The following is a 66,330-nucleotide window of genomic DNA, read 5'->3' as shown; positions in this document are numbered from 1 at the left end:
AACAAAAAAAAAAAAAAAAAAAAAAAAAAACAAGGAGAATTGGATGCTACAAAGAGTATTTTTACAATAAATTGTATAGATGCCAAGAAATAACTGGAGACTCATCATTTATAAAGGTATCCATTTCATTTTAGCACAATTCTAATTATTTTTTTTTCTTTTATGTGATCTGAAATCTGTCTTCTCCCTCTGGAAGAATGGAGGAAATCTAAGACATTACTTAAATGATGTCTTCCAACTCCAGGCTATGGTATTTCTTTGAGTCTTCCATTCATTAGATTAAATATTCCAACAGGTTAAATTTCTAACTGGATATATTTCTTTGTTACCTTACATTAGGTCATAGCTCTCTTGGTAAATGCAAGCTTCCTAGCTCAGGGTAGAACCAGTACATCTTTTGTTCTAAGCACACTAGAATTCAGGTAGGCTAAAGTTGACTTACTGTTTTTTGGTAGCCACATTCTTTGGCTGAAGGAGACTAGACTAACTATAAAGTGATGTAAGCCAGTGAACCAACAAAGCAAAGATGGTGAGTTATTTTGGTGTTCATGAAGAGTGGCAGGGAGGAATCCTACTCTCTCCTTCAGAAGATGGCTGATTTAATACATTTAATTGTGGGGAAGGGGACACATCTGTTCAAGATGTCCCTAAAGAATAAAAAAACAGATTAAAACTAGTGTGAGGCAAGGCTACATATGTATATAGAGAGTATACAGTAATTTAATGGCTTAAAATTCCAGATAGAACATATTTTTCTAAAGTCTAGGCTATGAAGCATTCAAGGTATCATAAAAACTCTGCTACTGCTCAGCCAAGTGTTTTAATGACTTTCTGCACCAGAAGTATACATACAATGTTGTGCTAATGTGCGTATGACCTAATTATCACATACGAATATGTTGAATTTCATTTGGGGTAACTAAAGTAAAAGACATGCTTAATAAGCTAAATTATTATGTTTCATCTTAAAAGAAAGTGACCAAGCACCAGGAATGATAGACTCCGGAAACATTTGTTCTAGGATCTGTTCTATGTTGTCATAAAGTTATGAAACTTTTCAAAAGATCGCTCTTGCCCTTTAAATATGTACTTCAAATTTATCTAATATCTTCTTTTTTTTGTATCAGGGATCGAACTTTTGTAAGGTAGATGGTGGAAACACTGAGCCAAATCCCTGGCCCCTCTAATATCTTTTTAAAAGTAGACATGTGTGCTGTTGACTCACATGAAGAGGAAGTTTGTCTCACCTTTTCCAGAAGACATTTTTGAAAAGGTGAATCTAAAAGCTTGTTTTGTAAATTAAAATTAAATTATTTTTCCATTTACCTATACTAAATGCTTTTGAAATGCTTGGTAGCATTCATGCTCCACTGAATTACTAATGTGTGTAACAAGCTTTTTATAAGACTTTGCACTTCTATTTTATAATTAACTACAGTCTATACCAGCAATTTAAAATCAGCAGAGCAATGATATTTAAAGAAACTCCCTTTTAAAGTAATTACATTTAGGCATAATTATTTGTTTTTGAATTTCAGATAATTATGTATTACATTTTCTTAAAAGAGGGTACATTTGTATTTTACATATTGGAAGTTAAATCAGTAGTCTATGACTATGAGGATTTAAATCAGAAGAATCGTTATATTTGAGTGTGACATATAATAGCACTAAGATTTATTTTGCTGTTTAGGTCTTTAATTTTGAATGGCTCTTCCAAGTTATCATCTGTAGTATTTACTAATAACCGCAGTTATAAATTTAGAAGTTTTTGAGCATTTAATGAGTATCTTCTATATATTAAAACATTTCTTGGTATTATACTAATGTTGCAGATGTATTTCTACAATTTGAAAGACTCATAAAAGAATTAGGTTTATAAATTATAAACTGTGTATATGTATCTATATATATATACTTTTAAAACAAAGGCATGAAAACTGATAATTTAGCTCAGTAGTAGAGTACTTGCCTAGAATGTGAAAGGCTATGGGTCGGTAGCAACTACAACAACAGCAACAAAACAGCATGAAGGAGATCTTTCATCTCTTAAATTTAAAAAGTGATTTTTGCATATTTAAATGCTGCTCTAAGTTTCATGTTTTTCCACTTTCACGATGTTTACATTGGTTTATTATGAAATACATGTAAAGCAACTACCAAAAGAGGTTGTCGGCTTCATTACTTTTTCCTGTACTTTCTGTTGTTCTACATGAGTGTAGCAAGTGTGTTAATTTATAATTATAAAAAAAGAAACCCAAAAAACTGAGGAATGTGGACCAGAAGGACTCTTTCACAAATGAACTGCCAGCTGCAGCCATCACTCAGGCAGGAAACATCACTCTGGGAGGAATTCAGCAAGTGGGCCAAAGGGAGACTCAAGTTTTCAAACAGGAAGCACCATGGAATCTGCTTTTGGCTGTCAGAGGTTACTAGTGTAAAGTTCCAAAGTTCCTGGGGAAAGATGATACCTGTCTTTGTAGTCAGAAGGTCATGGGTGGGTGGGTGTGGGTGGTGGTATGAAATTGAGAGACTTGATTTGTGTATTACACTTAGTTTCACTGATAGCTGGACCACAATGAACCAGCTAATCTTAATCGGAACCATGACATATAGTGTCTGATGTGATCTAGAACAAACTGACCAACCTTGCTGGGTGATAGATAGTTCATGAACCTATAACTCAAATCTTGGGCCCATTAGGGTATGCCTACAAATGAAAAATAACATTTCCATTAAATTGTGAAAATTACAGTGGAGAAGATATCAAATTGATTTCTAGAAATTAGTAATGAACATGTTCCCAGGGGACATCTGAGGGACTGCCAGGTGCTTTCTTAGGTACTCTTAGGCACATCCCATGTTCTCTGACTTAGCATATTCCTGTCTTGCCTTCTTTGTATGCCACTGGTCTCTCCTCTTCCATGAGGAGCATGGATGCAGGACATTTGTCTTCCTCTGCTGCACCACTGAAAACAAGAGAAGAGGCCTTGCTATTAGTTCCCTTTAGCACAGCACAGATTTTTTTGGCTTGTACCATTTATTAATGCTTTACTGCAGATTCCTACCAAGATAAGAGAAATAGAACACAGATCAGATAAAAGCTGGAGTTGGCGCTGCATGCTTATCATTTCAGCTACTCAGGAGGCTGAGGCAGGAGGTTGCAGGTTCAAGGCCAACCTGGGAAATTTACCAACATGGTCTCAAAACATTTTTTTTAAAACTTAAAGAAATAGTCAAGGAATAGAAATAGTCCTTCCTCACTCATTTCCTCCCCTCTCTCTGCTCTATGAGTAGTTACTGAATACCTACTGTGTGCTAGGTAAGGAAAAACAGGCTTGATCCCTGCTCATAGATCCTATAGTCTAATATAAGAGATAGACATTAAGCAAACAATCACATAAATAAAAATCATTATAAGTTGATAAATACTTTGAAGAGAAAATAGAGTGTGATGGATAAAGAGAAGCTTACTTAGTTCTGGAAGTTAGGACTACAGTTCCGGAAAGATGACAGCAGAGCCAAAAGCTGAAGGATTCGTGGGCATTCAGAGGCTCAGGGGGATGGACAGATAAAGACAGACAATACTGAAGGATAAAGTATTAAAAAGAGTAAGCAACATCTGCACAAAATGTGTACACAAATGTTCAAAGCAGCGTTATTTCGAATAGCCAAAAAGTTGAAACAACCCAAATGTCTATCAACAGATAAAAATGGTCCGTAAAATATGCTGTATGCATAGAATGGAATCTTTCCAAGTGGCAATAAAATGAGGTACTGAAACATGCTATGACATGGGCCTTGGAAAACATCACGCTGCATTTGTGAGAATGAAGTGAGACACATAAGATCGTATGTTGACTCTATTTATGTAAGATATCAAATATCCGGAATAGGCAAATTTATAGAGACATAAAGTGATGTTTTAGGACTGGAGATGAGGTGGGGAATTGACTGCTAATGGGTAATGACTTTTTAAAAGCAGGGACAGAACTGTTCTAAAATTAATTTTGATGATAGATGCACAACCCTGTAAATATTTTTAAAAAACACTGAATTGTATGAAAGTGAATTATATTGCAATAAAACTGTTAGAAAAGAAAGTAATCTTAAAAGAAATCCAAGAACTAGAGACATTGTAGAACTGGATCTCAATCTTAAATTTCTTCTCACTTCATATTTATTGTACTCCAGATAGCTATAGCTAGCACAAGAGACCACAATACTTAATTTTAGGGTGAGCTGGGAGGATTTATGGTTCTATTAATATATGTTAGAATGGTAAAGTTAAGCCCACTGTTCATCTGAATTAGCAATAACAAGCAGCTGTTTTGGTAAATCGTAATGAGAGCTGTAAACATTTTTAAAGTACTAATTAGCATTTAAAAAGGTCTTGTTATCTTTTTCCTTTGTCACATTTTTCCTTTTAAATGTAATCCTACAACATTTCTTGAAATCTTTTCTTTAAAATTAAGGTGCTAGCTTAAAATTTACTTTCTAGTTCTTATATTCTGATTAGGAACATGTAAATCATCATATGTTAAATACTACATAGGTTCAAAATAGCTTCAGAGAAAGGGAATATGAGGTTGAGCAGGTGGCAATGCTTCTGTTTTCACACTCTGGGAAGGCCAGCGTTTCCTAGGAAAGTATTCCTGGTATCTGTACTAATCAGTTTCATAGTTCCTTAGTTGTTGTATGTGTCCAGTTTCATTTGGCTTGTGCTGTTGATGCTGTTAGGTTTTCATAAAGGTTGATTTTATTTCCCTTTCCAGCTTCCGTCCTAGTGGAGTGTGCATACCAAAGTGTAATTCAGGCTCAACTACTCTGCATGTAGGCTAAATTGCCTTGTTTCATGTATGAGGAAGTTAAGACTCAGGGATGATAAGTAACCTTGATTTGGTCTTGTCACTAGTCAATGACAGGGATTCAAGTTGGAAGTCAAGTCTCCTGATCTGAGTTTTAGTGAAATTCTCTTCATTTCCCAGTCTCTGAGCTTTTCAAATCTTACACTAAAGGAGTTAAGTATCTAAAGAAAAATCATTTTATATTCCCTTTTTCTTAGAAGTGGCTTATAGAAGAGATATTCATCTGAGTAGTGTAAATGGAGGAAGGTAATCAGATGTGAGCCCTTTTTTTGGGGATATTGGTTTTCTCAAGTACCAAAGTTCCCATTTATTTCTTCTATTGAGTAGCAGAAATCCACGCTTATTTTAAAAATTAATTAATTAATAAATTTTTTGGTACAGGGGATCAAACTGGGGATCTTGCACTTGGCAGTGGAACTACAGAACTAAATCCCCAGCCCAAGGTATCCACATTTTTATACAAAAGGAATCAGAAGCCCTAGCGCTCTGACTTAATGAATTGTGGTCATTGGAAATTAAATCTTTCACAATCCTTTCTCACCTGTAATACAAGTTTCCTAATCTCTCTGTTTTGGCCTCTTTAAAATTCATTCTCTGTAGGGAAGATCTTTGAAAACAAAATTGCTTATTGTAATTTATTTTCATACTGCTTAACAGTGACAATTTCCTTTTCTTCCTCCTATTTCTCTAGGATCTAAACCACCGTATTTGTCTTCATCACTGTTCAATTGACAACATGGGTAGTGCCTAAAATATGTAGGAACATAACAAAAATTTGTTGAATGAACACATCCAATGCACCATGTCCCCCCAAACTTAATTCATAATGAAGGTACACTTTAAAATGTATTTCTCTTCAGTCAGACATTTCCAACTTGAGGAACAGATATTCTCTGGGAGGCAGTATAATTTAAATGACCTGGTCTTTCCAATTTAATTGGAAATAATCAACTAGCTGTCTCAACTCTCACTTCTGACGTCTGAATGCGCATCAGGGCCTAGAGAACGCTTGAGCTGACTCTTCGAGCTGGGATTGGGCCGGTAGCCTGTTGCGCTGCGAGTGGTCCTTCCTGAAGATGCTAAGGAGAAGGGGAGGAGCCATCCGAGAGTATGGGCCTTACGCGGACCGCCAGATCCACTAGAACTGCCGCTTTGGGAAGGGGCCCGGGCTTCAGAGGGAAGCAAAGGTAGCCTCGTGGAGAAAGAGCCTCACTGTCCGCAGACGGTAAGCCCAAGTGGTAGAAGGAAAGGAGGAAGGGTCTGAATCCCCGACTGCGGTGGAAGCCAAAGCCCGGGTATTTTGCGGAGGGAAGTGTTAACTGTTTCCAAGGTAACGGGCCAGGAAGCGATCAAGACATCCGCGGCTGGTTCGCATGTCAGCCTCGAGTTTTAGGCTCCTACTGCTAAGCAGGTTCTGACCAATGGAGAGATGCCCTGGGTGTCATGTGACCTACGGACACATGACGTTAGCTGTCTCGGAGCACGTGGGAAGGATTTTTCCGGTCCCTCTTTCCCTTCTAAAAGCCCACCTACTTTTGCGCGGGCTGGACCGCAGAGTTGTTCTCGCGAGAGATGCGCCTGCTCTCGCGAGTGGAGGCGGCGGCCGCCAGGGGAGCGGAGCAAGCGGCCGGCCCATCGGTGGTTGGCGAGGGGATGTGGGGCTGGCATGGATGCAGCGGCCGGGCTCGGCAGCATCGGCCACCCTGCCTGCCTGCGTTCCCTGCTCCGGCTTCGGCGCGGCCAGACTGCTGCACCTTCGCCTGGCGGTGGGCGGAGGGTAGGAAGAGCTGGGCAGGGGAGGAAGCCCAAGGCCCTGGGCCCAGAGGAGAGCGGCACTGTGGGGTCTCGAGTTCTGCGGTGGAGCTCCCGCCCCTCGGAATGACAGGCAGTTTGCACCCCCGCAGTGGTCGTCAGAGCTGGGCCCTCGGTGTATGGTGCGGCCAGACTGCTGCACCTTCGCCTGGCGGTGGGCGGAGGGTAGGAAGAGCTGGGCAGGGGAGGAAGCCCAAGGCCCTGGGCCCAGAGGAGAGCGGCACTGTGGGGTCTCGAGTTCTGCGGTGGAGCTCCCGCCCCTCGGAATGACAGGCAGTTTGCACCCCCGCAGTGGTCGTCAGAGCTGGGCCCTCGGTGTATGGTGGGTGTGCTTATTTGTGGCCGTAGTGCGCGCCGAGAAGCGTATGCAGGAAGAGGAGGACGTTGCACTTTGTCCCCAAACTGCATCGTTCACTGTCAGAATCTCTGAGCCCTGGAACCAGGCGCTCCTCAAATCTTGTGACAGAAATCGAAGGCGTCAAGTGGCCTCTTGGAGTACTGATGTTTGCTTTTGCTGTCACGTTCTTTCGTAGGCTGTTAATGGCCTAAACGCAGGCCACTTAGTATTACAAATGGTTGGAAATACTTCTGTTATCTCAGGCATGTAAACTGCTGTATGAAAAAAAGTGTAATCTGTAATGGAAGTATTAAAAAAAAAGAAAAAGTAGGCAAAATGACAGTGACAGTGAAATCAAAACTACCACAGTGGTATAATTTTCCAATAATTGTTTTCCTGCTTTCCCTCTACAACCTTATTAATTGGAGATATTTTAATGTAAAATGTTAAGCATTTCATAGCTTTAGTGCATACTGGCATAAATACAGTTCTATTCTTTGTAATTATTCATTCGCTTTCTAAATGCTTAAGTTTTCCCAAGCTTCTTCCCACCTTTTACGAAATGTTATGTTAATTGATACTGATTTTATTATATGTAAAAAATACACAGAAAATATAGGGTATTCAGAAAAAATTGAGGGCTTGTCTATGCACAGATGATTTGTTGTAGTGTCTTCTTTTTTATTTTGGTAGCCCAGTGGGTGACTTGATTGGTGTCCCTTAAAATAGTGAAATGTAATCTTTTTAAGCACGTTAATATTTTTCAAGTAGTATCTAGGTTATTCATACCGTTTTCTGTTCCTTCAGGCAAAACTGACCCAAGGACTGTCAGTGACTCTCCCAATTAGTTGTTGCTGTAACAGTGATTTATGAGATATAAAAGATTATAAGGAGTCAGGAAAGAAGTAGGTTCCCAAGCTGATAGAGTGATAGTGTGCATATCCACAAAACTTTTGATGAGACTAATAAAGACTTTTTCAGTATACTCCTGGGCCAGTGATATTTCTCAGTTATTGAAGATACAGAGTAGCTCAAGACCCAGAATCACAGAAATTGTCTAGCTTGTCCAGCCATTGAACTTCTAGGGTAAGTCTAGATAAACTGAGGAAGTCTTTCACCTATAGGAACTGAAAAAGGAAGGAATGAAATTTATTATTATTATTATTATTATTATTATTTGGGGGGGGTTTAATTTCAGGAACTTACTGAATGGAAAATGAACTCAGACCAGGTCATTTTAAAGGAAATTTCCATTTATCAATAGGGACGGGAGTGATATCCATACATGACGAAAGAGCTGTGATGTGAGAGCTAGCGAATGTGTTTGTGAATGGGCAGAGATGAAGACTAGAGGAGAAAAGTTCCCTCCCAGTCCATTGTTCAGTCTGATTTTCAGAGATAGAAAAACAAAATCTGTGGCTGGTTCTTAATCTTAATAATCTTTTGGCAAGGGTTTCAACCTCCTAGGCCCTAGGCATTTGTTTGTCTTGCCTTTGAAAAGTAATGGAAATAATTTTGAGTGGGATAATTAATAATTACTTTGGTAAACTGATTTCCTTCTTTTTTGTCATAATGCCTGCATGTTAGTAATAAAATCAACCAGACGCCTGTAGGGAATAAGGGGTTAGATTAGGAAGAGATCCAAGTTTAGCTTGTGTTTGAGTTAAGGATATTTGAACTGATATATGAGGAAGGAAAGAAAAATGCTTTATCTTTTTTTTTTTAATACAAGTCGATTTTTATTTGTAAAAAGTAATATCCAACTAAAGCTAATTTGATTTTTAAAATCAATGTTCATTTAGTGATAATGTGCATTTTATAATAAAATTGTGAAATATTAACATTTGCTAGTTTAAACAAAGTATCATTCATGTAAAAATCATATAACATAAAATTTAATTAGAAAATTCATAGTTTGCTTTATCAGTTTAAAAACAGGCAGTTCAGATCCAAATGTCTTTATTTTTATGCTCATTCTTATATAGAAATGTTCATTAAAAATACTTCCTGAAATAAAGGCATTTGAAAATGTGTAGAGAATGGACATAATAAAAGGAGAAAAATTAACGCTGTTGTTTAGTCTGGAAATGTTTCATGGGGGGAAAAATGGTGTAGTGTCTTATCCTAGAACAGAATGGGTACTTGAGTGAAAGCAAAGCATAGAGTTTGAGTTTTGGAGTCTGACCTATCAGTTAAATATCCTTGAGACTCATTTACTTCATCTTTGAAATGAGAGTTAAAATACCTACCTTAAAAAGCTAGTTTGAGGCACCGAGTAGCTACTAACTCATTGTTTTTTCTTTGACCTCCCTTAATGATTTGAGAATTATTTGGCTGCCAGAAACAACAAAAAAAAATTGAATTAGCTTACTTAAGAAAAGGCATTTGTCATAAGGCTGGAGCACTGCCTCTAAAGTCCATTGTGTGATTCTTGCTCATACAACGGGGACGATGTGATCTTAGTTCTCTGCTAACTGCATGTCTATTCCACTTCTTTCACATTTCCCTTCTTATGGAAGGTCTTGGTTTCTGCTTCCCTGTCACTTTCGTTTGCCAGAGCACCAGTACCTGCCTCACTTTGACTTTGCAGCATGGTTCCTAACAAGTACCTCCAAATCTCAGTTCTAAATTTATATAGAGAAAACCTGATTGGTAAGCTTTTTATTTGAAGTAGAGTGTGTTGGAGGTGGGGGGAGATAGGAAATTGTTGGGAAGAAGACTTATGTCTCACAGTTTATAGGCTTGCACTTTTCAGACTGCCATAAGTTCTTTAAGAAAACGAGTGTGGGGCTGGGGATTTAGCTCAGCGGTTCGGTGGCCTGCCTTGCAAGTGCAAGGACCCGAGTTCAATCCCCGGTACTAAAAAAAAAAAAAAAAAAAAAAAATGCTCTCTGCTTGTTAATGATCTAAGTGGATCCAGTGATCTCTTTTCAGGACACATTCCCTTAGATGTGTGAGTTAGGGCAAATTTTTCGAATGCTTCATGCCTTAGCTTCCCTGTATATAAAATGAGTGTAATAATAACATCTCTGGTGAGAATTATGGATTCACATATGTAAAGCAGTTAACAATGATTACCTTAGCACATGGCAGGCACAGTGTAAGGAGTTTGCGTTACTATTTATTGAGTACACCTCGAATGTCAGGTCCTGGAGTGTTCAGATTCTTTCTCTGCCAATTCCACCCCAAGATAGAAGGTAGACGTTTAGGGCTGACCACTCATTTAAGACTATTTCTTGATTTCAGTGACAATAAAGTCTAAATTTAATTACCGGTGCCTGACTTGGCTCTAGCATGGTTTAAGAATGAGTTCCACGCAGGAATTCAGTGAAAGAATAAGTTTTTTTTCTTTAAAAAAATAGATGTTTGAGAAAACAAATGTGGCAAAATAAGTATTCTTGTATTAATTTTTCAAAAAGTCATTAAGTAAGTGACCCCATTTTCTATTTAATGATATTAGTCTTGCCATCAAATACCTCTCTGAATTTCACTTTCTTGATGAAATTTCCCTTCACTTTATGTCTTTTTAAAAAATTCAATGAATAATGGTTTGTTGTGGGTAAGGCTTTTGAGAATTACAGAGATGAATAAGCCACGGCCTTAGAATGTATGCTTTTTTTTTTTTTTTTTTTTTTTTTGGTACAGGGGATTGAATTTGGGTCCTTGCGCTTGCAAGGCAGGCCACCGAACCGCTGAGCTAAATCCCCAGCCCTGAATGTATGCTCTTGAGAGCAGGGTTGTGTTTGAATCACTAATTTTTAGACAGTTATTGAATGTCTGTGTTTAAAGTTGTTAGTATTTACAGTCTAATGCAGGACATAGACTTGTGTACATTTAACTGTTATATAAGTCTCTATAGTCTCAAATGGTAAAACAAGGCAGTGACAGTTTTGTTTCCCAAAGCACATTTGGCAATATTTGGAGAGTTTTTGTTCCCACAACTAGATGGGCATTTCTGGCATCTAGTGGATCAAGGTGAAGGATGCTAAAAAATATTCTGCCCATTATGTATTGACACCTGCCTACATCAAGGGTTGACAGTTTGGTAAATTATGTTGAGTTTGAAAAACCTTGTAGAGGTAACAACAAAATGTTTATTGTGTATGCGCGAATGAGGTTGTTTTAAGAAAAAGTAAGAGGGCAGAAACTGTACAAGAAGCAAGTATCTTAATTGGTAGTGTAATATTAAAATCTTTTAAATATGATTTACTATTGTTTTGAGATGCAAAACAGCAATAACTGAGTTGTGGAATTTCAGCATTTTTTGAAGTTAACAGCAAGTCTGTTATTCAAATGAGGAGCTAATATTTGAGTTCCTGCCTTGTCAGGTACTGTTTTTACATGTTACTACATTGCACTTCTTTCAGTAGGCCTCTGAAGGTGAGCTCTAGCTTCCTTCTCTTCAAAAAAAAGAATAATAACATCACCTTTGTTCCACTCTTCTTCATTAGGCATTATTTTCATTTTTGTAGTGGTTGCTTGAACTTATCATCTTTCAAGTGATAGATAACCATTGTGTATGTATTGTACAAATCTTTTGATAGTGTTGTTTCAGTTCCTGTGTACCACATCCTTTGTGCCATTTTGTCATAAGTTTACTTCTGTGTCCGTTGTAAACTTTGTTATATATTGTTGTTATTTTTAAAGTTTTTTTTTAAGAAACTAAGAAATGAGAAAGTAACTTTTATATCACCATTGTATTTACCATTTCAGGTAACCTTTATGCTTTGAGAAAAACTAAATTTCCATCTGTTTTTAAATTTCCAATTGTTTTTCTTTGAGGAATTTATTTTCACAATTATTCTAATGTTGATCACTTGGTAAAGAATACTCACAGCTCCAGGGGCCAGGGATTTAGCTCGTTGGTTCTGGCGGCTGCAAATGCAAGGACCCAAGTTTGATCCCTGGTACCAAAAACAAAACAAAACAAAAACAAAAACAAAAAACAGCTGTTATTCTGAATAAAATTTTCTTTAATTGTTTAAAGTTATATTTGTTATGTTTGGATATCTGGGTTGACAGTTTTCCCCCCAGCTTTTTTATGTTTTAAGGGCATGGCTCTATTGCCTTGTTTTCTGGCTTACTTACGTAGGCAGTCTGTTGACCTTTGTTTTGTGTATGTCATTTATACTGTTTTTTTCCTTCGGATTGCTTTTAGGATTTTCTCTTTATCACTCCTTTTTAGCAGTTTGGGTATAATATGCTTGAGGGGAGGGTTTCTTTATGATTATTATTTTTTAGTATTATAGAGGTTTTTTGGATCTGTGACATTATTTTTCATATCAAATTTAGTAAATTTTGTGCCATTTTGCCTTAATTTTTTTTTGTTTTGTTTTCTCCTTCCTCCTTTCTTTAGTCTCCAGTTACCCTCCTCCCTGTTTTTTTTTTTTTTTGTACCTGGAATCGAACTAGTCACCTTGCGCTTGTGAGGCAAGCTATGGAACCACTGAGCTGAATGCCTGGCCTGCTCCTCCCCCTTTTAAAACAATGCTTAAGTCACTGATAGTCTGAGTTTAAGATTTTTTTTTCTACCGGAACAAAAAATCTTTCTGTTTTATTTGGATAGTTTCTAGTATGCTGTCTATAAATTAATTTAATTTTATTCTCCTGTGTTTAATCTGCCATTAACTCCATCCATTATGCCTTTTTTTTTCTTTTTATTGATTTTATTGGTACAATCTAGGTCTACAATACAGTTACATTCATTACTGGGATCCTGTACCTTCACATGACAGGTCTTGGTTCTCATTTTTTCCCCTTGTCCCTGCGCTCCCTTCACATTATGCCTTTCATTTTAGAAATACTTTGCTTTCATCTCTATAAGTTCAGTTTTGGTTTCTTTTAAATTTTGTTTCGCTCCTTGTTGAAATCATGTTTTCTTCTCCTTTCTTGAATATGGAACACATTTATGCTATAATTTTACAGTCCTTTTCTGTTTATGTCTTCTCTTATCGTTTCTGGTTCTTATTTATTGACCTTTTCTGACTATAGATCATGTTTTTCTCCTTTGCATACATGATAATTTTGTATTATATTCAGCCATTGAGTCTCACTCTGTTGCCTGCTTGACTTGTAATCCTTAAGAGGGTTGAATTTAGTTGGAGTATACTATTAGATTATTTGGAGTGTTTGGATTGTTTTGAAGGTTTTAGGCTTTGTTAGTGTGGCATAGTTTGCTCTTTAAGATGACTTTTTTTCAACAAATGTTTGCATGCCTACTATTTTAAAGTACAAATATGTAAAAAACATATTTGCCTGCAAGGAACTCACAAGAGGAAAGCAGGCAAACAGTTGTGCCAAAGGATTAAAGGACACACCAGTTGGGGAGTATAAAAGAAGTGGTTATTAATTGGGCAAGAAAGGTAAGGAGGGATGATGCATCAAGGCTTCCTCAGAGAGGTCCTAGAACTTATGTTTAAAGGATAAGCAGCAGTTTAGCTGATAGAAGTGAGAGAGGGTGGATGTGAAGGAAGTTTAGAACATGTCAGTTTAGGACTCAGTAATTTACTAGGCGTGATTGTAGTGATTAAAGATAAGGGCAATTTCCAGCTTGGCTTTCTTGCTGGAATTGGTTTATTGGCCCTTACTGAGATAGCGAATACAGGGGAGATTGTTTAGGGAGAAAATTTCATTCATATTTGAACATACCAATTTTGAAATACCTGGAATTGTCTTAATCCCTTTTTGGTTGTGTAACAAAATACAGTACCTGCTGCTAGGTCAGTTGTGGCGAAGTTATGGCACGAGTGTTATTGTGTCTTCTTAAGAAAAAAGATGTTGTATGAGTTGGGTTTTTTTTTCTAAACTAAAATGTCAGTATTCGGGTTTAATGTAGTGTTGGCATTTTGTGATAAATAATTGGGTTTGGGATGCAGTTTGGGCTCTCGGTCTGTAAAATGTTTGCCATCACTGGGCTAGGTATTTTATACAGAAAAGAGATTTATCTCACAGCTTTAGAGGCCAAAAGTCCAAGATTGGGCAGGCCTGTTTGCTGAGCCTTGGGTGAGGACCTTCTTGATAGATCACAGCATGGTGGATGACCTCATGGCAGGATTGTATGCTTGAGAGGAAGTAATCACAGAGTGGGACAGGAAGCAGGAGTACAGGGAGGGACCTGAGCAAGTTTGAGAACTAGTCCTGCTGGAGGAGAGTCAATACAAACCAGTTATTTGTAGAAGACAAGATGGTTATTTCATATTCCTTGTCATGGTTAAGTCTCCTGATATAAAAAAAGGTCAGATTATAGACTATGTTAACTTTAACATTTCCCAGGCAGAGGAGAGTTAGAAAGACTTGGGCAATATTTTTTATTGTAAAAGAATGTATACACATCCTAAAAAATATAAGATATAAAGGCACAGACAAAAAAAATAAAACTCATAATTGCATCTGCCCAGGTAAAACCACTGCGTGTACCCATTACCATATGTCCTTTTTGTATTGCATATATAAATACACACTTGTAGTTCACAGGGTTTATACAAAATGGAATAATGCAAGCATGCCGAAATTGGGTTTATTTAATAATCTCTCATCTTCCCGTAATATAGGTTGATAACATTTATAACATCTTTTAAAAATCCTTTGTCTTGGCGACCTTGTTGATAATTCAGTGAACCTCCTTCAAGATATTTCCTAGGTATGTAAAACGTGTGTCAGAGTTGTGTGTGTATATATCTATATTTTAATTGTAGGTAAGAGCACACTGTTTACACAATTCTACATCTTGCTTTTTCATGCTAGTTTGTATTATTTAACTCATTCTTCCCAACAGCTAGGTAATAATTAAAGAATACATTTGAATTTTTGAATTAACAATTTTTTGTGTCTTTGAGCTCTAGCAGCTCACTTTTTAGGTGTTTGCTCTGTCCTCTTGTACTTTATTGTCTGTCATCTGCTTTTGTTTTCTCCCAAATCTAGATTCACTTTCATTTGTTTTATTGTAATACCCTGCTTAGAATTCTTTTTTATTTACCCAGAATAGGGCACAAAATAAACATACATTGAGTGAAGAGTTTACTATAATACAAAGGTATTTGGGGGGTACAGTGTATTTTTGCTTCTCTTGTGCAATATAAAAGTGTATACTTTCTAATTCTATAAGATGATGAGGAAACCCTGCATCCAGTATTTTTCATTATCCCATCTGTCTGTATCATTTCCATAGATTATTTTTGTCTTTGCTTTACCAGAAATATGCCATATCATCTCATACTGGATTCACTTTTATGTTGCACAGATACTTTCTTGTGTATTGATATTCTTTGTGAGACACTATTTCACCTTAAACACAAAATAGTGGAGTATGGTTTAGTAATTGTTTTCTATGCAGCATGGTGTAAATGTGGAACTAATCTTTCATCTTTGTTAACTTTAAACAATGATACGACTTCTGAGGTACTATTAGATAATGTAAGTGTGTGTGGGAGGGCATGATTTGTCTGGATTTTTTTTTTCTTTCTTTTTGCATGTAGTCTTTTTTTTTTTTTGGTACCAGGAATTGAACTCAGGGTCTTGCACTTGCCTGGCAGGCTCTGTACTGCTGAGCTACATTCCCAGTCCTTGCATATATTCTTTTGTGTTTGTTCATACATATTGTTTTATCGTTGCCATATTGGGTTCTGTATCTTAACCTTGAATACTGGAGTTCCATGTCACAGCCAGGCTATTTCTCCACACTCAGCCACAGCGGATCACACTTTAGGGTGGGCAACTCATCTAGGTAACTAGTTTGAAGCAGTGAGGTAGTGTTTACCTTTGATTAAAATGACTTTATTCAGCAGCTGCAAAGATAATTGCTGCTTCCCATGTCTTTCCCTCAACGCCCGCTGCAGGCAAGGTTAGGAGTTAACTCTGTAGAGGGCTTTTGTGTGGCACTCCTCTTGTCCTTCAACGTTGTTTTTTCTGTTTGTCATGTCCTCATTGCAGAATTGAGCTAACGGTTATTTAATCATTCTCTTGTTTTTGGCATCTAGGTGTTTATTTCTATTATGAATTATGATGCATACCTTTTCAAACCATGATATACGATAATTAGAATATTTAGATTTTAATATCAGGTCTGACATTTATTGTGTGGGTTTAGGAAAATTGCTTAACTTTCCTTGCCTCAGTTTTTCTAATTGTAAAATTGGAGAATACAATAAGATATTAAATGTCTTAGCAAGTGCTTATTCCTTGTATAGTCTCTTTTAGAACCTTAGATGCTTCGGGATTATTATTTACTTTGACAGACGCCCAAAGGTACAGTTGGTGGGATGAAGGGTGGGAAGATACTCCGAGTTTTGATGTGAATTACAAAATTGCTTTGTAGAAAGCAGTGTAACTTTACTCAAGAGCTGACTTTGACAGTGTCAGCTTTTCTGGAACCTTTATGTTGGCCTGCATATTTTATGTTTATAGGAAGTTTTGGACGACTCTATTGGCCTCTGAAGGTTTGTGGCAGTTTCAGAATGCTGTGAGAAAGAAAGGAGAGTTAGTTGAACTGAGACAAAAAAAAAGGATTATTCCCTTTTTTGTCTTCATAAACCTTTTATACTTAAGCCTTGTTTTGGTAATTTTGTTCCACTTGGTCATTTTGGTCCATGTGTAAATATTTAAATTTTTCTTTTGCTCATGTTTTGTACTTTCCAGTTTTAGTATATGTGCTGCCGAAGCAAGCACATGTTTTATACTTTCCAAAGTGCCTCCCGTACATTATTTTCCATTTGCTTCTCACAATAAACTTGTCCAGTAATTAGGGTATTTCATATATTAAGGAAACAGATTCAGAAGCATTGTGATTATCTAGAGGAAACTAAGCAGATCAAGGATGTGAATGATCTGTGGAATGGTTCTTGGATCATGTTGGTCCTTTTGTGGTACTGCTTCATTTTCATTAACCAAACTTTTATTGTTACACAAGACCACTAGGACTTGACCTTAGTTCAGAACAGAATAACTTATAATTTTTTTGTAAATATTAAAATCTAGAAATCTCTAAAGCAGGAGGGTGCATGTATGAAGTGTACTCACTTTACTTTTATCCTTCTAATGCAAGAATATAAAATTAGAAGTGAAACTTAGTTTTTGAAATTCTGAATATAAATTGTTTGAATATAAATCTCTTCATAGTGTAAATTCATATTGACGAAATGTCTTAAACCTGAAACAGGCAATCCTTGATAAGACCAGCTTGATTTAGTGAAGATAATTGAAACCATTTCTTAAATCTTTATTGGTTTAGATTTTTTTTGTTATTTAGAATTCATTCTTTCATGAGTATTTAATAAAACTTTGTCTTTGGAAGTCTCTGAACCCAAGAGGACTAATTACCATCTTGTTTTCTTGCCTTCTAGTATATAGCATGAGTAGGTCTTAAGTGATCAGTGTCCTCTGGTCAAATGTAGATATTGTGTGGTTAATGTCCTGGGTTAAGTTCTCAAAGGTTTTAATTAAAGTGTTATTAAAAAGATAAAACTTAGTTTTAGAATTTTTCCTGAGGGAAGTGTGTGTGTAAATACTGTTAATCATTTAACTTTATGTGATCTCTAGTCATTGGTGTGCTCTTATACTTTCTAAGGGATTCATGTTTATTTGTCTAATTTTATATGTAAAGATTTCATTTTACCACTTGTGTATTATCACAACCTTCTGCTCAGCAAATTTCTGTAGCATTTATTGTTACTGTAGAGATAAGAATGACTTTGGAGGCAGGAAAGCTGGGATTCTGTTTCAGTACTGTCTATTTAAGATTTAAAAAGGCTTTGCAAATAATTCTTATTTAATTCTTACTAAAATAATTCTTATTGAAAAGGATAGTGAAGCTGTACAGAAGAGTAAATTATATTATAATTTTGAACCTCAAAATAAGATTATTGTAATATTTTTATATCTCATTAAAGTACCAGTATTTACCTATTTTTCAAAAATATGTTGGAATACTAAGTAATTTTTAGGGGTCATTTTTTTTTTCAGTTTTCATTTTTCTTTACATGTCTGAGCTTAAAGACACCTAACAAAGTACTTACCCGAATACTAATAAATAAGCTTTTCTTTTTAATATGTTTTCTTTAGGTGTTTTGTGTATCTGTTTTGCAGTGATTGCATATGAAACTAATATGGCGACTTTCCAGCCGTTCAGAAATAGTCATGTGAAGCCTAGAAGATCTGTCAGAAAAGTAAGTTCACTGTATTAGGTTTGTTTTTATGAACATTTTAATATAACTTGATCATTTTGTTAAAATTCATAGTGCTGTGACATTTAGTTTTAAATGAATCTTTTTTATGTGCCTTGAGCTTTACCCTAAAGGTTTGTAAGAAATACTGTCATTTATTCATTTAGAGAATACAAATTTGAGTCTGAGCCCTGTGGTAGATGTTGGGCAATTAATAAGAAAATGAAATATAGTGATTAATCCTTCTTTCTAGTCTGAGGAAGAACCCCTTATTTCCTCTCTTAATAAAAAGTTGGAGCTGGGTATGGTGGTTCATGCCTTTAATCCCAGCACTCTGGGAGGCTAAGGCAGGAGGATCCCAAATTGGAGTGCAGCTTGGACAACTTAGTGATTTGATAAGACCCTGTCTCAAAATAAAAAATAAAAAAGAGCTGGATACATAGCTCATTGTGATGGCCCTGCCCTGTGTTCCATTTCCCAGTACCACAAACAAAATAAAACAGAAGCCTAAGACAATTTGGTTGACCTTCTCTTCTCTTCTCTTCTCTTCTCTTCTCTTCTCTTCTCTTCTCTTTCTTTCTTTCGTTTCTTGACATTTTGTTTTTGCTAACACTTTGGGGCATTACTTGACAAAGAAAAGAATAGAGACTGGAGGATGGTTAGAAGTCTTTATCTGTCCTTTTTCTGGCCTTCATCATCTTGACCAGTCCTTAACTTTAAGGAAAGCAGTCTTTGACTTTCATTAACAGTGTTTTTCTTGCTTTCCTTCCCTTATGATAGCTGTTTTCTCTATTATGATAATACTTATAAGGGAGAAAATAATTCACGTAAACTGAAAAGGGCCATTGTCCTTTAGTTACCAATTTTCAGATTAATGAGTGGGAATTATAGTTACCTCTAATGATATCACGTGAGTTTATTTTCCTTTATTTGTATTGCTTTGGACTCATGGATTTTGACTTTTTTTTTTTGTACTAGCAATTGAACGTAGGGCTTCATGCATATTAGGTAAGCTTTTTACCACTGAATTTCATCCTTAACTTTTTTCTTAAATTTCATTTTGAGACAGAGTCTTGCTAAGTTGGCAAGGCTACACTCTTAACTTGCAGACCTCCTGCCTTAACCTCCCAAATAGCTGGTATTATAGATGTGTGCCAGCTGTTTTTTAGCAGTTCCATTTTTTTCAATCATTTATTTATAGTGGTTCATTCATTCATCCATCCATTTGGTCATTTATTTATTTGAAATTGGTCAAATTGTCCCCAAGTTGTTGTCAATGTGTAATTGCCTGACTGCTTTCTTGCTTTCAGGTTTTACCTCTTTGACCTACTTCTCCTTCCTCAGACCTGAAATTGGCTGGTTTTTCAAAGAAGCTTGAAAAGTATTTAGAAACCAATATTTGGGTACTAGGAATGCCCTCTGCTGTACATGAGTTTATATTGATAGCTCAAGTTCAGATTTCACATTTTACATATTTTCTGTTTTAATTGTGTGTCCATAAATTAGAATGAAAACCTCCATTCATTAATTAAAATAAATTATTTAGGTATGAATATTTTCAGATCCATAGAATAGTTTGGGTAAAACCCCAGTACTATAATAAATGTCATATTCTTTTCTTAGGTTCACCTTTTTTTAATCAGTTTAACAATGACCCACAACCTTTGGACCAACTTGGTTCACTCTTTGTTAACATTTTGCCATACCCAGTTTTGTACCTCTTTTCCTATATATACACCCACACTTCCTTTTGGCAGACATTATTTAATATGTTAGCTCTTCTAAGAAAAAAAAAATCTGTTACATCATCTAATATGCCATCCATACATAGATTTTCCTGATTGTCTCAAATGCACTTGAAACCTTTTCTTTGCCTCACATCTAGGATCCAGGAAAGGTTCTTATACTGCATTTAGTATTTTGTCTTTTTGATTCCCTTAATTCTAGACCTTAATGGTTTAGATTCTTTTCTCACGTCAGCAAATCTTTATAAGAGCCTAGAACACTTGTCCTGTAGAACATCTCCATCTTCTGTGTTCATCTGGTTTTCCCTGTAATTAGGTTGAGCAGGAACACCTCAAAGATGATGCTACATTTATTTCATGCTATCAGATCAGGAGGTGCAAGCTGTTGATGACAAGCTTTACCAGGTGGCCAAGATTGTAACCATCTAATTACAAAGGTACTGTTATTAGATGGTTACAATTGGATAATAAACCTATAGGATGATAGTTTGTGATAGTATGAGTATCTTGTTCCTCAGTAGCTTTTAACCTAGTATATTTAAGATACATTGACAATTCTTTTCTAAATCAGTAATTACAATTGGAATTACAAATGAGATTTTCTAATTTAGTCATTCTGTCCATACTTGTCAGCTAGTGTTCATGGGTAAAGAAGAGTGCCCATGATTAAATTGAACAGTTATACTCCATTTTTATTTTTATTCTTTTTGATGTCCCAGTATCTCAAAAGTGGCCAGGAGGAATTCCTTCAAGCTGGCTCTTTATTCTTTTGAAATGACCCCATTAGTCTTTGAGCACTTCCTTGCATTCTTGCAAAGGTGTATGTTCTAGGTTCCCTCTGTACTTTCTCTGCCCCCAGGTCTGGAATCAACCATTTTTCTGAGGCATTTTAGTTTATTTTATTGGAGATTTTATTAGAAACCGAACTCTGGGTATTAGGTATGCTCATTGCTACTGAAAGTCATTGCTTCTAAGACTTTTAAATGTGTTAAATATATTTAGAGTATTTTATTATGGGTTCATATTGATAGATCAAATTCAAATTTACTTATTTATTTTTTGAGATAAGATCTTACTATGTAGTCCAGGCTGGCTTTGAACTCACTATGTAGCCATCTACCCTCATCGATGAGTAAATTTTGTTATTTTACTTCCATTCTGTTGCCTCTTTGTGTGTCACTTACAAATTCCTTCCACAACAGCCCAGGCTGCCGCAAATTCACAGCAATCCTGCCTCAACCTCCCAAGTGCTGGGAGTACAGGTGTGAGCCACCACATCTGGCTGAAATTCAAATTTAACGTTACATTTTTTTTCTTGAATTTTTTGATTTCATATTTATATTCTTTTAAAGTAAAGATTTACACTTAACTTTATTAAAGTTAGAAGCTCTTTGTTGACTTAGTACTTGAGGTTCTGAAATCTAGGGAAATCAGCGAAATATACTTTGTCTTCAATAATTTGGTTTAATGGATAGGAAAACATATATATGAGAGTAGTAAATATAAGATGTTATGATTTAGATTAAATGCTCTTAATGTGCAAGCAATATGGCAGTAACTTTGAGAGTATTTTATTATGACTAATGGATGGGAACAATCTTGAGGTCTTGGGATGGGTAGGCTTTCTACAAGGAAAGACTGTGGAATAAGGACATTTCTGTTTTTGTTTTTTTTTTTTAACTGGGGATTGAACTCTGGTCCTTGAGTTTGCAAGGCAGACAGTGGAACCACTGAGCTAAACCCCTGGCCCAGGACATTTCTGATAGAGGAGCACATTATCAAATCAAAGGGGGAATAAGGTAGAAGGAAGTTAATGTTCTCTTTATGTGCAGCGTAATACTCATTTTGTTTATGTAAATTCTTCCTCCCTCTAGTTGTTTATTCTTGACAGTCCTGGTCCCCAAATCCAGAGGTCTGTAAACCTCCTGAAAAATCTTATTTTGAGTTACTGTCTCTCTTTTTTCTCTAACTTTGTAAAGTGAATAATCACTGTTGTTAGCCTCACCAACTGTATCTCCCACATTGTCCCACTCATTGTGTTAAATTCTTCTCTTTGTTCTGTAGGTCTTGGAAATCCAATATGCAACCTGTTAGTTTTAGCTTAAAGTAAGAGTAAGCAAACCTATGGCTTATCGAGGATTCTGTGTGATTTTCCAGTGAGCTACTTAGCCTCTGTCTGGTATATTCATTTGTTCTGGGCACAGAGAACTCTTACTTAAGTCTTTTCACCTGAATGGACCTTTTCTTCTTGGCTGAATTGAGTTCTCTAAACAATGTCATAAGGCATCAAATGAATATTAATTGGAGAATGGGTGATTTTTAATCCAAATCTAAAATATCTACAGGATCTCTTACCTTGTCTTAGAGTTAAATAAATTAAGAATGTTTTTTTCCCCCCAGAGCTTCAGCGAAGATGTGTTCCAGTCTGTAAAGTCTTTATTACAGAGTGAGAAGGAACTATGCAGTATATCAGGCGAGGACTGTTTAAAGCAGGATGAACATGCCAATTTAACTGAGGTTTGACATATTACTTTCTAAATCCTTTCTAAATTCAGTGTGAATACATGTTTTAAATACTGGCTAACATAATTGTCCTAATGTGTTCTTCTGAGTACAGTAAAGTGAGTAAACGTTATTTATTGCTTATTGAACATACAACATTTTTTAGTGTTCCACTCTGAAACAAAAGAGTGCTTATTTTTTGTATTCATTTTTTATTAATTTCTTGAGTGTTTCAATACTTCGATTCAAAATGAAAAGGTAATCATAAATTTATCTTTGAAATTAAGGTATTTCCTGTTACTTGAAGGTAAGATATACAACTTACTCAGCTATTTCTCTGCTAAATCTAGTGTTTCCAGTCTTTGTCTGAATTTATTACTATGAAAAACAGTAACATTTAAAAAAATAATAAGTAGTCATATATAAAGATATATAATCGTATATCAATATATCAATAGTCTGTCATCATGTTCATATAATAACCAAATAAGACATGTGGTATTGGGTCTTTGCAGCTTAAATCTAAAACATATATTAAATTTTTTGTTTGTTTGTTTTTGGCAGTACTGGGGATTGAACTCAGGACCTTGCACTTGCCACACAGGCATGGTGCCACTGAGCTACATGCCTGGTCCTGTTAAATTTTTTTGAAATGAGGGTTCTAATAAAAACCTTGATTATTCATATTTTGAGGAATGATTTTCTTTCATTTTGCTAGAGAAATTCTCCACTTGGCTGCATTTCATAGGAAGATGAAAATACTTTTGGGGCCTGTATTTTTTGCTACTTGCACCTCTTCTTTTTGCATCATCTCAGTTTCTGTGGCTCTTGACTTACCTTTTTTGATGCTCCTGTTTTTTATAGTAAAAGTTGAGCCACTCTTAATCTAATTATTTCTTGGCAAGTGTTACAAGTCTCCTTTGTTGTTCTTCTCAACAGTGTCGCAGTGCATATCTCTCCAGCTGCTTATATGTCTATCCAAGCTCACATTCACTGATGAGGCCTTTCTTGGTCAGTAGGCAATAGAATACTTTCTTGGTGTCTCCTGTACTGCATGTCAGCTTATTTACTCTTTTGCATTAAGAAAAGGAAACTTGAAAGACTTCTATAGGAATTTCTGTTTCATTTTAGAGTATTCTTTTTTTTAAAAATTAAATAATTGAATTTATTGGTATATTTTAGGGATACAGTGCAGTTACATTCATTGTTGGGATCTTGTACCTCTACACGACAGGTCTTGGTTCTCATTTTTTCCCCTTGTCCCTGCCCTTCCCTCCCCCCCCCCCCCATTTACAAACACTTTATTTCCATCTTTTCATTTTCTCACATTTTTTTCTTTTCCTTTATTACCCTTCCCCTACTCATCCCACTTTCCCTACACCTTTAGCCCCTTGCTTCCCATTTCACAATGTCAGTTGTCTCATTAGGATTTTATGTACTATTACACTTTATTCACACCAGAGAAACTATTCAGTATTTACACATGTGTGACTTATTTATTCCCTTAAGAGTATATCCTCAATATGTATCCATTTTCCTATGAATGAATCTAATTTCTCATTCTTTATGGCTGAGTAATACTGCATTTTATAGAGAAACCACATCTTCTTTATCCAGTCTCCAACTGATGGGCAAATGGGCTGTTTCCAAGTTTTAGCTATTACAAACTGTGCTGCTACCATTTTAGAGTATTCTTATCTCAAAATATCTGTTTGAAGAAAGTAGAGAAATTTGTCATTTGAGATAATACTCATTATCTTATTGAGTGCTTATATGTGTCAGAGTGAGTTGTATTGCCTAAAGTTTTATAGATAAGGAAATAGGCTCCTAGAGGTTAACCTTTATCTAGATGCCCGGAAGTTAACACTTTTCTGAGATAATAACCATAATTAATCAGAATAAAGATCCAAGGGTAATTTAAAACTCTGGCTTCTCAATCAGAAAGAGATCAAAAGTGTATTCAGTGTTGATTTATATTTTAACTCTATTTCTACCCCTCATTCTTAACAACTCATTAATTATATTGTTATCATCGAACTACTGTGTGTTTTTTTAGCCATAGTACTTGCTTAATTGTTTATTATTCTGTCTTCAAGTGGAAAAAAAAATCTATGGAGATAAAGACATAAAATATAATTTTAAAAAATAACATAATTTTCAGATTGTAAAAGTAGTACATATTCTTTAAAAAAAAAAAAAAAAAAAAAGAAATACCAAAAGTATAAAAATGAAAATGTCATTGATCTTGTGAATTAGGAAATAAAAGCACAGATGAAAAAATAAGATCACATGTACAGTGGTACCTTGGTATTTGTTGTTGATTGGTTCCAGGAAGTATGGCGAGGGCCAAAAACGATGAGTATCATACAAATTGTTTTGCTGGAAAGAGAAGCAAGTCACATGGCAGTTGACACCAAATTCTAACTTGTGTGTCTAGTATCAAACAAATGATGAGTAGCAGGACAAAATTATGTTGCATACCAGAGCAGTTGCATTTCAAGGTGTGACTGTAATTCCATCAGTTAAGAGTTGCCTTGTGTGGTGGTGCACGCCTGTAATCCCAGCACTTCAGAAACTGAGGCAGGAGGATCACTGTGAGTTCAAGACCAGCCTGGGCTACATGAGTTCCAGGTCAGTCTCAACTACATAGTGAGATCCTGTCTCAAAAAACAAAAAATAAAACAAAACTACAAAAGTTAATGATTGTTAATAGTTTTGAGTATTGCCTTCCAGTATTATTTTTATGCAGATGTTTTTAAAAATAAGGTTGAAATTGGGTGCATACTGTATGTTTTTTTGTAACTTGTCCTTTTTACTTAATAATGGAACATTTCCTCATGTTGTTAGATATTCCTTAGAAATTTAATTTCTATAAACTTCTCTGAGTAAACTCTATGAGGATGTTAAAGGAAATAAATGGTAGTATCATAGGTAGTGACAAAGGAGCCTTGGGGTCTACCAAGAAAGAAGGTGGCATTTGAGTTGACTTGAAAAATGAATAAGAGCATGTAAACATCCATAGAAGAAAGATCCAGATCAAGGGGCTTAACTTTGAGATCCTTAGGCCAAAATGTTCAGGATATTTTCTAGAACTGGAAAGGGCCTGTGTGTTTGAATGAAAGTTGAGAGGGCTGAAGGTGTCCACTAACCCCAGGTAGAAATTTCCCCTAGGAAGCATGGAGGTGTTTGCATAGGGTAGTCACATGACAGTGGGATCAGTTGGAAGAAGATTGTAACAGTGCAAATGAGAAGCAGAGACAGGAGATGTGGAGAGAAGTGGATGTATTTGGAATATATTTTAGAGTTAGAATTGATTAAGCTTGGTAGAGAGGAAAATGTGAATGTGGCTCACAACTAGAGCCAATGCTTTGTAAAAAAAACCTTTTCATCTTTGAAAATACCTTGTCCAAGGCAGTCATCATTTTAATGTCTTACTATGCTTTTTTTTTTCTATTTTTCAGTTCTGTTAACAATCTTGAGACAGTGCTTAAAAAATCAAATTAATGGAGTTTTATTCCTTTATTATTCAGGTCACATTTCTGGGCTTTAATGAAGAAACAGATGCTGCTCATATACAGGTATTAGACTATTGGATTGGAAAGGGTTGCAAGAGATTATTTGAAACAGATTTTTAAAAATTAATTTTATTGGTATATTTTTAATATACATAATGATCCCATTCATTCTGGGGAATTTGTACGTGTACATAATATATCTTGATTCTTCTTTTTTCCCCCCATTTCCTTCTTTCTTCAACCCAGGTTTGCAAACCATGAAAAATTTATCTTAATGGTCCATACTTACACTAAAATTTTCTGTTATCTGTTCAAAGGTGACAATTTAAAGTCAACTTTTGAGTGTGGTTTGGACATTTTCACTTTTAGCATTTTTACTGAAAGTCCTTATTTTAGAAAGAATTATTAGGTTGTACCACCACTTATCTGAGAAGGATGCAAACCACCACCGGCTTTTTCTGTATTCCATGCTTCAAATATAATGTGATGTTTGTTTTGTTATTTTGATGGTTTTCATAATTTGACTTCAACTGTAAAAGTTATTAGATTTTAGTTGGGGTCGGCTTAAATATCAAAGATAAATTTTTTTTCTTTTTGGTACTGGGAATTGAACTCAGGTCCTTGTGTTTGCGAGGCAGGCACCGGAACCACTGAGCTAAATCCCTGGCCCTCAAAAATAAAATCTGTAAAAAAGTCAAAATTAACCAGTGTAAAATTTTTAGCCTTTTTTCTGTAGGCGTTTATACAGGGATTAGAATCAATAAAGGAAGGCTTCACAGCTACATCAAGTGTGGTTGAAAGTTCTGTAGATACTACTTGTCCTCCTGCTGCTGCTTTAAAATTTGCTACATATTTATTTTTTTGGTAAAACACCTCCCCAAAAGAAAGAGACAAAACATTATTGTATTCTTTTTGTAAACTGCATATCAGGTGACTATGAAAGAAAACACCATTATGTCCTGAGTGTCTTAGCTGGAAGAGCTCAGACAGAAGGAATCAAGAGAACATACTCCTGAGAATGTATGATTAGAAAGAGAAATGTTCCAAAGTATTTCTCTAGTACTTTTTTTAACCCTTTCTTAGAAAACCATGTTTATTTTGCAAAGCAAAGTACTCTCAAAGGGTCAAAGACTTCAGTAATTCTTTACCTGGTTAAAATATTTATGTAAAAGGAGCAAACACGAAAAAGCGAAAGCTAGCTTCCTTTCCTTTAACCTTCATAAAATTTTCAGTTGAAGATTGTAACATTACATTCAAAAGGAAAGACAGAAAAATGGGCCTATATTTTGCAAAGTTAAAATTTAAGCTCTGAGGAAGTACATTCAATAAGCCAAGAATGAAGGCTGTCAGCAAAATTCCAGAGTTAAAGCTGAGGACCATCAGTTGACATTTACTAAAAACAATTTAATGCATCAGTGTCATGGGTATTTGAGGTAGCATGTTAAAATGTATTATATATCTTGCTAGGAATACATTTGTAAGGCTACAGGAAAAGCAGTATTAATTAATTTTTAGTACTTAAATTTTTTGAATTAAAAAGATAAATTGCATATGTGTACTATTATAAGTCAGTTTATTAATCAGCAGACTTTATAATGATTTTTGAAAACTACATTTAGGAAACCTCAACAAAAGTATGACTTTACAGTGTTATTTATGTTATTTTAAAATAGGATTTAGCAGCAGTGTCTTTGGAACTTCCAGATCTTCTGAATTCACTCCACTTCTGCAGTTTAAATGAAAATGAAATTATTTGTATGAAGGATATAAATAAATCATCAGATGTCAACAGCAGTCCTCTAAATCAGGTAATAAATTTTTCAGGCTACATTTTACTACATTTAATCAAGAGTATTGAACTGAAGTGCTTGGATTTTTTTTTCTTTTAATCTTAAGTAAATAGGACTAAAGCAGTTTTAACTCATGCACTGTTGACATACCTGATGCATAGAATTTAGTCATAGTTTATATATTAATTTTTTTCCTCTGTGATTTTTTTCTCTATGAAGTTTTATAAGTAATATATAAGTACATAGTAATTTTTAATGAAAATTTATTATTTCTAGATTTATTTAATTTCTACTTTTCTATAAGTCATAGAGATTTTTCTACTTTATGGTGAAGTCCAAATTTACCTAAATATTGGGTTATATGTTGAAGAGCATGCACTTCAGCTCATTTTCTGGTTAAAAAATTTCTAGGTATGCTGAACCATACGATGATATGTTTTAAATTTATAAATAGAATTATCAACATTGCAGATAAGTGGTTAATTTCATAGTATTTAGCTTCTAGCTTATTACTAAGAGTGATTTTTGATAAGACATCAAAGAATTACTTGCTTTTTATTTTAATCATGGTGCTGGGGATTAACCCAAGGCCTTGTACATGATGGGCAAGTACTGTGTTTTAGGAGATAAAACATTTACAAATGAAACCTGTAGATTTAAAATTTGTATTACTTATTCAGTGTAAAACACTGCTGTGTTCTTTACAAAGTCTGTTGATTAAAAATAGAACTACTTGGCCTCATTTCTTTGTATTTTTCATTCATATTTATTTTTCCTTATTTACTAGGATGTAAGGGTGGTATATTTGGTTTCTAATTTTTAAAATAAATCATTTGTCAGTGTTGGTGTTTTTAAAGATAGTAGCTGGGGAAAAATTTGATGACTTGTATTCTTAAAACTGTGAACATTATTGTAAATTTTAGTGCAAGATAAATTTAAGTCAAAAGGAGACAGTTCACTTATTGTAGTAGGAGGGAACCTAGCATCATCCTGGAAGCCACAGGAAAATGGCATAAAAAGTAAAGTAGAACGTGGTTTCTGTTCTTAAGCCTTTATAACACAGTTTATGATATAGGTTAATGATTAATTAAGGCAAATCACAGCACTATATACAAGAAAATATACAAGAAAGATGCCCAGGGAAACGCATAGGTAGTAGGTTCCATAACATTGAAGGAGATAGATTAGGTAGAATTTGAAGAGATAGTAAGAGAAATATGGGAGAAAAAGGGACTGGAAATTGAGAAATATAAAGGAGGAGGAATAAAACATTGCAAAACTATAGAGCCTTTCAAGATGTATGCAGTTTTTTGTTTTTTTGTTTTCTCAGAGATTGTTTTATTTCAAGGCCTCTTTCAGACAATGTGTTTCATATTTAAAATTAAAGTTGTTTTTATCATCTCTTCTTTCCCAAGAGTCATCATTCTGGAATGCTTTGTGTCATGAGAGTGTCACCTACATTACCAAGACTCAGAATTGATTTTATCTTTAGTCTCCTAAGTAAATATGCTACTGGTATAAGATATACCCTGGACACGTACTTACATCAAAACTGCCAGCTTGAGACCACTCATGAAGATGATGATGATGACACTAACCAGTCTGTGTCTTCCATAGAGGATGACTTTGTCACTGCTTTTGAGCAGTTGGAGGAAGAAGAGGCTTCAAGGCCATATAGTGATGGTTTGTTTTTGTTTTTACTAGACTTTTCCTCTAGAGATCTCATATTTCTGGAAAGTTGAAAGTTTACTTTTAAAAGTTGTAGGACACACTTATTCCATTGACATTTATTTGAAATTTTATCCAGTTTAAACATTTTAACCTTTGTTATGGTTGCAGAGGAGTTTCCCTGAGATTTTTAGCTTCATCATTACTTTGTTTTTAGTTTTGCTACTTCTGTTATTTAGGTAGTACTGTTCAAGTTCTGTTTACCTATCACTTGGTGTTCAGAAACTGTCTGGGTACAAATTTCAGAAAAATTAGCTGCCAGAGTCACCATAGTAGTGTTTTTAACATGCATGACAAAAGGCTAAGGATTCCATACACTAGATGTCCCTAGACATTGCGTAAAGTGATATTATTATTGTTTTAGTAAAAGGTGTATTTGTTTTTAAGTGTTACTTGGGATGAATCTCTTAACATAGTATAGAAGTACAAATATATATAGTATATATTACAAATAAAGATTTGATGTTTAATGTTTATTCATTCTTCTGATTTAAATTTTTATAAGTTCTGTTCTGGAAAAATTTAACCATTTTATTCTTTTTCTGTAGGAATAAACAGTACTACGCTGCGGAGCCAATGTGGTATGGCTTCTCAGACTATTTGTGGTCACCACTTGGAAACCCATGATTTAAAGATTCTGGTCAGCTCTGGACAGCAGAAGTCACTGGCTAAACCCTCATCTCCCTTAATAAATGTTCTGGGACATGAAGAATCACATTCTGTGAAAAATTCAGTCACAACTTCAATTTCAGAGCCTTGGGTCCAGAGGAGTTTCTATAGGTCATCTAACGCTTCAGATAAAAGCAGTGATGCACAGAAAACTTTTTTTTCTTCTTCTCCTGCCTATTCTTCAGAATCAGAATGCTCAAGTCCAAGTCCTGTTATTTTCTTGGATGAAGAAGGGTATCAGAAAAGCTTAAAAGCAAAACTTGAGCTGCCTAAAATTCCTGTGATGAAAGATGATGTAGAGGATTCAGACTCAGAAGTAAGTGAATTTTTTGATAGTTTTGATCAGTTTGATGAGCTAGAACAATCCTCAGAGACTTTCTCCCTTTTTATAAATGATCCTGTTGAAGGAAAGTCATCACGAAAGAAAGGGCATAAACATGAAAAATCTTGTATGAATCCTCAGAAATTCAAGTCTGATTGCCCAGCTCTTCCAGCTAATGTTAAAAAGCCAACTCCTCGTAAGCCCGAATCTCCTTACAGCAGCAACCTGTGTGATGCTCCAGATTCTCCTCGTCCAGTAAAGGCGTCAGGGGATGACAGTGGTTGGTTTAGCCCTATTCGATCCTCTGCTTTTAGTCCTCTTGGAAGCTGTACTCCTGCTGAATGCTTTTGCCAAACAGATAATGGTGGATATCAGACTCGTGATTCTGTTTATTACATCTATGACGATTACGCAAATAACATTTCATGTGAAGTACTAGAATCCGTTCTTCATAACCAACATGCTAATGAAATGGTAAACATTAATAGTATTAAAAAAGGAGAAAATAAAACTGCTGCTTTTAAGCATGCAAACCTCTATCAAAAAAGTGACTATAAAAATAAATCTTTAATGATTAAAGATAGCATTCAGAGATTTGCTGCAGATCTTGTGGAAAAAAGTTTTAGCAGTGCATTTAAAGACTTACAGAAAGGAGTCTCTTCGTGCACTAATGCATTGTGCCACTTAGCCATCCAATTGACTTCATCTGTTTTTCAGATGGCATTTAATGAACTGAGAAGGCAGCATGCGTTTTCACTGAAACAACGTGCCATTAGTGGTCTGGCTAATTTTTTGGTGAGTGAAGCCTTTTCACATGCCTTAAAAGATTTACAGTATGTAAAGAAGCAGATATTTACAAATACAGTTGCTAAGTTTGCTGCAGATCTTGCTGAAGAGCTTGTTTTTGAAGGCATCATGGAAGTTTGTCAGTTTTCATATCCTTCAACACCTGCATCTCTGCAGTGTCAGTCATTTGATTTTGAAGACAAAGTCATGAAGTCATATGCAGAAGATTTGTCTGAGTCTGTAATACAGGAAGCGTTCATTGAGCTTTCACAAGTTGATGTGCCCTTCACAACAAAGGCAGCAGTTAGTGTTTCTACAGATAATATTAAGTATGTGAATGCAGAAAGTGTAGCACCATCTACACAGACCTTCACAATTTCCCCTTTTAACAATCAAGCCGTTACGGTGACGAAACCAGTGCAGGAATATAAAAAGGAATACACTGTTCAGCAGGCCTTGTTTTGTACTTCAGGAATTGTCACTTCTATTCCAGTGCCCTTGGCAGGAAGTGCCCTTCTTCCATATCATATTTCCTTTACTGTGTGTCACACAAATTCTCATCTGTCACTTGATGACAGTAATACAAATGGTGATTCTACCCAAGCACACGTTATGTCAAAAAACAAAGAAGAGGAAGTAGGTTGTCCCAGAAACATTTGTTTACTTTCAGAACACAATCTGGTAAGCCAGAATGATTGTAAACCAACTAATAATGACATTGAAATTCAAAGTTCTTCAAAATTAACAAGTGACCCTGTGATTATCAGTAACTTTTCTGCAGCAATGGTGCATACAATAGTAAATGAAACTTTAGAGTCAATGACACTATTCAAAGTTGCCAAAACAGTTGATGAAAATACTGATTGTTTAACTAAAACAATAAAAGGACATGCCTCACCTTTCTCTCATCAAGCAGCACCACAGCAGGGGGAAGCTACCAATAAAGACACGTTTGCTGAACTATTCTCTAAATCTGTTATTAAAGATTCCATAGATACAAGCAAATCAATAAAATCAACTACAAATACAAATATCATATCTAAAGAAGGCTTGCCTGTTGCTGGAGAAGAATCACAGTCGACCTCAGAAAAGTTCCCTAAATTTCTTGATGCCCAAGATCATTTACCTTGCTGTTCACTTTCCATGAGAAAGGATTGTGTTCAAGAATGTAAAGATTCGATGGTTCATGGAATTTCTTTAGAGACATTATCACCTTGTCCAATGATGGCAAGTCAGAAACCTGATCTTAAGGAACTTGCTAAGGATAAACCAGTGAAAAAGCATAATTTGAATGATACAGCACTTGAGCCCTTGTCTTTTGGACAGGAGAGCCCTTTACGTCGCTCACATACTATCTCATCGACAGTGCTTACCTGTGTAGATGGTTTGCATGTGGAAGATAAACAGAAAATCAGAGACAGAAATATAATACCCGATACTCCTCCATCAACTCCTCTAGTTCCATCCCAGGCTAGTTCTGAATGGGATATCAAGAAGTTAACAAAAAAGCTCAAAGGGGAATTAGCCAAAGAATTTGCACCTGCTACGCCACCTTCTACACCTCACAATTCATCTGTTGGTAGTTTGTCTGAAAGTGAACACAATACTATAGAGAAAGAAGAGTTTATGTTGAAACTCATGCGGTCTCTTTCAGAAGAAGTTGAAAGTAGTGAAGGTGAAGAACATCCAGAAATGAATGTGAAGTTAGAGCACTCAGGGAAGAAAGTGCAGTTTGCAGAAGCATTAGCTACACACATAATTTCTTTTGCAACTGAAATGGCAGCCTCTCATTTAGATCATAAAATAACCCAAGAACCTGAGGCTCAAAAGCCTTGCTTCAGTGTGCAAAGTCAAGGAAAAGTATTGCCTGTTTTTTTAAGTCATTCTGATGAAAATTTTCAGACATGCATTTTTGCAGGCGATATGGCTGCAGAAATCATTACAGAAGCTGAGAAAATAGCAAAAGCTAGAAGTTCTGTACTTCACAGGAAAAAGAAGAATCTATGTTTTATTGATGGGGACCAAGATTATAGATCAGAAGAGACGTTGGATATGGAAGTTGTAGCACACCCAAGAGAAGTGGATCCATTTATTCTTTCATTACCACCAAGTTCTATGTCAGGTCTGACATATAAATACCCCAGCTGTGAAAGTGTGACAGATGAATATGCAGGTCATGTTATTCAAATGCTAAAACAGGAAGGTGGTAATGGTGAGTTAATAATGGATCAGTTTGCCAATAGACTTGCTTATCGGTCTGTTAAGTCAGGTTTACAAGAAGCAGCTAAGACAGCAAAAATGAAGTGCAGCTCAAAAATATTCCCTGTGCAAAGTGCGCCAGTGAAGATAAACAGTGAACTGTTAATGTTCTCGAACAAAGAACAGCACCGAGAAGTAGGTAAAAAAAGTAAAAGAAAAAGAAATGGAGGTCACCTTTGTCAAAATCAAACATGTGAAAGAACAAGAGATACATGTAGAAATGAGGACTCTCACCTGTATAGTTTTTCAGCCTCTCTTGCTCGCTGCATAACAAGAGATGTTAAAAAAGAGCTGATGGCACCTAAAGTTGACTTACCAAAATCCTTAACAGATTCCTGCCTTTTTGAAAAATCTGGATATGTTGAAGATACTGAGTGTCTCACAGAACCAGAATTTTCTACGCCTCTTCAGCTGTCCTCACAAAATCAAGGATATCACCACAGTACAGGCAACTTAAATAGACGTGCTTGTGGAGAGAATATTGTTCAAGCTATAGAACAGTATGCTAAAAAAGTAGTGGACGACACTTTAGAGTTAGGTCTAGGATCCAAAGTTTTCCAATCGTCTGAAACTACAAAATCAGTAGATAGGATCACTTATGCAGAAAAGTTGTCACCTCTTACAAATCAGAATTGCAGATACTGTGACCGTAAAGAACTCCATGATTGTACCGGAAACTCAACTCAGCACTTTTTCAGACAGGATTCACGTGTTAGTAGTAAGTTAGTTACAAATTCAAAGTTTAGCAACATCTGTCAGAAATCTAGAATTTTTCATCTTGATGTCCCTCAAATTCATGTAAATCTTGATAAAAAATCACTACTTGCTGAGAAGATAGTTGCTGAAGCTATTGAAAGAGCGGAGAGAGAGCTGAGCAATACCAGTTTGGCAGCTGATAGTGGGATTGGACAAGATGGCATTAGTTTTGCTGAAAGCCTAACCACAGAAATAATGACATCAGCCATGCTGAATGTTGGACATACTGTCAGCAGGTAAGTTTGAAAGTTTTATTTTGGGGGGGGCTTATGATAAAATGAAAAGTTAAACTTGCTCATATATGTCTTAAGTCCTGTTCACAAATGTATAATTTTTTAAACACTAACATTTTCCTACTGCATTTGTCCATGGTTTCATATCTTACATGTGATTTTCATATGTTTTTGTCTCCCAATATCTTTTGAGGAAAGGAATTGTGTTTAGGGCCATTAGATGAAAGTTATAGAAGATAATCACCTTGTCCAAGTTCACAGAATTATAAAACAGGTAAAATTGAATTACTGAAAGAGGTAGGGATATTTTTCTTTTAAATACTAGGAACTGAACCCAGGACTAAGCTGGATCTCCAGCCCTAGTCTGATTTTTTGTTTTGAGACAGGGTCTCATTATGATGCCCTAACATCATAATCAGGTTTGATTTATGATCCTCTCACCGCAGCCTCCAAGAGTGCTGGAATTACCAGCATGTACCACCACGCCTGGCTAACAGCTGGAGAATTTTTTTTTTTTTTTTTGTATTGTGATTGAACTCAGTACGTTGCACCTGCCAGGCAGGCGCTGGGCCACTGAGTTACTTCCCTGGCCCCAGCTGGAGAATTTTATACAGCAAATATAGGCTATTATTTTACTATGAGATTATACATTTTTATAGTTTTCTTTTTTCCTGTTTACAAAGGTAAGTTTTCTTACATAAAATTTGGTGAAATCATGTTGCTCTGAGGAAGAAAACAAATATTCTCCTGTACTTCCATCAGTGTCACGACCACTCTTAGCCCCAGAGTGTCTTGTTCTTCAGTTCCTGTTTCTTTTGCTCAGTGAGTCTGATAACTTAATTAATATTTTCATTTTTAATCTTTTTTCTATCTGAGAAAATATCAGGGCCAATCCATGTTAATAGTCTGTAGGATTTTATCTGTAAGTCCCAATGGAAAGAGAAAATGCTTTGGGTTGAGCTAGATCTTAATTGAATCACTTGATACCCAGAATTTTGAGTACTCAGCTGCATTAAAAATTATGACAAAGCCTGCCACTTTTTAAAAAAAGCCATTCTTTAGTTTCATTCATATATGTGTGTGTGTGTGTATATATATATACATATTTTTTTTTTTGTACTGGGAATTGAACTCAGGACCTTGCGTTTGCAAGGCAGGGGGCGGAACCACTGAGCTAAATCCCTGGCCCCTAAAAAGCCATTCTTAAATAGGGAGATGTCATTTGTCCATAATTTTTTATTTTTATTAATGTATTTATTTTTGGTACCAGGGATCAAGCTCAGGTCCTTGTGCTTGCAAAGCAGGTGGTGGAACCCCTGAGCTAAATCCCTGGCCCTCATTTGTCCATAATTCTTGAATTCAGTTGTTCCTTAGAATCCTCTTAGAATGAGAAGTGCCGTGTCTGACTTAATCAGAAGGCCACTATTCCTCTAGGTCAGGGGCTGTAAGCTATGATCTGTGGGCTTATTTATGGCCTACCCCTTGATTTTATACAGCCTGCAAGCTAAGAATAGTTTTTATACTTTTTTAATGATTGAAGAATTAAATAACATTTGTCACATATGAAAATTATATGAAATTCAAACATATCTTCATAAAATTTATTGAAATAAAGCCATGCTCATTACGTATTTTGTGTGGCTGTTTTTATGCTATGATGACAGAGGTGAATAGTTGGAACATAGTCTCCATATAGCTGGCAACACCTTAGTATTTACTATCTGGCCCTTTGTAAAGAAAGTTTATGAACTTCTAACATAGACCCACTTTCTTTTTTTTTTTGGTACTGAGGATTGAACTCAGGACCTCATGCTTGCCAGGCAGGTGCTGTGCCGCTGAGCTAAATCCCCAGCCCTGACCCATGGTTTATTTTTTGGTTCACAACTACTTATGATATAGTGTGTGGCTAATAACTATTAAAAACAAATAAGTGGTAGTAAGCTAAGCCCTATTTATTTATTTATTTATTTTGTTTTTTGAGACAGAGTCTTGCTATGTAGTTGAGACTGACCTGGAACTCACTATGTAGCCCAGTCTGGTCTCGAACTCACAGCGATCCTCCTGCCTCTGCCTCCTGAGTACTGGGATTACAGGTGTGTGCCATCATGCCTGGCTAGGCCCTTTTTTAAAAAAGAAAATTGAATTAACTTTCTTCATATAGTGACCTCATAGGCTATTTTAGCCCCAACCCTGTTCCCACAATCAAGGGAGGAAAATGCTCTGAAACTTGTAAGATGTCACTCCTAGGAACTAGCAAACACAGCCAATACCTTTGCTATTTATTCCTCAGTATATTCACTTTTCCTTCTTAGAGCTGCTGGGTAGTAGTTATCCTTACAGTTCTTGTGGTAAGCCAGCTTTTTTCCAGGCTGGTATTTACAAGAATACTACCTTGTAGTTCTTTTCTTGTTTCTTTTCTTTTTTTCCCCCACAGGGCCAGGGATAGAACTCAGGGCCTAGAGGGTTGTGCAAGCACTCTACCACTGAGCTACATTCCTGGCCCTTATTTTATTTTCAGATAGCATCTTATTAAGTTGCCTAGGGTGGTTTCAAACTCATGATCTTTCTGCCTCAGCCTTTGGAGGTATTGAATTACAGGCAAGTGCCACCACACTTGGCTTCTCTTTTCTTAATAATTGTGTTAGTGTTGTAAGTGCTTGTATTAGTGCTAGATGCAACGTGCACAACTTAAAGGAAGACAGGTTACATTTGGCTCTCAGTCTCAGAGAATTCAATGCATCATCATCTGGCTCTAAAGTAGAAACATCATAGAATAAGACCATGATGGAGCAGAATTGCTCATTTCATGGAGGCCAGGAAGAAGAGCAGAGGCGTAGTGCTTGAGAGGAAGGAACCAAGTCCGTATTTAGTATCCAAAGCCATGCCTCCACTGTTTACCAAGATATCCAAAGGTGTATTTTATTAATCTGCTAGGTGTTTTTTAATCCAGTGTAGTTGACATATCAAGAGTTGACTTTGGTATGTATATTTTACTGTTTCACATTTTCTATTTCTGAAGTAAAAATGGATTACTCTCTAAGATGTTATTTTGATTATTTCACTAATGTCCCTTTTATCATAAATGTTTGGTTCATGAAGCTAACCATAATTGCATCATGAAGTTGTAATACTCACCAGGGTTGTAACTGAATGGCAAATGGAAAACTGTATGGTAGTTTTTATTTTTTTAGAAGAACAAAACATTCAGGCCAGTGATGACAAACCTTTTAGAGATGTGTTCCCAAGCTGCAACCCCAAACCCACTTATTTATTGAAAAGTGCCAACACTGCAATTAAACCTGAAAGCTGAGGTTTTAGTTTAGCAGAAACTATCCATACATTAATATCTTTTGCCTTAAAAGAAAAACAACATGCATGCCAAAGGTTCACCACCACTGATCTAGGCTATATTCTAAGCCATTCTTTCCAAAATCAACTATTTGCCATTAAAAATTTCTCTGGATATCATCCCGTTGGGTCATTTTCTTTACAATGTGGTAAGTATGTGGAAAAGTGTTAAAACAAAGTATTGTTCAGCACTATATATAGTGTGCTTATCCTTAGACTGCCTTATATAATTCATGTTGGTATATCTTAAATACAAAATGAGAAGTGGCCATAAAAGAAGGGCAGTTTCAGGGGCTAGTCTAGGTCCTGGGAACATAGGTGAAAACAAAACAAGCAAAAATCTGTGTTCTCTTGGAGCTTATGTTAGAGTGCAGTAAGACAAGACACTAGATAAATAAAATGAATGTATGTTCCTTAAGGCTAAGGGCTCAGGAAAAATGAAACAAGGGATTTAGAGAATGCTGGTGACAGTGGAGGGTGGCCAATGTTTGTGGGTTTGAATAGGTAGCATTGTAGGTAATACTGGCAAAGTAATATTTGAGCCAAGAGCCATAGATGGCCTTATAGGAATCAGAGAGATGCACACTCTAGGAGAAGGGGTGGGACTGTGCTTATCTGTCAAACAACAAAGAGGACTGTTTTGCTGAAGTGGAGCCAGCGAGGGAAAATGGTAGGCGATAAAGTAGACATTATGCGTTGGGAGCAGCCATTGTGTTTTAAGAACTTGGGCTCTAATTCTAATTGGTGAGAAGCCATTTTGATCAGAATACTTACATTTTGAAAACATTAGATTACTGTGTTGGGAATAATATGTAAAGGGCATTTATAGTAGTTGAGCAGTGAATGCACTTTTCTCTGATAAAGGAATAAAAATATAAATGTCTTTTCATTAGCAAAAGAGTGAAACAATTGTGATCCATGCTCAGACTCCTGAAGAGATTTGGCTAGTTTGAATATAGGCCTGATCAACACTGCTAGAATTCCTGAACTACTTTTTTTGTTGTTTTTGTTCTTAAAGCCGGAAAGAGCTCCTTCACTAGAGATAAAAGTATTGTTTTACAAAGCAGATGATACTTTGGAACAGTATTTCCATATAATATCTCAGTTGAACGTATGAACTGTTTTAAACAATTTAATAAATGATGCAGTAGGGATGGACCTATAGTAGGCTATTCAGTATCTCAGTTAGCTTTGAAATTAATATGGTCTCCTGCAAAGTCTGATTATTAGCAGATTTAATAAAGGGTTTCAGAGACCACTGATCTAACTCTGAATATAATTTTTATTTTATCATCTTTATCAACTCAGTAGTCAAATAACTCTGATTCTACGATGCTTCCACTGTGATTTTTTTTTTCTTTTCTTAGTTCAAAGGAAATAGAAGATGCCCAGTCAACTGAGTCACTTGGTAGCCAGCAAATGAACCTCAGTATTGGTGAGGACAGCATTGGTAGCTGGTCCAATTTAAGTTTTGAGGATGAACACCAAGATGAAAGTAGCAGTTTTCATCATTTAAGTGAAAGGTAACTATATTTGTGTATATATTTGTGTAGTTTAGGTCTTCAGACCTCAGAAGAGAGCTATCAGTTTGCACTGTGTATTAATTAAAAATCCTAAATTTGGAAATCAAAGTGTATTTTATTCACAATGCATTTTTAATGGTTTTGGATAGTTATTTAATACAGTAGTTAGTTGAGCTAATTTTCTTTGGGTATACCAATAATTGATTTAGGAAATATTGTAGAGTCTTGTTTTTTTTACTTTTTAAGCCTTTCCTGAACTTTTCAGGAACACTTTAGAGAGAGTTTTTTTTTTCTGTTTTCTTTTTTTTGGTGTTTTCATTAGAGGATAGGAAAAAGGACAGGTATGTATAACAGGCACAAAAGTAGCCATGTATTTCTTCTTGATAATAGTTAAAATAATATTTTTTATAGGGGAAGGAAAGGGCCCTTGTACTGCTGTTAGAAACAAAATAAACGAATATTTGTATGTACTTGAAAGATTTAAAAATACATAAACTTACTATAAAAATATGATTTTTTTATACCAGAAGACATTTACCTCATATGTAATCTTTCTTAGTTTACTTTGTTCATAATAATATCTTTGAGATATTTTATTAATTATGATAGTGTTTGTTTCTTATCCCAAACTAAAGGCATTCATGACTGACTTATAAATTCCCATAAAATTTTTATGCACTTCAGCTGATAATTAGAAATAGTAGATAACATCCATAGCTGAATCAAGGGAAGATAAAGTGTTCTCAGCATACTTCTGGTTTGAGTTGTAAGTGGAAAGGATCCTGTGAGGCTTCCATTGAACTGAGCCCTTGGAGTTGGCTTACCAGGGAGAGGGAAGAAGACAGAAGAGGTCTTGTAAGGAAAGGAAATGGACTTCTACCTGTTAGAATGCTTTGTTATCAGAGTATTTTTCTTGGATCACGTGATGGTATTATTTTATAAAGCGTGTATTTTGTCATAGTTTGTTATGCCTAGCTAAATGTTAGTATTTTTTATGATCTAGGTCCAAAAAGATAGTCTTTAAAAATGGTAGAAGCAAGTAGGGTAGGGTCATAGATTATAATTTAGTCCCTTTCTGTAATTTCATCTAGCACAGAATATTAACATTTAATTTTTTCTCTCATCTTTGAGAAGCATATGCTTCTGGGATTTCAGTGAGAGGTGACACTGTTGCTTGAAAATCTTGTTATTAAAATAGCAGAACTCTAGTCGAGGCCAGTGGTCCTAAGAGGGCTTGTAGCCAGTTGAACAACTCTGCAGAGGGTTAGCTAATTGGATGACAAAAAGGAAGCAGTCTGTCAGGCTCTATCTTTCATCCTGTCTCAGCATTTTTTTTAAACTGTGGAATATTTATTTGTAGGTAACACAAAAACAAAGTTGAAATATAATACTATTAACAAAACCAAGACCAAGTCAGGCTGAGGCTAAAATAATTATACTTAATATGAGTAAATTTATTTAGATAGTGAAACTAGTTTGATAGCATCTTGTTTGAAAAGTACTGGTTTCAGCTGACCTTAAGTCTTTGTAGGAACAGTATTGTTGCCATGTGCATTAAGGTTCAGGCACAAAGAACAAGACAGCAGGTTCATCCTAGGTTGGCAGTGTGGTTGTTGAACAGACAGTTTCTAGGACCTCACCTCCGGACATTGATTCATTAAGTCAGTGGAGGGAGGGTCCTTATGGTCCACCTTAGATAATTTCATTGTAGGTGCTTGGAAGAGCACAGTTAAATTAGATTGTTTTACACGTTATATCTTTTGGTGACATTTGCTGTAGGTACTGTTCTTTTCTGGTAAAGAGATCTAGATGCTAGATCATACCTTGCACTTTCACTCTAAGGAATTTAATTAGAGGGTGACAATTTTTAAGAAAAGATTTCAGATTTTCACAGAATTGTGCAATTGTTTGTTCAGAAAGAGAATAGTCCGTTGTTTGTAAACTTCTTAAATATTTCATGTGGTTTATGACTCTCTAAAGAAGTTATGTATTATATTAAGTAAGAGATGGGGCCAGACTTGTAGAATTCTTGAGATAATCCTTATAAGTTACATCAGAATTGATAGTAATATTCATATGGCTAAAAGCCAAAATAAAGAAATTTAATATTTGACTACCACTAGTTTCAATAGAGAAGTATGCCTATTTTGGACATAGAGAATATGAAAAAAGCATTTTAAAAACTGATGGAAGCAGAACAGTGTTTCAAAAATGAAATAGGAAGTTTTTAGTTAAGAAATTAAGATTTTTAAAAAAAATGTTGGATTAATATAAGGCGATCATATCTTACAGTTAATTTGGGATAATGTTAGTTTACTTGTACTACTCTGATGTAATTATTAATTGTGAGTCTTCATTTTCAAAAGTATCCTGGTTACATGAAAAATGGCCACTCTAGTTGGAAGTAGTATTTTATAAATAACTGACTAAATCTGACCCATTTTAGGTGCAAAAGGGAAGAGGAGATGAGGTTAGGTGGAAATTTGAAGTTTTAGTCTATATTGTTTAGCTGTTTTTGTGGTTCATCTAATATTTAGGTGATGGGTTTTTGGTATTAATAGATGACCCTTATTATTAGGATATAGGTAAGATTTCAACTTTGGATTTTTATTTAGATAACTAGTTATTAATAGATATAACTACAGTGTTTGAGATCATTATTTTTGTATTTCTCTTTGTGTGATAGCTATCTTGCCATTCTATAGTTCTGTATTTTTCATTTTTGGTTTGTGTGAAAACAGATGACGTGGATAAAACTCTGGTTATTTTCAAATATGCTATATTTGGTTAAACTTATGTTTAAAAAAACTGCAGTTTTAATTTTTATTCTCTAATAATTATTGTTTGTGGCAGTTTAATAGTGTTTAAGTGAGGCCGGGCATGGTGGCGCACTCCTGGAATCCCAGCACTCGGGAGGCTGAGGCAGGAGAATCACTGCGAGTTAGAGACCAGCCTGGGCTACATAGTGAGTTCCAGGTGAGTCTCAACTACATAGTGAGACCCTCTTTCAAAAAACAAAAACAAAAAATGTTAAAGTGAATATGGATATGTAAATTATTTGAGATTTCTTGGAAACTATAGAACTTCAGAGGGCTGGGGATTTAGCTCAGTGGTGCCGCTGCCTACCTTGCAAGCACAAGGTCCCGAGTTTGATACCCGGCATACCAAAAACAAAAAGCAAACAAACAAACAAAAAGAGCTCAGAACTTTAGTTATCCTTTTTTTTTTTTTTTTTTTTGGTAAACTTGTCAACATTTACTGGTGCACTTGAAATGATTTTAATTCATTTTTTAGAACCAAAATTTTAGTTTGTGTAAGTATTAATTTTTGTAATTATCTAGTTTGATACTGAGAATATAGCTGCTTTCACTGCAAACTAATGGCTTACTAATTATTTTAATAATTAGGAATAATTAGACTTAAAAAATTGCATGTTGAAAGTTTTGCTCTGAAAAATTGAATTTGTTTCTGAACAGGGTTGCTTTTTTTAAAAAATTGCTTTGCTGCAGTTATAGAATATAGTTGCTTTCTTCTTCCTTTTGTTAGGTAATGTAAGAAGTTGTTATCTGTGTGTGGTATTAGTGACGCACTGACAAGACCAGAGTGTAATGATTAAGTAAGCCTTGGTTATTCCAGCTTTATTCTGAAGAGAATACATGTTATTTCCACCTACCGTGTTATACATAATTTATTAAATAAAGGTAATTGGTATAATGAGTATTTTAAAAATCAAAAGCAAGATTTGAGACTGTGTTTTGGTATACTCATCAATCTCCCCCACGCCCTCACCGAAGCCTATCCCTGTTTTGCACTGTTTAAAAGCTTGAGAGAGTCTTAAACTGTATTTTTCCCTTTTAAAATTTTATCCAAAATGAAGCCTTTTTACAAGTTATATTATAAAATTTGCCACAGAATATTAATTTCATCATAAATTTAATTTTGTGTTCAAAAAATCATTGTTTTCTTAACCTGCAAAATAAATGTAAGTTTAGAATAATTTTCTTGATATATGGAGGACAGAGGAAAAAATTCACCATCCTCTGACCAAAACAAGTACTCTTTAGAGTATCAGTGATGCTCTCATCCCCTTCATGGATGCTCCACTCTTGTGGCAGCTTCAGGATTTGCAGTTAACCAAGGACAGAAGCTGTTCCCAGAACAACAAAGGTGGTTTTTACTATTCATTTTCTAGTTCAGCTCTGTTCTTTTCTTCCTCCAGCAGTAATGGTAACAGCAGTAGCTGGAGCAGTCTTGGTTTAGAAGGAGATTTGTATGAGGACAATTTATCCTTTCCAACATCAGACAGGTTGGTCCAGCCTGGAAAGTTAAAAGCTGATGAGTCTTTCACCACTAATGCATGATGTCATATTCTTAAGAGAACTGGGTTACAGTGCCAATATGTATCAATCTGCTTTTCTCCTGTATTTTGACATGATTCTACTCGTTAAATTTACATCTAACAAAAAAAATTTCAACTATGCTAAGATGTGACTGACACCTAATCGCAATATGTATGACTATTATGCATGGATTGCTCTGCTTGCTATTTTCATTTTACCAATTATTATTTCATTAAAAGAGCTTGCTTCCTACAAGATTTCTGTTGTTTTTTTGTTTTATTTTGTCTTTGTATGTAATTTTAGTCATATACAAGAAAAGTATAGGAAAATGTTTTTAACTGTGTTAAAAGAGATATAAATGGCATCAACAGAAGCATTAATATTTCATTATTCATGGCATTTTCTGATATTCAAATGCTATTTTTATCTAAAGTCAAAATAGAATATTTCAGTTTTAAATTATTTGAAATTGAATTTTGTAATGAATTACTTGGCTCTAAATATAGTAAGGCAGGACTATTGGTCACTGGTAACTCGTTATCATTTGCAGTGCAGCTTTTAACATGAAATGATGTGAGAAGCAAAGCTTCCTTTTTGTCATTTCTCCCTTTTCTAAATGTCATGTCACACTGTAACATTCATTCCTTAACTACATTTTAAAGATGTAGTTTTACTACCATTTTTAATTAAGTTCTTTTGTTTTTTAAAACTGCTTCTGCCATTTTCTTCAAAAAGTGATGAACCAGATGATAAAGATGAAGAGCATGAGGATGACGGAGAAGGTAAATGACAGTTTGTTTTTGACAGTGTTTCTCAAGAGCAATCTTTACGGTTTGTATTTGTGTATCTTCATCAAATAGTACCTAGCTTTTTTGTGTAAAACTTAAGAATCAGGGTATTCTTTTTGTAGTTTTGGCCAGTTTTAGGTCCTTTGTTGAGTAGTTTATATTACTTTATTGCTACACTAGTGAGGTGCTCATTAGTATAAAGATAAAAATATTTTAAAGGAATTATTTAATTGAGAAATTTATAATTCTTTACATAATCCTCTTTAAAAAATCTTTAGTCATGTTATAAAGTATAATTTTTTATAATTATGGCATGTTACTCTCATGTAATATTTTCCTTTTAAACTGATAACTTCTAAAGTTAGTATTTCATGTTGTCATACTTACACAAATCAATAAGTAAAAATGAAAAGGTGTTTCTAAACCCTTCCACAGTCTTCCCTCCTCTAATTCCAACCTAAAGTCATAATACACTTATTCCGAGAAAATATTCAAGATTTCCTTTAATGAACATAGTTCTAAATAGGTCACTATTAGATATCATTGGTTAGTTTTGGACAATAGTTTGTAATCTTTATATATTAGAATATCTGATTGCATCTAGCAACTCTTCACAGAGTTGTAACTATATTCAGATAATTATTGAATTTTTTCTATTTTATTTTTTCTTAATTATGAAAATGCTAGCAATATCTATAGAGTAGCACATGTAAATAAAAAAGTATATATTTACACTGTTTGAGGTACTTGGTTTGGAACCAGTGAAGTTTTTGGTTCTTCAGAAGTAGGCAAACTGAGAAAATACTGAAAAGAATTTCTTGAAAAGAACTTTATGACACCTGAGTTTCTAGTCAGTTTTATTAGCTTCTTGTACTTCCTTATTTAGGGAAGTAATATATCAATTTTCAAGCTAAAATCTTTAGACTTAAGATATAATCTTGTCTCTTATATTTCTTTATAAGTAAACATTCTTTATATAAATCTCCTAAAGCTGTTTTTCTTATCAAATATAGAGTCAGGTTAGGGCAGTATTTTTAGTTAGTGATAGAAGACTAGGTAATGTTTACTTTCTTTTTTTTGTTGTTGTTCTCTAAGAAATTGTTGACTTTGCTTAAAAGTTGTATACTTTTTCCCAGGTAACATCTGTGAGCAAAGCTATTCCAAATACTACCATGGTATCAATGCTTGTGATAAGTATTTCTCTAATGAACTAATAATTATTACTTAACTTTGCTGAGGAATGACTAAGAGAAAAGAAGATACCGGTTAATACAAATAAGAAAGTCATTTGATATATTTCACTTTTGATATTAGGCAGGCTGTCCAGAATTTCTTTTCTGAATAGGCAGAAATCAGTAGGTTAATTATTTGCATATGTGGCATTGCTCAACTTTTGAGATTATAGCCATCTTTCATTATGTAGAAAATAATAGTCAACTTTCAAATTTAAATTAGAAGATAGATTGGCCTGGATTTACAGAACTACCCAAGACTGGCAATCTTAAGGCAATAAACGCTCCTTTTTTGCCTTTCCTTTTTGTGGGAGTGATAATTATGTGGTATCAGTCCCTTTTCTTTATACTACTGGTTAATATCCTCTTTAAGAGAGCTGTGAAGTTTTGTCAGGCCCTGCAACTAGGAGCCCTATCCAATAAAGCTCAATAGTACAGAGAAGTGCTGGCTGACTTCCAACTGCATGAACACTATAGGATTTATAAAATGACTCAGAGACCTTGTCTTATGCTATAGTGTGCTTGAGAGAAGGAAGAGAAAATAAATTTATTTCTAGAGAATAATTTGGACCAAATTTTTAAAATTAAAAATTAAGGGCCAGGACAAAATGATTAGTAGTGATCTAGAATGTACTTCAGACTGTAGCAGAAAACCATGGATATCCATCAGCAACATATCCATTACTGGTGTGTACTGATTGGCATGATGTCTGCCAGCGTGCCCCTGATGCTCACTTCTTGTGAGGTCGGGGGAGTCTCTGTCTCACAACCAGTATTGCTCAGTTATCTGTAAGTAGGAGTGTTAAACACATGATATTATTGGTCCCCAAGTCATTAGTTTGGCAGTCATCAGGGATACATCCTTTATTTTGATGATGAATTCTCATTAAACCATAAAATATATTTGAAAATAGAATATTTTTTATATTACGGTTATACTGGAAAATTCCCTGATTTGGCTTTTGGGGATAAGTAGTTGTGTATTTTTCCTGTTTTGCTTGAAGAATGAAATGATTAAGAGCAGGGAGCCATACTGTTTACAGCGTGTCTTAGTCAAATCCAACTATAAGACTCTTGGTTTGTTTCTGCCTGACAACCTCACTTATAAAATAAATATGATAATGCTTCATAGTTCATAGAGTGCTTGTGAGGGTTAAAGGAATTTGTATATATAAAAAAACCTAGAACAGTACTTAGGATATAATAATGCTATGTAAGTGTTTGCTACTCTTCTTTATTTGAGGCATATATTTGTGTGTTTCATTTTTATTTTGATGTCGATGATTTTATAGTTTTCTTTCCTTTTCCCTGTGGGTCATAATTTGACAGAAATTATGATATTAGTACTATTTGAATTCAAAGCCTTAAAATAATATTTTACATTTTTGCTATCAATAAATGATAAAAATTATTCTGGTTTTAGCATTCTTTTCCTGTTGAAGGAATGTTTTTGTTAATGTCATAGTATGTTAAGAAAAATATTCATTGGGGGCCAGGGATTTAGCTCAGTGGTTCCTCTGCCTGCTTTGCAAACACAAGGTCCCGAGTTTGATCCCTAGTACCCCCCCCCCAAATTTTTTTTAAAAGAAAAACATTCATTGGAATCTTAAGGCATGAAAAATACATATATATATAGGTACTTGGAAATCAGAATATTAAGAGTTGAATTGATGAATTTCATTCCATATTGTTTAAATTTATTAGGTTTGGAGCAAGATGGAAAGACTTTGCTGATTACAAATATTGACATGGAGCCATGCACAGTAGACCCCCAGTTAAGGATTATCCTTCAGTGGCTCATTTCTTCTGAAGCTGAAGTTGCAGAACTTTACTTTCATGATTCTTCAAAGAAGGACTTCATACTAGTAAGTACCTGCCTGACAGAGTGGTCCCAAGCGTACATTTAACAGTGTAATGTTCTTGTCACATTGTTGGTCTAATAAGATTCCTGTTGAAAGCAGAATGTTTAAATGGCTAGCCTGTGGAGTCCAACAGTTTGGGTTCAGATGTCAGCTATGCCATTCCCCCAGCAGTACAACCCTGGGCAAGTTAATCAGTCTGTGTCTCAGTTTCTTTGGTTACACTATTGAAATACAAGTATAGAAATTTTAGGATTTATGAAGATCAGATATAATAGTGTAAAAACCAAAATGTTTAGTCTAAATCTTGGCTTACACTTAGTTCTCAGAGATGTTATTAATTAACACATTTTATGTGTTCTTATGAAAAGATCAAGTTATTCTCCATTTAGTTTATTCATAATTGTACTTAGTAATTAATTTGGGTCTTTGTCTAATAATGAAGCTTCACACCTCTGTAACTGGCATAATCAAAAGCCAACTAGAAGTTTAAATAAGATATATTACTGAGCAATTAATGTGTGCCAAACACTTTGTTAGTCAAATCAGTTTACAGTCTTAAGAGTTTTCACCCATATAATTGTCCTTATGTAAACTTTAGTCTCATCATAGGGTATAAAGTAATCCAATGAATAAAACAAATTCATATTGCTCAGTAGTAAAAAAGAAACATTCAAGTTACTCTCATTTTCTGGTTCAGAATTTATGAAGATGTTGGAAGAAGTAAGTGAAAAGAGATAATGTAATTAAAAAATTTTGTCATTTTTATTTAAACTGGACTTTCTTTAGTTCAAATATGTTTAGGTTTGAAGTAGAAAGAGAAAATAGGACAGAAAGGGTGCTTGAGAAATGAATTATCAAGGGGAAAGAATGAGTAGGGGAATTATTAGAACTGACTGTAGGAAGGCAAACATTTCCCAGAGTCATTTAGCTTTGGGTAGACTGATGCCCAAGGAGTCTTTCTGTGGAGCTCAGAGTGATGGTGGTTGTCACCCTGAACCCAGCCCAGGGAGCTTTGCCTGATGGTTAGTTGAAGTGGGATGCTTAAGTGTGAGGAGTGATGCCTTATTATATTTATTGTTTATTTTAAATAATGTTGGCCTTGTCTGGCTAGAACCCCACAGGGCTGCTGGGAAACTATGAAACAGGTAATAAGCAGGCGCAGTATATCTTTAGTGATAATGAAGATAATTGAAATAACTTATTTTTTGTCTTTTAGGATAATAAACTATTTGATAGTTTCACTATTAAATAGATTAAGCAAATATTGTTACCAAAATCATAAATAGATGAGAGATAATTGTATAGAAACCAGGAATTTTAAAAGTATACCTACATAAATGAAAAAAAGCAAAATATATCAAAATTAAGAACTTTTGTACTCCAAAGGACACTATCAACAAAGTGAAAAGACAGCCCACGGAGTGGAAGAAAATATTTGCAAATTGTATATCTGATAAGGATCTTATACCTAGCATATATAAAGAACTCTTACAACTTAATAATAAAAATACAAAAAAATCTGATTAAAAACTGGGGAAAGAATCTGAATCATTGTTGTGTATCTTCCAAAAAACCAGATGGCAAATAGATATGTGAAAAGACATTCAACCTCATTAGACATGAGAGATATACAAATCAAAACCACTGAGTTTCACACTCACTAGGATAACTTTAATTAGAAAGGCAGTGTTAGCAAGGATGTAGAGAAATTGGACCTTTTATGTATTGCTGGTGAAAATCTTAAAATGGTGCAGGTGCTTTTGAAAACAACCTGACAGTTCTTCAAAATGTATAGTATTATCATGATAACCCAGCATTTCCATTGCTTCATATACCCAAGAGAAGTGAAGACGTGTCTGTAGAAAAGCTGGTGCACAAAGGTTGACAGCAACATCATTCATAATCAGATTTCCCCATAAGATCATCATTGAACCTAACCATTGAATTTGATTTGGTTGTTGTCCAATTTGATTTGCAACCAGAATTGTGGGAAGAATGAAGTTCATGAACTGTGGTACCACTGCACTGAAATGTACTAACCCATGGTGGAACCTTGAAATAATCAGCTAAGCAAAAGATGGTCACAAAAGACCACACACAAATGTTATGATTCCATCTATGTGAACTGTACAAAATCACCAAATCTACAGAGAGGTCAGTTGTTGTCTAGGATTGAGGAGTGCCACAGAGAAAAGGATTTGATTTCTGACGGTTAGGACTTCTCTTTGGTGTGATAAGAGAAAGTATTCTAATATCAGTTATAATGATGGTTGTGTTCAACCTAGTGAGTACACTAAAAACCATTACATGTGAATGATGTCTCAATAAATCTGTTTTTAAAAACATTAATATTTACAATACAAAAATTAAAATAGTTTTTCAGAATTTAGCTTTTTAGATCTTTCAAAACTTAAGAACTTTCACAGAGCTAAATAGGCAAAAAAGTGAGTGAAGTCATTCCAATTGGCTATGGTAGAGTTTATTTAAATCTATATTTATTTCCTTTTTTAGTTGTTTTTGTGGAAACATTAAAATTTTTTAACTTAGCCAAGTTTCCGTTGAGGCTTAGAGCGTCTATTCCAGAAAAAAAACCACACTATATGTTGTAGGAGGAAAGTCCACATCCTTTTATTAAGCCTGATGTTGTCTTTATTATTTTATGTTCCTAACTGAGGGTGTGGCAGATGTATTTAATTAGGTGAAGAATTTCCTGTAGAAATTTAGCCTCTGCACTCCCACATAGACTGCGGGTGGGTGAGGTTTGTGGAGCAGTCTCCAGAAATCACAAAATGTCATTCTGTGGAGAGTGTGTGTTTACAAAGGGAAGGAAGGGAAAATGTCTCATTTGGGTAAAGGGGTGGTAGTTTAGGGGATAAGACCTTATTATAACTGGGAAATGATATTTAGTTGTGAACAATAGGATTCTGAATTTTATCTAATGATAAAACAAAAATTTCATTGTCAGAAAATTATTTTCCATTAATGTTTGACTTTTTCTTCTTAGCTTTCAAAATGGTTACAAGAAAAAGGATGGAAAGTGGGAGACCTCCTGCAGGCTGTGCTTAAATACTATGAAGTGGTGGAAAAAGCTTCCAGTGAGGAGAGATGCAAGTCACTGTTTGATTGGCTCTTGGAAAATGCATAAAACAAACCCCAAACCGGTATATTTTATTATTTGTTTTGAAAGAGGGAAGAAGCATAAATATGTTTAGGATAAATTTGAATAGTAAATATGAACATTTTAGGTGATTTGGGAGAAAAATAAATATAGCTTTTAAAGTGCTTTCTGTCATCACACAGTGTATATAGTTCATACTTTTGTAATCCCTGTTAAAATATTATCTTTACCTGTTCTTCTGTATGCATATTTGATGTGTGTGACATATATGTGAAGGAAGGAAGGAAGGTCTTACCATAAGGTTTCTGGGGACATTGTCTGACAGCATTCTTTTTGCATCCAAATGGTACTGCTTGAAACTGCAGAGGTGATTAGGGAGAGGTTCCAGTGATACAGTTGTAATCGCTCCTTTGCAAACAAATGGTATCTGACTAATGACTCATCAGATTGAAAAAAATAAAATTGAGACTGATTTGTTTTTGGACTTTTTGTCCTGTTTTTAAAAATCATTTTTATGTCAGTAGTTCTTCAGCTATTGACAGGTTTTTGGTTCCCTCCAAACTATTTTTTAGCAGGAACATTATTTTAGGTTTCTGTGAATACTGTGATAGTTTCCCAGGCCTTCCATCAAATAACATTATTTGCTAAGGCTACCAGTCGTTTTGGCATGAAAGTGGTGTGTGTGTGTGTGTGTGTGTGTGTGTGTGTGTAAAAGAGAACTTTAACCTTGCTAGCAGTTTATTTCCTCTTATTTTATCCTTTTCTTAGTTAGAAACCATTGTAAACATTAAAATGGTGCTTCAAAATAAAAGGTCTATAAAGATTATGTAGTAACCATTTTTGACTTACAAATGAAAATTCAATTTGCAAAACAGTGAAATTTTAAAAATAATGTTAATATGGAAATGTATTCAGAGGAGCCTAATGTGTTGTTAAATTTTTGAAAAAAAAGAACAAAACAAAACTCTAGTTACCAAGAATAAATTTTCTCAAGAAAAATTGTGACCCTCCTCCAGAAATAAAATATTATCTTCATTATTTTTTTGTAAAGTTCTCTGCATGATCTTTCTGGGCTCCACATTTTCTACTACTTTGTCTTCAGAAAGTGCAAGGTGACATGAGTAAAAGGACCAAGATGTGTTTTGGTTTTATCTGTGTGGGTATGTATGTGCACTGTTTTAGTTCTTCCAGTAGTGGCTTTTGTAATGTAGGATAAATTGCTTTTTTTGTAGGCTTTGATTTTTTTTTTTTAATTTTGTTACATTTTTTCCTTCCAAACATTGACTATTCTGGAAGCTGAACAAAATGTAGAGGACATAAGGAATAGTTAATCAGGTAATTACATGAGTTTGAATTAATAATTATGGTAGAAAAATATGTTTTGTAGTGAAAGATTTAGATTTGCTTTTTAAGAAAAATGTCAAAGGCTACTTAAATATTTACATTGTAGACTTTGGTTTTCCCCAATTTAAGATACAAGTATAGGCTGATCCTTAATCATAAATTTTCCTGAAGTTTCAAATATCTTTTGAGGTAAAGAAAGAAGGAAATTATAATTTCTGCCTTGAGGTTTTCAGAATTTGAGATGAGGCCACACTGGACTGGAGTTTAAATGTTAGGACCAGGAATGTTTGCTCTTGTTAGTTGTAAGGTAGATTAATTAATCAAGTTCAATTGCATTTTGAATAACAATTGAATCATTATTTAGTAATTTGTGTGTAAATATGAGTTTGAATAACAAAGCTGGATTCTGAATTTCTTTTAAAGTGAAATATTTTGTAAAAGTTTCTGTGTTTGAAATGCTTATGTTTATTTATGTTAACGATATACTCATTTTGAGGTAAAGTTTTTGACATATTCTTTCTTCTGCATTTTGCTGGACCTGTGCTGGGTTCAGAGTTCCATTATCTAACCACTGCCTACTGACAAACCAGTCATTAGGTGTTAGCGTGTGTGATTATAATAATAGTGGAACTCCACATTTGCATCAGTGCAGAGGCATTAGGGAAAATATTAAATATTGTTATATGTAAAAAGAAACGTGAGTTAAGCTTCCTTATATATATAGAGAGAATGTTTGGACAGTATCTTTTAATCATATACAGTCTAAATTTAACTTTCTTTAAAGACTCTGTGATTTTCCAAAGACATTTGTAGATCTGTTTGGTTGCTCAGTCTTGAAAGCAGCTCCGTTGAGAACAGCTTTGTCTTATTACAAATCTGCTTGACATATTTATATTGTAACATCGTAATATTGCCATTCTGTACATTTTGGTCCTAATGAAATATGTCTCATTCAAAATTGTTAAAATTGTGATGTGCAGTTGTTAAAATTGTGAATTGTTTACCAGTTTTAGAATCATCATGTAATCTGTGGAAAGTGAATGAAACCCCTGAGAAGGGGTTTTCAGAACATTTTTTCAGTCTAAAGTAGGGCAGTTCTTTCATGTTCTTTTCCTTTTCCTAAGGTTAAATTACATTTGTATTTTGGGCATTATTCATGTTGATTTTGAAAGTACTTCCTGATTTCTTCAAAATGAAAGATTCATTTATAAATCAAAGAAGAAAATGACAGTGTCTATTGGATAAATATGTATGATTTAGTGGCATTATAAAACCTTTGAGAGTATTTACTCTGAACATATGTGGTACCTTTATACTTTGAAAAATGTTGCACTTAACCTTTTAGATATTTTATGTGAATTAATTCAATTCATAATCTTTAATTCTGCTTAAGTAAAGGTTTTTTATATTCCTGGTAGGAGAATTTAATTACTTAAGTACACTGTGTATAAAAGGAAAGATGACATTAGAGAAATTTGACATTGTGCACATTCCCCAAATGTAAAGCTTAATTTTTATTCATCATCTGAGTCCAGTCTGATGATATCTACTTAATTATTTAGCTAATATTATCCCACAGTTAATATAATCAATTTCCCACCAGTATATCACTTTACGTTTTTTTTTTCAAAGAAAACTTTAGACAGAATGTTTAAAATGTTGCATCCACACTCAGGGGTTAGGGAAAATACTTTCCATTTAAAGCCCTGTTCACCTTTACCTGCACAGGAGAAGGGCATCATTGGGAATTAGAAAAATTGTACAATGAAGTGAGATGCATTTTTTTTCTCATTTTCAGAAAAAAAACTTGCAGAACATTTAATCATTTACTGTATTCTTGCTCTGAAGATGCAGATACAGTGTTAGTCACTTTTGTCACTTTAATTTATTTATTTTTTTTATCATCCATGTACATTCCTTCATTTAGAATTGTAGATCTAGAAGTTCTCATTTGTTGTTGTTGCAATGTTTGAATATTGTTTAATACCAGGTTTTAATATCGCTGAATTTGCTACCTTTGGTTACTTGTGCAGTGTTAAAAGTAATCCACATTCTTGTTTAATTACCAGATATATAGCAAAAGAAGCTTTGAATAATTATAACTTTATTTGGCTGTGCACAGTTATTACATAAAGATCTTATACCGTGTTACAGTAACTTTTTTTTTGCTCTTCAGTGATTGTTTGCTTACCAAAATAGGAACTTCAGGATGCACTAAACTTTTGTTTTAGTAGTGGCTTAAAAAGAAGTTTCAAAAATTACTTTTGTAATAACTTGCAATTAATTGTTCTTTTATCTTACAGTTGTTTAAGCCTGTGATCTTTCCTCTCCCAACTAAGAATTCTTCAATAAATTTAAGAAATGCCTACTTTTGCTTTCCATTCTGTAATATTTTATTACTTACTCTATGAATTGAACTAAAAAGCATGTAAGACTGCTATGACAGAAGTCATAAGAGGATCTAAACGCTCACATACAAGACTTCTATACTAGGCATATAAGTGACGTAAAAGCCTGGCTGCCCAGTCTCCTTTGTATTTAATGCAAAGTAGAATGTTGTGATTGCTTTGAACACGAGTATGGTTATGAAATTCTTAATGGCCTGGTTTGAGCGCTCCTAGTACATAGAGTTCATATCCTTTCATATCAACTACATGAGAAATTTAAAAGTTATTTCCTGGTTTCTTATTACTAATGGAATTTAACTTAGTTTTTCTCCTCCTCCTTCCTCCCTCCCCTCCCCCTCTTCCCTTCTCCCTCCTTTTTTAGGTGCACAGTAAAACTGAGCAAAAAGTATACTTTTCATTGACTGTATTGCCCTACAGCAGAGGAGGACATTTATTATAATTGTGACTCCTCACTGACATGCTGTTATCACCAAAGCTGATGGTTTATGGTAGAGTTCACTCTTGTACATCCGTGGATTTGAACAATGTTCAATGACATGTATCTACCATTGTAGGATCATATGAGTAGTTTTATTTTCCTATCTTACATATTTTAAGTTCAGAAACCAGAGAACAGGTTTTTTTAGTTTTCATTAATGTTTTAAAATGCTAGGCAGTAATAGCAAACAATAGGAAAACATAAGTGTAAATGCATCACAATCAAAAAACACTTAACAAATTTCAGACAAATAATAAGATTCCATAGATTATAATTCTGCAAAGGAAAAATGGCTCAAAAGAATGGGAAGTGTGGCAAGGGACATTTGGACTGTTTAACACAGGGCTCATGTGTGATTTGTATATTAGCTAGAACAGAGAAGGGTGAGGGATGGCTTGAAAAATCCCTCAGAGTTTTAAACATAAAGAGGCCATGTATCCAGGGATGAGCAATATACTACAAAAGGGTCAGAGGAAAAAAAATCTAAGTTTTTTTTTTTCATCATGTTTACCGCAAGAACAACAGACTACATGTTACATTTTTTCTCTTTGATAATTTTACGATCACTGTCATTTTTGTTGTCTAGGTCAAGGAGGGTAATATTTAGAATGAATTAGAAAGAAATATTTTCAAGAAGTAATTGAAGTCCCAATTTTGATTTTTGCTCTTCTCTGAACCACTTCCTTTTTTTTTTTTTTTTCGGGTAGGGAGGGTTTGAGACAGGGTCTTGCTTTGTAGTTCCAACTGGCCTTGAACTCACTGTGTAGCCTAGGCTGGCCTGAAATTCACAGTAATCCTCCTGCCTCAATCTCCTGAGTGCTGGGATTACAGGTGTGCGCCACCATGCCTCCTCCACCTCCCCTTTTTTGTTGGTGCCAGGGATTGAACACAGGACCTTGCACTTTCCCGGCAGGTGCAGCAAGACTGAGTTAAATCCCCAGCCTCCACCTCCACTTTTAAGCAAACATCTAACTGGATTGCTTAGCTTAGAGAAAGGGATTAAAACTGGACTCGTAGGTACAGAATTCTGCCCACTGATGTATTTTGACCCAGCATGAGGTCTTTTAAAAATATTTAATTACCAACTCTTAAAGATATTTCAAATTTAATGCTCTGTATTTTTAGTTTTTTGAAAAACTGAAAACTGGAACATCAGTTAAGCTCTTACATGGCAATGACTCTGCTGGAACTGAGTGATCACTCTTTTAGACCTGGCGTAAAGTTCTCTCTGATTTTGGCATGACTTGCTCCAGCCCTTCATTTCTCTTGCCTGTTGCTGAGGCCCATTGCAGTTGACATGCAGCTTCTGACTTAAATGAGATCATTAATGTGCTTGGAAAGTCTGAACAACATTCTAGCAACACTTTCATTCTCTGAGATTGCTTAATGAGGGGAGGAACATTCTAGAAGTTAGAGACTTGATGAGTTTATTGCTCCTGGCAGAAAATAAATAGTGATGGTTAAAAGCATAGTTTTTCTGAGTATGTAGAGAAAGAAGGAGAGCCAGCATAAGTTTACCAAGAGCAGATTGGATCAGATTTCATTTTTCAGTAGGATTATTCTGATATCTTAGGATACCAGATAGTATCTAGATTTTAATAAGGTATTTTATATGGAGAGAAGAATAACTGGCTTCCTAATGTTTTGTGGGTATATTCCCAAAGAGGTTACAAGATCACTGTCTGCCAGCAGTCAGTGCTGTGGCATGTCATGGGCCACTTCCTGTTTAGTCTTCATATGTAAACTTGGCAATGAAGATTTCATTGGGATATGCTGATCATTGGTTATCAAGGGCTTTACTGGCATGACAGCAACCATACTGAAGGATAATATTCAAAAAATAGAAATGAGAGGGGCGGATTCTTTGAACTAAGGATCTGACATTTTTCTCTACAGATGGGAAAGTTCTGTGTTACATATTAACCTTTTACAACTATGAATTTAAATGTTTTCCTCCAATTACTATGTTTTATGACATTATTAATAGAAAGTTCTTCCTCTATTACATAAATTCTGTGAACCCAGGACTTCTAAATATATGGAAACTGTTGCCAAGGACTTAAAAGTGCTGTGGGCTTATGAAGAGTAACAAAGAAGACTGTCAGAAAAAAGCTGTCAAAACTAGTTATTTCCAAGCAGCCTGTTACCTCTTTTCTATTTATAATGGGATGTAAATTGGACTTAGCAGAGACAGAAATACTAGTGTATCATTTCCTATCTGTGAGTTCCTGTCTTTGAATCTGGCTTAGATAGGTTGCATCATACGTTGGTTAAGCTGCCTAAGCACATGCTACCCAGTGGACTTCTTCACTGCTCTGAAACCCTGAGAGCTGTGGGTTCCAGAAGGAGGGTGCTTTATTTGAGTGTCAAAGTCTGCAGTTGATACAGGGCTTGTGAGATACATTCAGTATGTTCACAGATCTCCCAGTGCCACAATAGGCCCAAGTAGCTAATTGCCCTTAAATGGTAGGGATAAATATTAGGTCTTGCCTAAGTGTGGAGTGGTGGCAGATGAGAATCCCTCCCTAGGGGCTGCAGAGGAAGTAGGCCAGTGCCTACACCACCATCCCATTGTAATTGTCTGCAGCACCTAAAAGGGCCAGATGTGTGATTTGTTAAACACAGCAATGGAGACAGGATGAAATAGTGAGATAGCAGATCAGGAGTCAATCTTGCATGTTAAAATTGATACCATTATGTGATATCAAAGTGTTGAGTGGTCAGTTGGTGACAGAATCCCAAAGTTCAGGGATGTAATGGGTGCTATATAGATGTATATTGCTGTTTGTAAAATTTATTTGAGACTTTTATGTTGCATTAAAAAAATTTTTTTTGTTTCTTTGAGACAAAGTTTCGCTATGTAGTTCAGGTTGGCTTTAACCTCACTATGTAGCCCAGGCTGGCCTAAAACTTTATGGTGATTCTCCTGCCTCAGCCTCCCGAGTGCTAGAATTACAGGAGTGCACCACCACATTTGACTGCATTCTTATTTTGATTGTAATGATAGCTGTATAGTTTTATTTTTGCGTCCTTCACCAGTGACTCACAGCTACAAATGGGAATATGTTTGAATGAAGAAAGAAGCTACAGTAATTACTAACACCCACCATAAGTCCCTGCCTTTATAGAGCTTATTGTACAGCAAGGTAGAGTCATGAAGTGAGGAGTTATATAATGATTGTTGTCTTAAGGTGAGGGGGCTGAAAACAGGAATTGAGTCAGAGCTGACACTTAAACTGGGTCTGAGCTTGATAGGAACACTCCACAAAAAGTCTCTGGGTGCGAGAATTTTTCCAGTAGAGCAAAAGATACACACAGGGGCCTGTGGAGAGGAGCTTGTTTGAAAAAGCAAAGGCCAGTTTGGCTGGAGCATGAGCTCTGACACACCTTGACATCTTACCTCGTACTCCACACTTCGGGAAAGTGGAGTTTGTTACACTGCAGAAGTTAAAGTCCAGGGTGTGGCACGGACTCTTGCTTGACTTGCGCTTTTTAGACCATACCTATAGCATTGCATTTAGTCTCAAGTACCATTTTAACTGGACAGAAGTAAACTCAGCTGTCCAAGTCCATGACTGTCTAGTATGGTGGAGGAGCTAAAAATATTTTGATCGAGTTCTCACCAAAAGAAAAATGCTGTTTAAAGAAGGAATGGGATGACCTCAAACATGTCTTTAAATATGGTGGTGGTGGGGCTTTTGTTGGACACAGATTGAAACTTGTAACCCCAGAGAAGGGGAAATTGGGCCAGAGGGCAGAAATTAGTGGTGGATTTTAGCTTGTGTTCTCAAAGTTGGAGCTGTGCAAAATGGGGTTCTACCTGAATGGAAGGGGTGTGCTTGTCCTTGAAGAGGTTCTTCAGTGCTGGCTGATCACCCTTACAAGTTGTGATAAGAAATCCAAACAGCTCATGGCTTTGGATTTGTGTGGTCTTTGTGTTCCAACATGTCTTTCTTGTGCACTCGTTTTGCCTACTGTAGTTAAATTGTTAAGGTCATTGAGTCTGGCATTAATAAAGAAAATGGTGGAAAAATCCCAGGTCCCAGATGATGGTATCTGCTGCAGAGGGAGTTTTCACTGGCTTCTTATAGGTACCTGAGATTCACCTAGTTTTCTAGCACCTTAATTTAGGTTCAAGTGCTGAGATTTTCTGAATCACTCAGGTACAGTGATGGTGAATCTATGGCATGTGTGTTTTGTTTTAAGACAAAAGATGTTAATATATGAGTTGTTTTTCCTAAACTAAAACTTCAGAATTCAGGTTTAGTTGCAGTGTGGAACCTTGTGATAAATCAGTGGGTTTGGGCTTGCAGTTTGGGTCCTCGTCTCCAAAAGGCTTACCGTCACTGCTCGAGTGCCCTGACCTTGTGCTGCATGTCCAGGCCAGGGCTTACTCCTGTGCGAAGGGTATCATCCTTTGGGATTATAGCTGAAAGCGCAGGTGATTTATGAGAATCGCTCTGTTGATGGGGGGCAGGTGGGAATGGTGGCGGAGAGAATTGACTTGCTTTTCTTGCCCCAGGAGGCAGATAAAATGCTATTCTGTTGCAGCTTATTCTTTAGATTTGGGAAATAGGATGATCAGTTGTTTCATGCTTTTAAGATGGATATTTTAACCAACGTTTCCTCCCTCATCCCAACTTTTAGCAGCTTGATTTTTCTCACCTTTCCTCCTCCCTTCCTCTTTCCCTCTCTCCTCTCTTTCTTCCCTTGCATTCTCTCCCTTCCTTCCTTTCTGTTTCTCTCCCTTCCTCTCCCCCTTTCTTTGTCTCCTTCCCTCCCTGTCTCTCTCTCTCTCTCCATGTGATATACCATTGAGAGCCCTTTTGTTTTCAAAGGGCTATATATGCATATGTCATTAAATTCCAGAAAGCATAAGAATGTGCAGTGATAAGTGACTCTCTCACCCTTTCTAGTCAACAAGGGTCCCTTCAGAGACCACCTTCAGAGACAACCATGGTTACCAGTTTCTGCCACAGCAGCATTACATTCTGTAGGGCATTTCGAAATATGGATTGGCTGTTGTAACTTACAGTGAATCTGAAAATGTAAAAAAAAAACAAAAGAACAACAACAAAAAAAACCCCTGGAAACAATGACCACAGTCATTTAATCAGAATAGTGGCTTTCTGTAGGAGAAAGGTTTCCAAGAGTACCAGCAGTATTCTGCTTATTGACTTGGGTGGTGGTTACACTGTCTAGAGATTTTATGCAGTTCTGTGTAAATATTTCATGTAATGCATGTACACACACAATATTTAAAAAACTGCAAAACTGATCATCTTAATAACAACCTGAAAGAAAAGAGGGAAAGTAAAATTGATCCACAGTGGTGTGCTCAATAGTTTGGATGTAAGTCAAAGAGGAATAGAGTAATATCTTCAGAGTGCTGGTTTAAAATAAGTCAAGCCTAGAATTTCATATTTTTCAAGAGTGAATAAGGTAATTTTTAATTATAGGAATTTACAGTGAACTGTACTAAAATAAACTGTTAAAGGATATACTACTTTTGTGAGAAAGAAATTGAGTTTATAAGGAAAAAGTGAAGAAGCAATGTTTAAAGTAATAATAATTATTTTGGTTTTTTTGAGAGAGGATCTTGCTATGTAGTTCAAGCTGGCCTTGAATTCACTGTGTAGCCCAGGCTGGCCTTGAACTCATGGTGATCCTCCTGTTTAGACTCATGAATGCTGAGATTATAGGTATATGCTACCACACTTGGCTAAATTAATAATTAAAATAGAAAATGGGAGTGACCACCTAAATACACTACTTGTTTAAATAGCAATTTCTGTGTGGTCTAAGGCGATGCCTTATATCATTGAATCCAGTGTCCACTCTGTCATCAGTATTTCTGCTTTTCATGTAAGAAACTCAAGCTCAAATAGATTAAGTTACTTACTCACTGGCCATAGTAATGCCTGTGGCTGTCAGGCTCCAAAGCCCATATTCTGCCCAGTACTTCCCATATTTATAAAAATAGGAAGATAAAAAAATGGCCATTAAAATCACCTGCAATAACACATGGAGACAATAAGTATTTACATGTTGGTATACTTCTAGTCATTTCTCTGTGTTTTTGTATCTCAAACAGTCGTGCTTTATTTTACTTCATAAATACTTGTCAAAGATTTTTTTTTTTTTTTTTTTTTTTTTTTTTTTTTTTTTTTTTTTTTTTTTTTTTTTTTTTTTTTTTTCGGTACCAGGGATCAAACTCAGGACCTTGCATTTGTCAGGCAGGCTCAGTGCCACTGAGCTACATCACCCAGCCCTGTCAAAGATTTTTTTAAAACATGATCTTTGAGCTTTCCAAGTTGAATTTTGCCATTCTTTCAGCTGGAAATATCTTAGAGCTCTTTGTTCTGACTGTTATATAAGTTTAGTTTCTTTGTTTTGAACTTTAAGTTCTTCACAATGTAAGAATTTTAAGTATAACATATGAGAAAGATGATATGTAAGAGCAGATTTTGGTTGGCCTTCAAAAACCGGGTAAGGTAATAGCTTACCTATGACTTTTCCTCTTTCCTTGCCTTCATTTATAATCTGTCTGCCAGAGCTGATAACGACACAACCTGCTTCATGCATGGTTTCCTTGTCCTGCAGATAGATCCTGGTGTGAAGAAAATGTTATAGAAAGAACAGATGTCCTTTCCAAGCTCTTGGCCCTTTTCACAGTTGCCAGATGATCCTGTCTTTTCTTCTGCTCTAACTTGAGCTTATCTTGCTCTGACACTGCCATACATTATTCAGTCATTTTGACTAATCTTAGTTATCTTCGGCCTCTTCCTCCCAACCCCATCCCCCTCTTCAAGGGGAGGGAGAGACAGTAGGTGTTGGGAGAGAGTCTTCCACTCAGGGGAATTGGTAGAGAAAGTAAACTGCTAAGATATGATGAGGAAGTGTTTTGTGTGATGTGATGTAATACCATGTAGTAGACACCGCTGCCCAATATTAGCTGGCTATAGTGGCACAAATTTCTTGCCGTCCATAATTCAACTGTCTTACACTGCAAGTAGCAGGACTCAGCTGAGTTCACTGCCGGCCAAGGTCACCTGACTCCAACTAAATTCTTCCCCTCTGAATTAACTGTTTGTTCTCTTGAGCAAAGATACACTTGCGCCCTTGTTCTACAGACCTGCTTGATACTTGTTAGCAGCAGGTGTCCCAAGGCCTGCCCAACTTCCCTGTTTCCCATGCTTGTAATGAATAAACATTGGATGTCCTTGGTGTCTGTCTTTGCTGCCCAGACCATCTCAGATCAGCCCAAGACTTAATTTTCTGTCAAATCTCTGTATCTGTGTCTTTATTCCCTCTTTCCTATCTGGCAGATGTCATGCTGGCCCACAGGACATCAAGCCCCCATGGCTGGGGTTTTTGTCTGCTATTACCCAATCACCACATTACATACCAGTGCAAAACAGTAAGATCTACCTTGCCTCTTGGTGATTTTGAATCAAATATGTGTGGGTGTAATTGTTACTATTTTATTTATTTGATGCAGTATGCCGAGTCTGTCAAGAGGAAGATGACTCAGTAAAATCCAGATGATAGAAGTTCCTAAGACATGATTCACATTTCATAATTAAATAGTCTATCTGTTGGCTTGCGTACTGACTTCCATTTTTACTTGTGCGATAGATGATGCATTCTAATCAGCTGTCCCCTCCTATTGCAAATAACTAACCATTCTGCACAAAATGTAAAAATCTTCTTAAATGTATAGACAGGCTAGCTTGAAGGCAGGGAATCTAGGCCAAAAAAAATCTAACGAATAGAGAAATGTTGTGCTATTTGTGGTGTTAGTACTGTAATTCCAGCACTCGGGATGCTGAGGCAAGGGGAGCATATCAAGATCAAGGCCAGCCTGGGCTACATATTGATTTCAAGGCCAGCCTAAACTACATAATGAGACAGAGTCTCAAACAAAACAAAACAAAACAAAACAAAACAACGAAATTGTAAATCTGTAAGCAGACATTAAAATTGACTTTGGCTTTGAAGGCTTTTTCTGAATCCGAGGAACTTCAGGTTTGGTTGGCTAATAAAGCATGAAAAAGAGAAGGTATGTTAAAGAAATAGAACCAATGTGGCATATATGCGTCGTGTGTGTGTGTGTGTGTGTGTGTGTGTGTATGTATGTGTGTGTGTGTATATGTATGTATCAAGACATGGGTTGATTTAATGATGTAGCTCATGTAGTTATCAAAGCTCTCAAGTTCAGACCTGCAGGGCAGGCGGGCTGGAGACCCAGGAAAGAGTTGACTCTGCAGTTGGAATCTGGAGGCAGCATTCCCTTCTTCCTTGCAGAAACTCAGGCTGATTTTTCTTGAGGCCCTCAACTGACTGAAGGAAGCCTACTCACATTAGGGAGGATAATCTGCTTTACTTAAAGGTTACTGACTTAGTGTTCATCTTATCTCAAAAATTTCTTTCCTGGTCAAACTAAAAGAGTATGTACAAAGAGGCATCTAAAAGATTATTGTTAGCTCTGGGTCATGGGGTTTTCAGTGATTTGTAATTCATTAAATATTTCTGTATTGTTTGAATTTTTGATCATCAAAATGCATCATTTAAGAATCAGAAACAAATACCTTTACAGCAGCATCCAGATACATTTGACTAAATATCTGGTACTGTGACCTAGGGAAACTGACATTTAAAATGAAATATCATACCAAGTTTTAAGGGCTGGCTACAGTACAGACCCCAAAAGATTATGCTCACGTTTTTTTGGGGGGGTACTGGGGATTGAACTCAGGACCTTGCACCTGTGAGGCAGGTGTCATACCACTGAGCTAAATCCCTGGCCCTCACATGTTGATCGATAGCTCCTGATTTACAATCCAGAGTAAAAAGCCCTAACGTGCTATGGCACCAATAGGGTAACTATAGGTAGCAGTTATGTTCTGTAGAGCTGAAAAGGCTAGAAGAAAGGGTTTTGAATGTTTTCCTAGGAAATGTTTGTGGAGGTAGATATGTTTAACCATTACATAATGTATGGATGTAAACATTTCACAGTGTATGTTTGTATTGAAACATCACACGGTACCTCATAAATATGTATAGTTTTTATGTTTGTATGTACCAGTTAAATATGAATTTAAATTTAAAAAGACTACACCCACCATAAAAGGGTGGGGGAGGTTCTCCAATCTTGGGGATTAGAAGAAAACTAGTGTTCAAACTTTAGTAGCAAATTAAGGAGAAATAAATCTTACCTGAAATATCTAAAGTGCGTATGTGAGCCTGCAGCCTAAATTCACCTTGCCTGTGTGTATAAAAAATTCAGACTTATAATTTAACGTTTTTCTGTTAACCTTCCCATATATCTTCAAAGGCAAAGGCAAAGAAATTATTTTGAAGAGCTCACTTTGTTTGTTTGTTTGTGTTTTGAGACAGGGTCTCATTATGTAGTTGAGACTGACCTGGAACTCACTATGTAGCCCAGGCTGGTCTTGAACTCACAGCGATCCTCCTGCCTCAGCCTCCCGAGTGCTGAGATTACAGGTGTGCACCACCAATCCTGGCTTCTTGAAGAGCTCACTTTTACCCTAGGCTTTAGTTCTTCCCAGAGGGAGAGAGGGGGGAGAAGGGAGGAGAGAGAATGAATAAATTAGATTTTTAATTCTAAAACTGAGTGGAAATGATGAAATGGGAACTAGCTCAAAGAATATAACATAGCTATGTTTGACATTTTTAAAGACATAAAAGGAAAACTTAAACAAGAAGAAGAGCTACTTCATATCCACTAAGATGGCTAAAATAGAGGGAAAATATCAAGTGTTGCAAGGATGGGAAGAAATTGGGACCCATACAGGTTGTTAGTGTGAATTTAAAGTGATGTAGCTACTTTTCTTTTGTTTGTTTTTTGTGACAGGGTCTCACTATGTGGTCCAGGCAAGCCTTGATTTCACTTTGTGGCCTAGACTGCTCTCACGTTTGCAGTCCTCCTGCCTCATCCTCCTGAGTGCAGGGATTACAGGCATACACCACCATACCTAGTGATGTAGCCACTTTGAAAATGATTTGACAGTTCCTCAGAAATTAGAGTTGCCATATGACCCAAGAATTCCACTCCTAGGAGTATACTCTCAAGAAATGAAAACATACAACTTCACAAAACACGTTCATGAATGTTGATAATGTTGTTCGTAATAGTCCCAAAGTGTAAAGAACCCATGTCAATCAGCCAATGAATCAATATACAAAATATGGTTTGTCAATACAATGAAATACTCAGCTCTTAAAAAGAATAAAGTATGGATACCTGCTACAACATGAATGGACCTTTAAAATACTATGGTAAGTGTAAGAAGACAAAGACATCAAATTGTGCATGGTTAATTTATATGTCACGTCTAGGATAAATAGCAATGGAAAACAGGTTAGTGGTTGCTGAGGCTGGGGAAAAGTGAATAAGGAGCAACTGTTAATGGTAAAGGATTTCCTTTGAAATAAGGAAAATGTTCTCAGGTTAGGTCTGTTTACATAGCTCTCTATATATACTAAAAAGCAAAAGTGTTAAAACTAAAAACAAGTTTTTTGAAGATAAAAACTAAAATAATTGAAAGACTCAACAGTTGGGTTCAGCAGCAAATGAGATATATCTGAGAGAGAATTAATGAACTGGAAAAAAATTACCCAGGCTGTCGAATAACAACAATGGGGTATAGAAAAGAAAATTCAAGAGACATTGAGGGAAAGAGAAGCTAACACATGTCTAGTAAAAGTAGAGAAGAGGGAGCGAATTGAGCCTAATTAATATTTGAAGAGGAAATTGCTGAAATATTTTCAGAAATAAAAGATAGCCATCCATAGATTGAAGAAACCTAACAATTCTTAAGCAAAAGAAGTACATTATATTTTCTAGGGAGAGCTATACATGTTTCTGTCTACTTTTATGGACTATTTAGTAAGCAAGCTAAAATTGCTAGAGTGGTCAGTAAAAGAACAATTAAATTATATATATTCAAAATTAGGAAGGGAAAATAAATGAGAGTTAAAAAAAGATAGAAACAGAAGCAGGAAAAGGCCAAAAATAGGAAGTGCCTAAGCAAGATGGCAGGTATGAACTCTAGTTCTTTCTGCAGTAAACATAGGAAAATGCATCTGGTTCCAGGGAAATATAGTCTGAAAGGGCAGAAATTAGGATGACTGCTTTGGAAAATGAATGGGCATTACTTAATTACATGGACGTTTGTGTGCCCTCTGACACAATTTTGCTGTCAGAACCTCTGAAGAAATTGTATGGATACCAGGAGGTATGTACAAAACTGTTGAGTGACATTGCTCTCAATGGGAACACACTAGAAATCAACAAAAGTGTTTATGAATGGTAGGCTGGATAAATGAAGGAACTGTGTCATACAATTGGTCCTCCATATCCATGGGTTCAACTTCTGAGGAGTCAT

General features: G+C 35.5%; 1 protein-coding gene across 10 annotated transcripts; it reads left to right on the top strand.

The window, feature by feature from the left end:
* The first annotated feature begins 5,855 nt into the window (after positions 1-5,855).
* Positions 5,856-54,389, top strand: Akap11 (A-kinase anchoring protein 11). 10 transcript variants are annotated; one of them, XM_010637093.3, is made up of 12 exons: positions 5,856-6,093; positions 18,097-18,176; positions 22,319-22,435; positions 25,951-25,998; positions 27,609-27,743; positions 29,141-29,408; positions 30,002-34,481; positions 39,194-39,349; positions 43,569-43,655; positions 44,425-44,471; positions 47,414-47,574; positions 50,576-51,687. In XM_010637093.3, the coding sequence occupies exons 2-12, from the start codon at positions 18,117-18,119 to the stop codon at positions 50,714-50,716; spliced, it is 5,700 nt and encodes a 1,899-aa protein (XP_010635395.1). In that variant the 5' UTR covers positions 5,856-6,093; positions 18,097-18,116; the 3' UTR covers positions 50,717-51,687. The 10 variants fall into 10 exon arrangements, with proteins under 10 accessions (XP_010635395.1, XP_010635394.1, XP_010635393.1 ...); XM_010637092.3 differs by lacking the exon at positions 5,856-6,093 and adding an exon at positions 14,572-14,656; XM_010637091.3 differs by lacking the exon at positions 5,856-6,093 and adding an exon at positions 14,593-14,656 and having other exon boundaries at positions 18,073-18,176.
* The last annotated feature ends 11,941 nt before the right edge of the window (positions 54,390-66,330 follow it).

The sequence above is a fragment of the Fukomys damarensis genome, unplaced genomic scaffold (genome assembly GCF_012274545.1).
Source record: "Fukomys damarensis isolate Sample0158 unplaced genomic scaffold, DMR_v1.0_HiC HiC_scaffold_38, whole genome shotgun sequence".
NCBI classification, from domain to species: Eukaryota; Metazoa; Chordata; class Mammalia; order Rodentia; family Bathyergidae; genus Fukomys; species Fukomys damarensis.
The sequence above is the reverse complement of the archived record's forward strand: the minus strand, read 5'-3'. Positions and strand labels throughout refer to the sequence as shown.

Excerpts from the sequence above, each read along its gene's own strand:
- Akap11 (XM_010637087.3), top strand. The coding sequence starts at position 18,117 with ATGGCGACTTTCCAGCCGTTCAGAAATAGTCATGTGAAGCCTAGAAGA. Across the intron at positions 22,436-25,950 it reads AACATGCCAATTTAACTGAG|GTCACATTTCTGGGCTTTAA; the intron begins GTTTGACATATT and ends TTTATTATTCAG. Across the intron at positions 34,482-39,193 it reads GTTGGACATACTGTCAGCAG|TTCAAAGGAAATAGAAGATG; the intron begins GTAAGTTTGAAA and ends TTCTTTTCTTAG.